The sequence below is a fragment of the Solanum dulcamara genome, chromosome 6, assembly GCF_947179165.1.
Source record: "Solanum dulcamara chromosome 6, daSolDulc1.2, whole genome shotgun sequence".
Taxonomy (NCBI): domain Eukaryota; kingdom Viridiplantae; phylum Streptophyta; class Magnoliopsida; order Solanales; family Solanaceae; genus Solanum; species Solanum dulcamara.
The window spans coordinates 75,697,815-75,769,903 of NC_077242.1; the positions used below are offsets into that span (position 1 = coordinate 75,697,815).

At 33.5% G+C, this 72,089-nt stretch overlaps 4 protein-coding genes and 1 pseudogene across 4 annotated transcripts; 3 read left to right on the forward strand and 2 right to left on the reverse strand.

Moving 5' to 3' along the window:
- The first annotated feature begins 1,376 nt into the window (after positions 1–1,376).
- On the forward strand, positions 1,377–6,331 carry LOC129891561 (translation initiation factor IF3-4, chloroplastic). Its single transcript, XM_055966959.1, has 9 exons — positions 1,377–1,754; positions 2,573–2,612; positions 2,704–2,763; positions 3,237–3,289; positions 4,219–4,274; positions 4,358–4,391; positions 5,101–5,173; positions 5,264–5,356; positions 5,895–6,331. Exons 1-9 carry the CDS (start codon positions 1,492–1,494, stop codon positions 6,033–6,035), a joined length of 813 nt encoding a protein of 270 aa, XP_055822934.1. The 5' UTR covers positions 1,377–1,491; the 3' UTR covers positions 6,036–6,331.
- A 2,977-nt stretch (positions 6,332–9,308) lies between these two features.
- LOC129891562 (cellulose synthase A catalytic subunit 7 [UDP-forming]) lies at positions 9,309–15,698 on the forward strand. The gene is made up of 12 exons (XM_055966960.1): positions 9,309–9,447; positions 10,043–10,238; positions 10,338–10,537; positions 10,622–10,842; positions 11,441–11,707; positions 12,081–12,426; positions 12,510–12,773; positions 12,929–13,141; positions 13,247–13,457; positions 13,583–13,779; positions 14,373–14,726; positions 14,872–15,698. The coding sequence occupies exons 1-12, from the start codon at positions 9,373–9,375 to the stop codon at positions 15,451–15,453; spliced, it is 3,126 nt and encodes a 1,041-aa protein (XP_055822935.1). The 5' UTR covers positions 9,309–9,372; the 3' UTR covers positions 15,454–15,698.
- Positions 15,481–18,957, reverse strand: LOC129891563 (pentatricopeptide repeat-containing protein At4g30700). The gene is made up of 2 exons (XM_055966961.1): positions 16,379–18,957; positions 15,481–15,566 (listed from the first exon to the last, which is right to left on the reverse strand). The coding sequence occupies exon 1, from the start codon at positions 18,909–18,911 to the stop codon at positions 16,536–16,538; it is 2,376 nt and encodes a 791-aa protein (XP_055822936.1). The 5' UTR covers positions 18,912–18,957; the 3' UTR covers positions 15,481–15,566; positions 16,379–16,535.
- Positions 18,958–19,977: 1,020 nt separating this feature from the next.
- LOC129891564 (AUGMIN subunit 8) lies at positions 19,978–28,575 on the reverse strand. Its single transcript, XM_055966962.1, has 7 exons — positions 27,982–28,575; positions 23,971–25,401; positions 23,350–23,469; positions 22,379–22,495; positions 22,212–22,301; positions 21,158–21,265; positions 19,978–20,283 (listed from the first exon to the last, which is right to left on the reverse strand). Exons 2-7 carry the CDS (start codon positions 25,243–25,245, stop codon positions 20,200–20,202), a joined length of 1,794 nt encoding a protein of 597 aa, XP_055822937.1. The 5' UTR covers positions 25,246–25,401; positions 27,982–28,575; the 3' UTR covers positions 19,978–20,199.
- A 6,671-nt stretch (positions 28,576–35,246) lies between these two features.
- On the forward strand, positions 35,247–39,478 carry LOC129892992 (uncharacterized; annotated as a pseudogene).
- The last annotated feature ends 32,611 nt before the right edge of the window (positions 39,479–72,089 follow it).

Here is a 72,089-nt window from a genome sequence, read left to right on the forward strand (position 1 = left end):
AGTAGATTTGCATGTATCTGAGAATCTCACTCATCTTCCTTTCATCTCTCTCGCCAGTTTCTTATATATTTGGTATCTTAGATATATGTGAATCACACTAGATATATACGAATACATATATCTAGTGCGTGACTATCTCGATCATCTCATTTCCCATCTCGCTCGCCTCTTTCCATATTTTAGTATACCTAGTAGAAAAAATACATGTATTTAGATATATTTTTCTCAATATAAAATTTTTAATTAGTAGTAAAATATGTAATTATTTAGAAGTATAAATATAATAGCATATATGATATGGATGTATATCTAATAAAGTAGTTTTTCCTTTTCTTTGTCGGTTGTTAATGGGTTATTGGGATACTTTTTGGGCCTACAAATAGTCCAAGTTGAACTTGGGTTTGATTTTATTGGTCCCAAAGAGTGTGAATTGGACCTTCTGCAGACCAACCGATATTTTACTCATAGCCAACATTGCAAAGTATTTAATGTTTAGCTAGCCTAGAATCAAGTTCAGACTTACTTACGAGACTAAAGTTGAAAAATCCTCAACAAAATTAAACTTTATAGCTAGTGATATTTCAATGGGTACATCTCTTTTTGATAATTAAACTTTTTTATATTAATACCAAGTAAAATTGTACAAAGATCAATATCTAAGTAATACATTGCTATCTCTATTTGAAGATATAGCTAGCCAAGCTATAAGTACTATACTAGAAAATATATCTATGAATTACATTTCCAATATGTATTTTTATACAAATTCAAATTAATCGAACCTCTGAGTAAATGCTGAACAACGAGTTAAAAATTAAAAAATAAAAGGGATAAAATTGTCCAACACTTATTCTAATGAAAGATTATTGAATAATAACTTAAATGTCAAAAATTTATTAATTAGGACAACTTGAAGTTTTTTTTTCTTTCCCACCTAGTGTCCGGTTACTCATATTGGAATTCGATTAAATCTGAATTCGCACTTGAGAATCCCACACTGGGGTAAAACGCTTTCTAATAAAGACGACTCCATACTTAAAGGGACTCAAACCCGAGACCTATGATTAAGGATGAATAAATACTTACCACTCCATCACAATTCTTATCGGTGACAACTTGAAAACTTACAACAACTATAACATATTTAGAGAATCTCACATGTAATGTCGGAAAAGAATAAACTATACATAAATCTTATCTCTATCCGATGAAGACAGAAATATTTTTTCAAAAAAACTCTCATCTCAAGTAAAACAAATTAGACAAGTTTAAAACTAAGTTTTATATATCCATAATATAATGAACTATTTACACCATCAAATATTTTTTTTATTTATAAATTTATCTAATTTATATAAATATCTTATACCAATAAGAATTTATCAAAAAAGAGTTAAGAGGCCAAACCTCAAGAACAGAGCATCTATGGATAAGATCCAGCACACTCTGTGTTAGCTTCCTCTGTGTAAACACCACCCACCCCCATCGTTCATGGCGGGTCTCACCACCAATACCTCCTTTACTCTCACACCCATTTCCTCTAAACCCTTAACTAACAAACCCCTTTTCCTCCCATCCCTTAATTCTTCCATTTTTGGGCTCCGTTTTCACCTTCCTGAGCTTCGTTCTTGCTCCTCTGTTATCTTCTATTCCGCCACTGTTTCCGCCCGATACGGCGGCGGAGGTGGACGAGGAGGATTCCGTCCGCCCCCACGTTCCGAGGAAGATGAAGCACTTGATATTTCATCTATCAGGTATTCACATGTTCTTGTGTTGTCTACTCAGCTTGTGTTTAATATTGTGGGAAAATTGTTGTAATTTTTGTGTCTTTTTGGTTATAAAATGTATTGGGTTTTTGTTAAGAGTGTTAAATTTTAAGTCTTTTTTATTTGTTTGCTGTTTTGAAAGATGAAGCACTTTATATTTCCTCTATCATGTATTTACATGTTCTTGTGTAGTTGTGTAAACAGGTTCTACTAGAAATACAGGATAAGACTGCGTTCAATAGACTCCTGTGGTCAGGTTTTTTTGGACCCCGCACGTAGGGGAAGCTTTAGTGTACTAGACTGCCTTTTTTTCGTGCAATTGTTGTGCACTCAGCTTGTGTGACATTATGCTAAATTCTTATCCTTTTTGGTTTGGTTCTTGATCTTCCTGATTATTTTGATGTTAAATGTGTGTGTTTGACTTTAAAATGTATTGGATTTTCATTGAAGATGCTTATTTTATAGGAAACCGTCTCCCTACCTCCCTAACCTTGCTAGAGGCAAGGTCTGAGTACCCTCCCCAGACCCCATGGGATTACACTGGGTATGATGTTGTTAATTTTTTAGCTTTATTTGTGGTGTTTTGAAAGACGAAGCATTCAATATTTCCTCTATCAGGTATTTACATGTTCTTGTGTAGTTGTTGTGCACTCAGCTTGTGTAACATTATGCTAAATTCTTATCCTTTTTCGTTTCATTTTTGGTTGTTGTGATGTTAAATGTGTGTGTTTGGGTTTCAAATGTATGGTTTTTTTTTGTTAAAGATGTTAACTTTATAGTGTTATTGTTGTGGTGTTTTGAAATAGGTCAGACAAGGTTAGGCTCATTGATGATAAGCAGAACATGGTTAGTCTGATTTCATATTTGCTTGTTTTGTTAGTGTCAAAGTTGTTATTGGTTATTGATATTCTTGCGCTGATTGGTTTTTGTTATGTAGTTGGGGATAGTGTCGAAAATGGAAGCTCTTCAGAGAGCTGAGGATGCAAGCCTTGACTTGGTATGTTTCTGTAAGACTGACTTTTTAATTCTTTTTTCGACTTTTGTGATTATTTGGAAAATAAAGTATCCCTCGAATGTGACTATGTAGTCTTCTAATTTGCCTCATTTGTGCTAGTAATCTTGTATTGAATGGTAAATAATTACATGGTGTCAAGAATTTTTTTTATTTATGAGATGGCCAAAAATATAGCAGGTATTAAGTGTTAAACTAGGCAAAGTTGACTGGAATGATCAATCTTGAAAGAAAGAGTGTATACTCTGTACGGGTTGGGGGGATGGATGGGTAGCAGGAAGAATTGAATACTATTGCTTCAGGTTATGAGGTGTAGTTAGAAGAGAATATGATGCAGGAAAAAGAAACTGAAAAGAGTATTATGCTTATCTAGAGGAGTAGCTTATCCAGATTATTGGTTATGATAAAGTTAATATTGATTTGATGATGTTATTGTTTCCTTTGGTGGATATCTGTAGGTGATTCTATCTCCAGAAGCAGAGCCGCCGGTTGTCAAAATTATGGATTACAAGTAAGATATATCGACTAGAAATGTTTTTTCTCTGAATTTCGATTATGATATATACTTCTTGATTTCTGTAATTGCACAAATGGGGAATTGGAGCATTAGCTTTATGAGTGATTAAGGTCGTAATTTGCAGTTATATAGAAATAGGAATAATTGTTGTGCCCTCTGTTCCGTTTCATTAGTCCCAGTTTTACTTGAAATGCTTACTAGTATAAGATTTAAAAGTGTTTGCTATTTCTTACGGCTGTATAGTGATATTTGTGTTATTGGAAATAGAAGAGAGAAGTAGAATTGAACAGGTGAAAATCATGTAATTTTTTGAGTTATATATTTCTGTCAAAACTTTACTTTTTTAGGGAAGTAGACACGTCCAAGTTGGCTCAATAAGAAAAGTAAGGGCAGGGAGAGTATCTATTGGTCATCATTCTTTCATTTTCTTTTGTCATTTGTTTAGGCTTCAGATTGGTTGTGTCCTGTTTGATGTGATTGATCATAATGCCTTTCTAGAACCAAATTTCAAATCAAGCTCAAGTACATTGTGGCACACTTGTCCTTGGGAGATTTGGTATATCAAACAGATATCAGAGACCAATCTACTTGAGCTTGACTTTTGATTCCTTTTATGGAACTTGGTTAAGAATAATTGTTAAACTAGGAATTCATGTTTGTGAAACTGTGAACATCATATTAAACCGAGCAAGTTTCAAAAGCATACTATTTTACTTGAATTAGGTGGATTAGAGGTTATGATCCTAGGTATGCACTGTGTCTTTTTGCTTCAAGATTACGTCGGTATGCAAGTTATTATCTTGCATACCGATTTAGAACATTTATATGCGGACTAGATGCAAGGAGTACTGTGGTCGTGGTTTTCTTATCATTTTGAATTGCTAAAACACCAGCACTCTGATATTTTGCGTTATTTTTGCCAGTAAGTATAAGTATGAACTGCAAAAGAAGAAAAAGGAGCAGCAAAAGAAAAATGCTGGTACATGTCTTGCCTTTTAGAAGTTTTTTTTTCTTTTGAAACAAGAGAACTTCCTTTTGCCAATATTTTATTTTCAATGACAGCCAACCGCATGGATTTGAAGGAGCTCAAAATGGGGTAAGGTTCCATATCATGTATACTTAATACTGATATTTATTGAGAAATTATTAGCTTTTTATGGTTCCATTCCTTCATTAGATGGCTATTCAGTGAAAAGCTGTGATACTATGGCCATATTTTCTTCCTTAGTTTTTTTTTTGGTGGTTCAGTATTAAAGCCGTTCTATTCTTTATTGTTTACGGTACTTTTGTGCACTCTCTGGATGAGTGCCTTACATACAAATGCAAAATAATGAGGCCTCAATTTGTTCATCCATCAAATCCTGAGAGGTGGCCCTAATTTTGTCTTCGTTTGGACTATGTCGAATGCAGAAACGGTTCTTCTCATCAACTAACTATCTTTTTGGCCTATGAAAGAAAGTGCATGAAGTTTTCCCTGTGTTAATACACTTTCCATAAGCGGTCTTATCTTTTCCAATGTACCAAAAAAGAAAGAACGATAAGGGTCTTGTAAAAAACTGGTGAAAAGGGGAATTTCTAATATTGTTATTCTCATCATTCTAGTTAAAATTGAATTTACCAGGAAGAAAAGTTATTGTTAGGTTTAACACATGGTAACCATTTCAATGTTAACGTTCTCTGAAGTAAAAGGCCAATATCCTTACTGTAATATGTTGTGGTATGGTACATTGTTTATATCCTGTTTTCCCGCTCTTGTTCATTTTGGTCTTCTTTCTGGTATTTGAAGGTTTCTTTTGATATTGCAGTTATAATATTGATTCTCACGATTATTCAGTGCGTTTGAAAGCCGCCCAGAAGTTCCTGAAAGATGGTGACAAGGTAGCTCTGACTCATGTATTTCAGCATGCAATTAATTTAGAGAATTTGGTGGTTTAATGTTTAAATGTTATTTATTGGTACTTCTTGCAGGTAAAAATCATAGTGAACTTAAAAGGCCGTGAAAATGAGTTCAGAAATAATGCTATTGAGCTACTTAGGCGTTTTCAGAATGATGTCGGTGAGGTAAGCATGATTTGTTTTTTCTCACGCCAAAAAGTAAATATTAGTCATGATACATTGTGCCTGCAGTGTCCTGAAGATGTGAATAGTTTTAAAAGCATGCACACTAAGATCACAAGCTAGTCCTTTCATCTGAAAACATGTATGAGACGGTATTGGTAAAAGCAAAAATATATTCAATATGGTAATTCAGTAGGTCTTGCCATTTTCGATACTAAACGAAGATGGTTATGAATCTTATCTGCTAGATCATGACTACAGCACTATTGATTCTTTCTTAGAGGCATTCAATCATCACATCAGAGGAAAATATTTGTGGAAAAAGTAAACGAGGAGTAACGGATAATAATCAAACATTGTGAACAACATAAGTTGGGATTTGAGATCCAATATTTTGATTGTTAGTTAGTTACTCAAGATCAGTAGATCAAAGAATAAGTTTGGTTCATACATGACTAAATGAACGATTTAAGCTTGTATTCTCAATTAATCTTTTCCCTCTCCAGCTAGTTAACGTCTTATATTATGGTGCCATTAACAGCTTGCAACAGAGGAGAACAAGAATTTCAGGGATAGGAACGTCTTCATAATTTTGGTACCGAATAAGGCTATAGTACAGAAAGCTCCAGAGCAACCGAAGAAAAAGGAAAAACCAGCAACTGAAGTTTCAGCCAGTGTTTGAGCATCAGATGAAATTTATTAGAAGGGGTTATTAGCAGACAATCAATGCATATAATTCTCAAGAGAAAGGTGAGAGATGCCACCTTGATATCTGTCTTGTATAGAATTTAGTCACATACAAGCCTGTAATAGGATGTACACTTGTGTAGTGTCTATAACAATAGCAAGAAACATTCAGTTTTTTTGTAGTAACATTTAATAGGTGAAGTTGAAGTAAGTTTGAGCTTTCCTTCACTTGTTATATACTTATATTTCACATGATATGTTTATGTGACGAATTTGAATATTCTATAAGCATCTAAGGGGTATGACCTATCAGTGAGTTAACGTAGTATGGACCGTGGAAGAATAGGGTACAAACCCCTGTAGAGGTTGTGGACTCGCATGTAGGACCAACCACACTCTCGTGGCATACAAGAGGCCAATATCCGCCCCACAACATCACCACGTCCCTAAGTTGGGCGTAGTGTGCTGCCCATGTGCCCTCGGTCTAATGGCTTCAGGAGCAATTTCAAAAATGCCGCAGTCAAGAATCTCATGATAGTATGTAGGGGGAGCATGTCTCACTAGGGAGTATCTCTCACTAGAAAAGTATTCAAACTCCATGGGGTCGTCGTTACTGATTCTTTCAAGGCATAGACTGTCCATTTCTTTGCAAGTGATTTTTTCTCGAATGCCTAAGTTGAAATGCATAGAACTATCTCACGTGTGCTAGTCATAGTGAACAAAGTTATCCCTTATTTGTATTAGCTGTTGGGAGGTAGTAGGTATCCAATTGAGGTGGGCACGTCATGCCGACCTAGGTACCACCTTTTTGTTAAAGAAAAAAGAGAGAATTTGGGTATTCCTCTTTTTTCTTTCATTTTTGTATTGATAGGGTTTTATAACAAAGGAGGAACTTACCTATCAGAATGATGAACCATCAATTGTTACTTTTCTAGCTACACCTTCTATGACTTATTTTGTTGGTGACTTCAAATTGAAGTACTTTCCAGCCCAAGCATCCTTAGAGATAATTGTTGTTTTCACTTCAAATATAGGACCCATTTCAAAGCTATTTGTAAATGTCTTTCTCAAATAGTTGACTTAAATTCATTACAATTGATTAGGTGAATGTTAAGCAAAACAGATCTGTAGTCCAAAAGAAAGGGTGAATGTCTTGCAAAATTTGTGTTTTCATCAAGCAATGTGGTTTTAGTATTCATACAAGTCCAACCTAACATTTGCAAAGTAATTGAAAAATAGCCGCTACTTGAAAACAAGTTTTTGCATGGATTGTCCTTTTACCTCGCTTCTCATTTAATGAAAATTTGTTGGTCAAATATCTTTAACTTGACCTAATTTTGCAAATCCGACATAAGTTCTGCGGTATTTAATTCATAAGACGTAAGTTGAGAGAAATTGTCTTGTTCGGATAGGTTATGCCTCTTAAAACAACTTTATGAATTTTGAAATTGAATTTTTGCGGTTTTGCCTATATTGGCCTAAGTTCTCTAGGAACCAAGTTAGGCCTTGCGGATTTTGCCTTGCAATTTTTTTTCAAGTAATAGGTATTTTCGATCACTTTATTTGTTATTTAACATGCTGAAAGACAAAACTTTAAATTCAGCCCAAAATAAAAATATTTGACACGGATGATCCACTTAAAAATATGGTGATAGTCATAAGGTAGTTGAAAAGACTAGTCTCTCCTTCCTTTTCATTTGTGTGAAGGAATAATCAAGTTGATGAGGGAAAGGTAATAGCTCAACTTCGATCTTGTGGTGTATTTTTTTGTATTAAGTTAAATTTCTTTCTCGCTGATTAATTCACCTTCCATCAATTGAGACATTGACAATTACACCAAAATTTTCAGGCTCAATTGACTAACCTAACTCACCCTTAAAAGGAGACCCCCCCCCTCCACACACACCACAATTAGGCATCCATTTAGAGCCCGTTTGGATTGGCTTTAAGTTGGTCAAAACCAACTTAAAGTCCCTTTTTAGCTTTTGGACGTGTTTGCCTAATGCTGACTTTAAGCCATAAAGTTCTTAAAGTCAGTCAAAAATGAAAAGTTAGAATTCCTAACTTTTTTTTCCAAAGTGCTTAAAGTTATTTTCTTTGACCATGGAAATTACTTTTATATCCCTTATATTTTAACTAAATTCTCAAACTATATTTTTTTATTCTTTTAACCCTAAAATTCACATCATAAGCATTTTTATCCAAACACTCAACTGCTTATTTATAAAAATAACTTTCAGCACTTCAAAGTTCTAAAAGCACTTCATACATAAAAACTATTTTTTTAAGCCCATCCAAACGGGCTCTTAGTGTGATTTACAAAGGTTGAACTAAGTTCAATAATATCCCAAATAAATGAAATTATGAAAAAAAGATCGAGATAGAGGTAAAAATAAATAAATTATTTAACCCAACCACCTCATATCTCTGCACCCAAAGCCAACAAACAAAAAATAAGTACTATTTTTTTCTTTTCTTTCCTTTCTAAGTTACCTTTTTTGCTTATAGATTCTCCATTTTGACACCAATTTTTTTTAAAACAAAAAAGAAAAGAAATGAAAGGTTCTATCATCTATAACCTTAAAACTTTCCCCTATAAACAATTATGTAATGTCTTGCTGAAATTTTCATAAAAATACTTATTTTAGTCACAAAAAAAAAGACTAGACTTCAAAAAAGTTTCTTCCAAATTAGAAATTAATATGGCTCTTCCACTTGACATAAGATTGACTTATTAAAAAGTAAACACTCTTTAGTGAGCCTTTTCCACAAATATGTTCATTAAAAAGCTTCTTTTGAGGACAAATGGAAAAGCCTAGACACCAATTAATAAGTTTCTTTCCAAATTAGTAATTAATGTATGCTTTCCTTATTAATAAGTAAAAACTCTTTTATTCTAATAATCATGATTTGAATAAAAGACAAATCTTAAACTAATGATTTCAAAATAGTAACTCTCAAAAGTGAAAGGACCATTGACACAACATTTGAAAAACCTTGGGGACTAATTTGACAAAAAATAAAAAACTCCAACCAAAGGAAAAGCTTAAGCAAAGAAGCTGACATACTAACAAGAGAGAGAGAGAGAGAGAATGTGCATATGGTTGTTGGAAAAAAAGAAGAAGAGGAAACTTAGCTTAAAGGCAATGAAGACTCTACAACCAACATATCTTCCATAGAATGGACACATATTAGGTACAAGAAAGATACATAAAGAAAGTGACACTAGTACTACTAATCTCATTCTTTCTTTCATTTAAAAAAGTTTATTTTTAATACCATATATACCATTGTCATCATCCTCCATTTCTCACTAGAATCATCCATCCACCATGGAAGCCAGTGCAGGTCTAGTTGCTGGTTCTCATAACCGGAATGAACTTGTCGTCATTCATGGCCATGAAGAGGTAACACATTCTCTTGGAATGTCCAAAAATAATACATTGAAGTGCACAATAAGTCCTATGTTGCTCAGACTCGCCGAAAATGCAGTCGGCACATTTTTGAAAAGTCCAAGCAACATAGATAATTAGTATCTTTGAGACATTCTCCTGGAATGTCCAAAGTTAACATTGAAGTGCACAAATAACCTGTGTTGCTCGGACTTGTGTTGTATCCCTAGTAAATGTACTACTTTTGGAGGATCCGACATTACGCACTCGGCACATTATTGAAGAGTCTGAGCAACATAAAAAATAACAGTGTGGATACAAATATTTGTGTTTGAGAGATTTAACATTTCTTCTCCCTCAAGCACTAGGGATCTGCACGCTTTATCTCAATATACATCTTTCTAACAAAAGTGAGGGAAAGTAATAACAAGAGAAAAAAATGATATTACGAGATAAAAGTGGATATCAACAATGTAACTTCTGTACTTACAGTTAATTTATGGTGTTGTATTTTTGTTACATCTTCATGTTCAACATAACACCTAGAACTGACAAAAATGTGTTGCTTTCTTTTTTTTAACCTTCTTCCTTTGTCCTTAATTTGCTGCAGCATAAGCCATTGAAGGATTTGAGTGGACAAGTTTGTGACATATGTGGGGATGAAATAGGTTTAACAGTGGATGGTGACCTTTTTGTGGCCTGCAATGAGTGTGGTTTCCCTGTGTGTCGGCCTTGCTACGAGTATGAGAGAAGGGAAGGAACTCAACAGTGTCCACAGTGCAAGACCAGATATAAACGTCTCAAAGGTATATACATCTTAATGAATAAACCATTCACATCAATACAAACTTGTTCTGGTTGTTCGTGTCATTTATTTACGTTTTTAATTGTATTTGATGGCTTAGGGAGTCCAAGGGTGGCGGGAGATGAAGATGAGGAAGATATTGACGATATTGAACATGAATTCAAAGTTGATGATGAGCAAAACAAGAATAGAAACATTGTGGAGACCATTCTCCATGGTAAGATGACATATGGAAGAGGACCAGAAGACGAAGATTCTGCTCAGTACCCTCCTGTCATTGCTGGTACTCGCTCACATCCGGTATGTATACTAAATCCGTATCAAGTATTACTAAGATGAGAAGATTTTGAATTCTTTGAGTATGAATGCATTTTGTGGATGCAGGTTAGCGGTGAATTCCCAATATCAAATCATGGAAATGGAGAGCAGACGTTGGGATCTTCACTTCACAAAAGGATACATCCCTATCCAGCTTCTGAATCTGGAAGTGCAAGATGGGATGATAAGAAAGAGGGAGGGTGGAAAGAAAGAATGGATGATTGGAAATTGCAGCAAGGACATGTGGGGCAAGATTATGATGACTCTGCTGACCCTGATATGTCCATGTAAGTAGTTACAAGTGATCTTTAACATGAAAATGTTATGCAAATACATATCTTGAACCATAGTACTGAGGCTTCGGAAATCGGAGTAACATATGAGCAAAATGCTCACATCTAGGTTGTTTCTTGTCTATTTCCTGTGGTTGGAGATCCAGATACTAGCACTTGACTATTTAAATTCACTCCCTTCTTTCTCATTCACATTCACATAAATGGAAGTGAAAGGAGTATATATGATAAGTTATGACAGTAGGAGTAAGAAATTAGTGGAAATGAGAATGCACTTACAGATACACAGAAATGTATAGTTAGTAAAAACTTCAGGTATATCTACTCTTGTAGCTTAATGGTAGCTATTACTAATACCTATCAGATTCACTAGATTAATTAGTGGAAATGAGAATGCACTTACAGATATACAGAAATGTATAGTTAGTAAAAACTTCAGGTATATCTACTCTTGTAGCTTAATGGTAGCTATTACTAATACCTATCAGATTCACTAGATTGCAGTGATTTCTTATCAAACACATAAATTCAACTTAAAATAGATAATACAAAGTGCAACATGCTCTCAGCTAATCGATGTGAGAAAATGTAGGGTGGATGAAGCAAGACAGCCTTTATCAAGAAAAGTGCCAATAGCATCAAGCAAGATCAATCCCTACCGAATGGTGATTGTAGCTAGGCTGGTGATTCTGGCAGTCTTCCTTCGTTATAGAATTCTGAATCCAGTGCATGATGCGATTGGTCTGTGGCTAACTTCTATCATCTGTGAGATCTGGTTTGCCTTCTCTTGGATCCTTGATCAGTTCCCCAAATGGTTCCCAATCGACCGTGAGACTTACCTTGATCGTCTCTCTCTCAGGTGACAATTCTTTGCAAGTCTGTGCTCCTACTATAAAAAAGAAGTTAATCCTTTAGCATGGGCATAAAACCAATAGATTTGCCAAGTTAATTTCCAATATATACACCTTGTTTTCACAAACTCTTCAGTACAATATAAGATACTGACAGAAACAAGATCAAATTTCCATGAAAGAGATAGCTTAGCGTTCAGGCAAAACATACAAGAAGAGAAACTATGGCAAATCATATTTGCACTCTAATCTGAATGAGATTGTAATTTTCAAAGCTGCAAGTCAAATCATTGTCGAAAGGCTTCTTAAAGTTCTAGCAATCTTTTCAAGATAAAACTTTAGGACTAGAGAAATACATATTTGACCAAAATTTTGATGTAGGTATGAGAGGGAAGGAGAACCAAATATGCTAGCCCCTGTAGATATCTTCGTCAGTACAGTGGATCCTATGAAGGAACCTCCTCTTGTTACAGCTAATACAATCCTCTCAATATTAGCAATGGATTACCCTGTTGACAAAACTTCATGCTACCTATCTGATGATGGAGCTTCAATGTGCACCTTTGAAGCACTATCAGAAACTGCAGAATTTGCTAGAAAATGGGTTCCCTTCTGCAAGAAGTTTGCTATCGAACCTCGAGCTCCAGAATTTTACTTCTCCCTAAAGATTGATTATCTCAAGGACAAAGTCCAGCCAACATTTGTTAAGGAGAGACGAGCAATGAAGGTAAAGCTTGAACTCTTGCTTTCATCAGCTAGTGCTACATAAAACTTTCCATGACACATTACAAATCTCATTTTACTTGACAGAGAGAATATGAAGAATTCAAGGTAAGAATCAATGCACTAGTTGCCAAAGCAACTAAAATGCCTCCAGGAGGGTGGATCATGCAAGATGGAACACCATGGCCAGGAAATAATACTAGGGACCATCCTGGTATGATTCAAGTCTTTTTAGGCCAAAGTGGAGGAACTGATGTGGATGGACATGAACTCCCTCGTCTTGTTTATGTTTCTCGTGAAAAAAGGCCTGGATTCCAGCATCACAAAAAGGCTGGTGCTATGAACGCCCTGGTAAACATGGAAACTTCTGTTATTTGCTAGTTAATACTCCAGAGTTACAAGTGAAAATTTTTACACATCTACGTTAAAACATTATGCACACTACATCAAATATTTCGACAAGAAATTTTGCAGAATCACAACATTCTTCAATGTGATCCTTGCAGGTTCGCGTTTCAGGAGTACTTACCAATGCACCATTTATGCTTAACTTGGACTGTGATCACTACCTTAACAACAGCAAGGCTGCTAGAGAGGCTATGTGCTTCTTGATGGACCCACAAATGGGCAAAAAAGTTTGCTTCGTCCAGTTTCCTCAAAGATTTGATGGAATAGACAGGCACGATAGATATGCCAACCGAAACACAGTCTTCTTTGATGTAAGATTAAGCAAAATATGCCACATAAGGCCACTAAAAAGATACTAATTCTTGTTATTTATTCGAGATCAGTTTATCATGTACTTATTTCTACTACTTGGGCAGATTAACATGAAAGGCCTAGATGGACTACAAGGTCCAGTATATGTTGGCACAGGATGTGTCTTCAGAAGGCAAGCATTATATGGCTACAATCCTCCTAAACGTGCCAAGCGCCCAAGAATGGTGAGCTGCGACTGTTGTCCATGTTTTGGACGCAAAAAGAAGCTTGACAAATATAAATCTGAAGTCAATGGAGATGCAGCCAATGGTCAAGGTTTTTATATATATCCACATTCCAAATATTTTCAACTTTCAAATAACAAAGGAGCCTCTTAAATAAGATCCCCTTTGAGATTAATTTTCCCTGATTTTCTCTTTTCCTTTTCTGTATCTCCTCAGGATTTGATGATGACAATGAGCTACTAATGTCCCAGATGAACTTTGAAAAGAAATTTGGACAGTCTGCAATTTTTGTGACTTCAACTTTAATGATTGAAGGTGGAGTTCCACCTTCGTCGAGCCCAGCAGCCTTGTTGAAGGAAGCTATCCATGTGATCAGCTGTGGCTATGAAGATAAAACAGAATGGGGTTTGGAGGTAATGTTCATCTTTGTTTCTGTGCTTGCAAGAAAGAACTTGGTTGATAAGGGATAAACAACTAATAAGAAAACCATAAATATTCCGAGAGTTCGACTATTACCTTTCAGAAGCCCTTTAGAAAACTAACTCTAACGCAAAACAAAAGTGATTATAGAAAATATGCTAGTGCTTTTGATACAAGCATATTTCAATTTGTGAAACATGAAGGATATAAATGCTTAAAACTTCCTATATGTGTAGCTAGCATGAGATACATAACAATCACTATCTATTCTAATGTATCACCTTTATGAATATCTTTGATTGAGGGATAAACAACTAATAAGAAAACCATAACTATTCTGAGAGTTCGACTATTACCTTTCAGAAGCCCTTTAGAAAACTAACTCTAACGCAAAACAACAGTGATTATAGAAAATATGCTAGTGCTTTTGATACAAGCATATTTCAATTTGTGAAACATGAAGGATATAAATGCTTAAAACTTCTTATATGTGTAGTTAGCATGAGATTCATAACAATCATTATCTATTCTAATGTATCACCTTTATGAATATCTTTGATTGAGGTAATTGTTTCTGAACTTGCAGCTGGGATGGATATATGGCTCTATCACGGAGGATATCTTAACAGGTTTCAAGATGCATTGCCGTGGTTGGAGGTCAGTCTATTGTATGCCTAAATTAGCTGCATTTAAGGGATCTGCTCCGATCAATCTATCAGATCGTCTCAACCAGGTGCTTCGATGGGCACTTGGTTCCGTTGAGATCTTTTTCAGTCGTCATAGCCCAGTTTGGTATGGCTATAAGGGAGGAAAGCTTAAGTGGCTTGAACGATTATCATATGTTAACACAACTATTTACCCCTTCACTTCTTTACCTCTCCTTGCCTACTGCACTCTCCCTGCTGTCTGCTTGCTCACTGGAAAATTCATAATGCCAGAGGTAAGAACATGATGTTTTTACTTAAATGCCATGAAAACTTTGAACACCTGTAGACACCAGTTGCACCTAAGTAGCTTCATATTTCACAAGTTTACTTGCTTAATGGGAAAGTCAGTTGACTAGAACTTGGATTTCATTGATGCAGATAAGCACCTTAGCAAGTCTCTTTTTCATTGCTCTTTTCCTCTCAATTTTTACAACGGGAATTCTTGAGCTAAGGTGGAGTGGAGTCAGTATTGAGGAATGGTGGAGAAATGAGCAATTTTGGGTGATTGGAGGGGTATCTGCCCACCTTTTTGCTGTAGTACAAGGTCTTCTCAAGATTTTAGCTGGCATAGATACCAACTTTACTGTGACATCTAAGGCAACAGATGATGAGGACTTCGGGGAGCTATATGCCTTCAAGTGGACTACTCTCCTTATTCCTCCAACAACAATTCTCATAATCAACTTGGTTGGGGTTGTAGCCGGAATCTCTGATGCCATAAACAATGGATACAATTCATGGGGTCCCCTTTTCGGAAAGCTTTTCTTCGCCTTTTGGGTCATTGTTCATTTGTATCCATTCCTCAAGGGTCTTATGGGTAGGCAGAACAGGACTCCAACCATTGTTGTCATATGGTCAATACTTTTAGCCTCCATCTTTTCCTTGCTCTGGGTTCGAATTGATCCATTTGTGCTCAAAACCAAGGGACCAGATGTCAAGCGATGCGGAGTCAACTGCTAGCATGCTCATAATACCCTTTTCAAGGTCATGCTCTTTGGAACGCACACAAGCATCTTGATATATCAGGGATCTTGTATCTTCCCCTGTGTGGGCTCCGATGTACGCCCCTCAAACTGGAATATGCCAACAAAAGAATAAACCTAGTGTGAGAAGTTCTGTTTAGTGTACAAATTGTTCTCAATTTTTTTGATTGTTCAAATTGTACTCGATTTTGCATATAGCTAAATGGAGGTGTTTGAAGACAATCTGCTAAGTCTCACTTGGTGACCAACTATGAGTTTTGATAGAACTTTCAAATAATTAATCTTTGAACTTAATGAATAAAGATGCAGTACAATATCTGAGGGGAGTCTCAATGAATGAGTATGAGTGTGCCGCACATCCTCATCCTATCTAAAAGAGTTAAGTGAACATATAAATTAAGGGAGAGAAAAAGAATTTCCATGAAAATAACACTTGACACTTGAAGAGCATGTCAACAATTGAGACAAAAGAAGACCTCTGACAAATTTATGCAAACCTTTTCACAACATATTCTATGCATTCAAGCTATACACCTCAGCAACTTCCTGTGCACCAAATGCCTAGGACAACTTGGAACAATGAGAGGACATGAAATATTGTAGGAGGAAAAATGTGTCTAAGAGCTCAACCTAAATAGACCTAAAGTGCTGTCTTGATTTAAGAGTAACATCAGCGACATATTATGATATTTATTGATTTGACCAGACAACCTCAAGTTATGTAAAACACTGAAAACAACTTTTCATGACCAAAGAACAGATTACACTCTTCCCTTAGCAGTATTGTACTCAAAACAGTAGTGTACAAGCAAAAGATTCCTTTCCCTTCAGCTTTTCTTATGAGACAAACTATGTTGCCTACTTGAAATAAAAAGCAAATAATGGCATGGATAAACCTGGACCTTCAACGTTGCACATTCGATAAGTGGTTTGAGCTATCCCATTGCCCTTGTTCCTTTAAGAAGTGGATCTAAACACAAGGTAAAAAAAACACTGGCTCCATTGACCTCCATAATGATCCAAAAGGCTGAATAAACATCCTTGGCAGAAAAAAGCCATTTACCAATAATCCCCACAGGAACACTCTCCATCTTTGAAATGATGAAACCTGTTGGCATCCCTTACAACAATAACCCTGTCTGTAACCTTGGATACAAACTTGGTGAAATTATGACAATCCACACAAACCCTTAGGTTCTTGATGATTCTGATTTCAGTTTTAGGTTCAGAAGTTAAAAGTCCAAAAGCAATAGCTAATTTCTCACTATGAACTTTGACCATCAACTCCTTCTCCTCTTCCTCAACATCATGCAACGCAGTGCTGGTTTCTGTGTGAAATCCAGCCTCCCTCATCTTCTCCATCAGCTCCTCCAGCTTTGCATAAATAGCTGCTGCTTGAGGATGTGACTGGTCGCTGGATGTAAAGACATGCTGATAGCCATTGACCTCAATTAAAGTGCACCCAGGGGTCTTTGCTAGATTCTTGTTCTTAAGAACTTTCCTAACTGAAGCAGCTTGAAAATAATTTTGGTCTGCTGAATGGATGTTTGAAAGCAAAACATAATATCCGACATTTCCTATGTCCATCGCAAATAACTTATCCGAAGCCAAGCGAGCCAAGTCAATATTTTTGTGGACCATGCATGCACCGAGTAATGCACCCCACTCAGCTGGACCTGGTACAAGAGGCATCCCATAAATAAATTCCAAAGCATTTTCTAGTTTTCCAGCTCGGCCCAAAAGGTCCACCATGCAGGCATAATGTTCCGGTAATGGTTCAGTGTCATGATCATGAACCATAGAATGGAAAATCTTCTGACCTTCTTCTACTAAACCGGCATGACTACAAGCATACAAGACACAGAGGAAAGTGACGCCAGTTGGGGAAACTCCAGAATGAAGCATTTGATCAAACAGCATCAGTGCCTCTCGACCACATCCATGCAGGCCATAAGCTGAAATCATAGAATTCCAAGTAACCACATTTTTCTCCGTGATGCTGTCAAATACTTGCCGTGCCTCCTCAATCTTCCCACACTTTGCATACATGTCAACTAAAGCAGTTAACACGTAAATGTTGGACTCAAATTTCTCCGTCTTTACTAAGTCATGAACCCATTTTCCCATACTTAATGTTCCAAGTTGAGCACATGCAGAAAGTATACTCGTGATTGTGACTGGATTCGGATGGATATCTAACTTCTGCATTTCCCGAAAGAGAGATATAGCCATTTCTGTTAACCCATTCTGGGCATAACCTGATATCATGGCATTCCAGGAAGCTAAGCTTTTCTTTGGGGACTCGTCAAACAGCCTTCGTGCCATTTCCATTTCATTGAGTCGGCTATAAACTGTAGTCAAAGCAGTAGAAACTGAAGGATTCGATACCATCCCAGATTTCACACAAAAACCATGGATAGAACATGTAAGGGTCAGATGACCAAAAGGACAAGAAACAGGAATTAAACCAACAATAGTACTAGAATTAACTTTCTCCCCCTGAACAAGCAATTCTCTAAATAACCTCACAGAAGATTCATTCTCATTATTAAAACAAAAACCAGCAATCATTGCATTACATGAAATCAAATCAGGCTCTCTTATCACCCCAAACAGCAATTTAGCAGTGAAAACATCCCCACATTTCGAATACAACGAAATCAAACCAGTAAGAACATACTCATGAACATCATACCCCATCTTAACAGCCAAACTATGTATCAACATTCCATTCCTTAAATCCTGCAACTCAGCAACAGCAGTAAGTACCACAGCCAACGTAGTCGAATCAAACCCCGTCCCCTTCACAACCATATCACCAAAACCCCTTAAACTCTCCTCATAACAACAATTCCTCACCAACCCAGAAACCATCGTATTCCACAAAACACTATCTCTTTCAGGAATTCCATCAAACACCTTATACGCATGACGAATTCTTGAAAACCCCATATACATATCTACCAACGCCGACCCAACAAACACATCCGAACCAAACCCACTAACTATCACATGCCCATGAATCAAAACCCCAACTTTCTCACACCCAGATGACGAAAAACCCGAAACAAGAAAAGCAAAAGTGAAATTATCAGGTCTAAGCTTATTACCTTTAAGAAGGTCTTGATAAAGGGACAACGCTTCAACCCCTAATCCATTACGCGATAACCCTCTGATTAATACATTATATAGGAAAAGATCAGGTGGGTTTGCCATATTGAAGGTTGTAAAGAGATTTTTGGCTATGGAAATGGATTTGAAGTCGGAAAATTTGTGGGTTAGTTTTGTGATTGTGATGAGATCGTTGCTTAGGCCATTGCGGATGAGATTGGCGTGGATTTGATGGAGTTGGGAGAGAGTTGTGGCTTGGTTGATTAAGCTTATGAAGAAGTTTCTGTCTCTTTGAGCTATGGAAGCTATGGTTCTGTAAATCATTTGAGAATTTTTTTGCTTCTCTCTCAGAGTGGACTGTTAGCTTTGGCGGGAATGTGAATATTTAGAGGTAAATTGTTGTTAGGGGTAGTTTGGGGTTTATAAAAATAATATGAATAACGTTTGTATTCGTAATGTTGAGATTAATTATGATAATTCTTGAGATTAATTATGATAATTCTTTGGTTTGAATGTATTAAAAATAACATATATTATATAATTTATAAAAGAAATTGATCGTTTACCAAAATATATTCAGGAAGGATCGATTTGGTTGTTTAGATATGAATATCAATTAGTCTTAGGATTATTTTATCCCATCATTTTGATATAAATGATGAGATACGTTATCGCACATGTAAAGCAGGATAAAATATCCTTGTCTATTCATCTCACCAACCAAATGATCCCGAAGGGATTTCAAGGCCAGTTCTATCTTAGACTCTGTTTAGATTGACTTTTGGCTTATAATGACTTTGTTTGACTATCTATCCCACCAACCAAACACACTTTGTTTTAGTCAAACACCACAAAACTATTCGAAAGTTATTTTGAATTAAAAACACCTAAAATAAGCCAACATACAGAGTTTAAAACAGTATGAAACAAGAGATTAAATAATATCAGTGTTCAATTTTACATGGTAAATATTTGCCTGTGCCACTTTTTCTCTTCATATTTCTTTCAAAAATTAGAAGTTTTTGATTAACTATTTAGACAGAATTCTTAACTAACTTCTCTTAGTCCTTGGTATCCAAGAAGGTTCATATTAATACGCGTAGCAGAAAAATAAATTTTATATTTTAGTATCAAATTCAGTTAAAAAAGAAAGAAAAATGAAAATTTATGCAGGGTAGGGCAGGTTGAAAACAACAAATTATGTTTATATTTTCAATAAATTATTTTTATGTGGGGAAGGTTAAAATCTTCACCGAGGTTTGCCCCGCAATAGCACCATTTGTCAATCACAAGTAGAGAGACTGTTTTCGATAGAAAATTTTGATGTTCTGAAAAAACTTCAAGACCGAGCTCATAGATGATCTTTGGGAAGATTACATCTCCTCAATAATTAATGTTGAACCTTTTTTCTTACTTTGCATTTCTTTTTTCTTGTTGATAACACAAAAAGTTACACTAGGATAGACTTTTTGCAAGCTTTGTAGAGAAGAAAAAGAATGAAACAATTCAACTTTCCCATGATAAATTAGAATAATGAAAAAAAGAAGAAAAAATAATGAAAAGGAAAAACCTATTACTATACACACTAGCTAAGGCCATTTGGTAAAACTATCTAATTTCCAAGTATCAGCTGCTCATCACTTCTCCAAGCTTGTTTCAACTGTATAAGATGAGACCTAATGCTATATTCTTCTACCTGCAATTATTGTCAAGTAGTCTCAATAAATAATCATTTTATCGAACATGGAACTTCAAACATCAAATACACACACACTATTCTACCCATCGTGTATTGTATTTGGAATAAAGACGGGGATATAAGTTAGTGCAAGCGTTTAAGCTTGACATAGTGGGAATTGTTTTGATGACTGAGAAATCTGTCTGGAGCCAACCCTTTGCGCCAACCATAGCCTTCAAACTCGGGGTTAATGGCTCGCCCCTCTACCCTCCTCCACTTAAATATTGGACTTAGTTTGCTTGGCGCAAGGCTCAAACTTGTGACCCTTAACACAAGTCCTTAAACCTTTGCCAGTTGAGCTAACCCATGTGGGCAACATGCTGGGAATTTTCTTCTGAGTTTCTACAATAAATACTGAACATTTTGTTGGTTAATAGAATCGTGAATTGCTGGGCAAAAACTAATGCTGATCAATGCATATTCATAAAAAGGGCATCCCCATGCACTAAGCTCCCGCTATGCGCGGGGTCCGAGGATCGGGAAAGCGTCGGACCACTAGGATCTACTGTACGCAGCCTCACCCTACATTTCTGTAAGAGGTTGTTTCCACAACTCAAACCAATAACTTCATTTTCAATGCAGATTCATACTGATTCTAAATTGTCATCATAACATGCAAGGATTGAAGAATGAATCTGAACTAAAGCAACAAGATAATTTCAGTCCTAATGACAGAACTAGAAGATCACTATGTGGATAAGGAGAACTATGGCAAAGGTATAAAATGGAGAAGGGCACCAGACAGGGAGGAGGAGAGTGAAGACTAAGAAGTAGCTGTTGATTTTCTATAATGAAGGCAATAACTTTAGGGGACCGGAAATTTTTGTCTCACCTGCATAGCTGCTGTTGAAGCCAACAAGGCTTCACATTCATCCAGCATCGCTCTCTCTTGAGCTGCCACATCAGCAAGTTCAGAAACCAGGCAATTCATCCCTTCCACCTGCAAAGTGCAGAGCCCAAAATTAGGGAACCACAAACAGAAGTGACAGTGCAGGTAAAATTATATACAAGTTCCTACCAAATCAAGATATCAAGTTGAGCCTTTAGATTGTTTAACATTCAATTCTAATCAAACAGATTGAAAGCAATAGGCTAGGTTCTATAAATGTTTTAATACATTTCAAATATACAAGCAATAATCCACAAAATTTGTGCTCTTGAAAGTCACATTGTTTCATGTTCCAACTACAACAAACTAATCAGATAGCCAAAGAATGTGTCATAACTTGTCAGTCAACATTTATTGACCTTTGTTTGTGCTCAAATAGTATGATAGTATCAACTCCTTTTAATACTTCAGTTGAGGCTTAAAGGCAATGAAGAGTTTCCACCTGTCAAGTAAAGACCAAAGCCCAAAGGCAATCCAAAAGCCCAAGCATAACAATAACAATATTAAGCCTAATTCTTAGAGCATTACAGTATTCATCTATAGTTTACTTTCCCATATGCAACATATCATAAATAGCAAGGTCTTTTTTAGAAAAAATATGGCACGAGATTTTTTTTTCGAGATACAGTGTTCATCCTTTCAAATCAATGTTATTTTAGAAAATCGGCACTGCAGAAAAGGGCAAGATGAAGTAACTATCCTGACTAAATAACTTTTGAGTTGTGAACCTCTCAGTTCTGTGACTACAGAACTCTTCAGAAGACTATCTGCTAATTCTTTCTCTATCTAAGATCATCTCTCTCTCTCTCTCTCTCTCATCTACATCCATCAAACAAACAATTGAGGATTGTGCAACTCCTGAGAGTAAAAGACAAGGGCCATTTGGTCCGGTTCTGCAATTGCATTTTTTGTTACTTAAAAACTAATTGAGAAAGAAAGTAAATTAAAGGGAAGAAAAGACAAACACACAAAAAAGTAAACTAACATAAGAACTCACCCTAGACAATATAAAACGCATGGAGGATCCCATTGCCTGCATTACATCAACAGCTGAGCAAACAGCTTCCTTGACACTTTCAATATCACCCTATAAAAGAGCCAACTAGAATAAGCCTCCATGTCTTAGGAAACTGATCTCAAAGCACCAAGTATCAAGTTGCATACCTTTGCTCGTCCAGTTATTGGAAGACGGAGAGTGCATGCTTGTAGGTCTTGTATAGCATGGGATAATGAACTGGTGTGATCCCCTTCAATTGAAGCCCACTCATCAAGGTAGGTGAGCTGAACCAGTCATTTACGGGGAAAAAAATCAGTTTAATCATTAAAGCCACATCTGCAATAAAGATCTAAATAGAAATCATATTGTCTACTGAACAAATGAATGTGGGCTTTAACTTTTAACGATCAGTTATGCTACAAAACCTCTCACTCCCCTCTCTCCAACTCCTCCCGGAGATATAGTTACATGCCATTCCTTAGAAATCTGATTTTCAAACTATATTCAGATGCAGAGAAGTCGAATCAGCATAAGGAAAAGAAATTACATGAAGTCTGGAAGAGTTATAAGTAGGGCCTGACTACAAATTGGCTCTGAAGGAAAAAAATAAAGCTCAAACTTCTAGACTTGAAGCTTCCACCATTATGAATTGAAGATATCTAAATTCACACATTCATGTCGATGTCAAGTGTTTTGGGTGTTATAGGTTCCAGATATCAAAAAAAGATATCATATAGCATTTATAAGTTGGTACATTCTTGTGGCTAGCAAGTGACTGCATCCTCCTCATACCTACTATTTCAAATATGAAAAAACCTATCATAAAAAGGAGATTACGTAGTGTTCAACAATATAATCTAACACACGAAATTTTTCATGGGATTCCACAGTGAAAGTTCTGCTTTCCATCACTGCAAACACCAACCACCAGCTGATCTTCGCCCATCTTAAATCCCTTAAATGGACAAGAAAGATGGGAGAAGTGGTCTAAACTCAAATCTTCATTTTAAATTGGATGATCCTATGATTAGGAAGTTTAAGAAACCTACAATCCACAGATTTTCTGGAAAACCCTACAAACTTATAGATTAAAACATCAGGGATGAAATTCGATTCATCTATTATAAAGATGCATTACCTGTTCATTTAGAACTGCAAAAAGCTTCAACCTCAGCTTCAACTGTTGGAGCGCAATTCTCTTTTTAATAACAGAAGCCCATAAGTCCGAGGTATTTCTCCAGACATTGTACAATGTTTTCTGCATAGAGGGATAACTAAACTATTAGTTAAATCAGCATAAAAGCACCATATTTGTTATATGATGGGGAAGATATCATACAGCTCTCAGAGAGCATCAAGCCACAGAGATATCAGTCCCATGATCCCAACCCCACAAAACATAATTAAATTAATACTTAAAAGTACATAGTAGAAAGCTACTACATAGCAAGAAAATGAAAGCCAGTTCTTCTACACTATTATCCAAAGAAAGTTTAACTTGCTGCTAATGATCAAACGTTCATTAAAAATTTCCCCTCCTATATTACTATTCCAAACAATGTCCATATGAGAATCCTCCTTAATTAGGTTTCCTATCATGTAGCAGTTTGATGAACATTCCATGCATAAAATAAAGATTAACAAATTTAGCAGAAGAAAATTCCATGAGGTACAAGGAAACTTCTTTTATGATTATAAAGTAATTAATGAAATAGGTCTAAAGTTCCATTCTGAAGCTTTAAAAGGGATATAATCCAACCTCAGTTTTAACTTTCTGAGCGTGCAATGCTGCATCTGACCTGGCATTAGCATACCACCATTGAAGATGTCTATTATACAACAGCCTCAGCTGATGAACATCTTCTATGTGGTTAGCTGCCTTCTTCCCCTTTTTGATGTCTGCAATAAAGCTGAGGACAGAAGTAGCAGTTTTGGGTTGTTGTCTAGATGGACTAGATGGTCTTATCCGAGAAGGACTTGACCCTCTAGATGGCGTACTTGGGACTGATTTTGTTCGAGATGGACTGACTCCTCTAGATGCAGAGGATGATAGAACAGATGGTTTATTTGGTGAAGGAAGACGTGATCCAGGAGCTGATACAGTCTGAGATCTAGCTACTGGATTCGTCGATACTGTTCTATCCAATGAAGTCGAAGGTCTGGACTTCTGCATTGAAAGTGAATTATCATCTACTGACATTAATGACAGCAATTCACTGGCAGATTTTTGCAATGGTCTGCTGTAACCATCCAATGACAATCTCCTCAAGGTAGGCGTGACTGGATGAGTATTTGGCGCAATTTTGCTATTCTTATCACTCAGATCAATACTTCTGTTCATAGTACCAGAAGGTACCTTCCTATTCATTCTACTTGGCCAGCGATGCTGATCGACTAATCGAGCATTTAAACTATCAACTGGTCTAGAATTCTCTGCTTGATCAGAAGAATTCTTTCCCTTCAATGGACTCCTCCTCCTCTCAGGTGTGGCCTTTCGAGAACCAGGAGGTATTTCGCCTTGTTTCTGCACTACATTTGATGATGGTCTTAAAGTACGATCACATACAGCATGAGGAGCAGGTTTTTCTCTCTTACCAACAGGTAAAGAAAATGAATCAGACTGAAAAGAAACACTCAGACTCCTCATTGTTGAGGGCCATAAAGATTCTGGCAACCTATTGCCTGCCATCTTTCTGGACAACAATTCTCCTGCAGATGTATCCTGTAGAGGTGTTGATGGTGATGGACTGGTAGGTGATGAAGGTGTTGTTGGCCTTCTCCTTTCAGCCGATACAGCTCTCTTTGGTAACGAAAGTGTTGATGTAGTAGTTCCAATTCTTGTGACATTAGGAGAAGAACAACGTCTAGGGCCAGAAGAAGCTGATGGAGTAGGTGACCTGTACCTAGAACTAACTTCTCTAGTTCTTGGCCTGCGAGTATTTCCATGGTTCTTCTCAGATTGAATCAATGGAGCTCCTTTTGTCTCCACTGTCGAAATCTTCTTTAATGCTATCTCTGATTCATACACATCCATCCAAACTATCCAGATTAAACCACATTGATTATATCCATCCCCTTTGTTATATTAATAACTCAAAGCCATTCTTGAGAATCTCTCAAGAACCCACTTTAATCTTAATAAATTACACACCAATGTCTATAAAGTAAGATCCTTTTCTCTGCTGTAAATCTGCCACACAAAAAATTGAAGCTAAAAAGTAAGATACCTGAGATAAAATAAAAGAAGAAACAACAACAAACCATTTGAAAAAAAGAAAACGGATGATCAAAAGAATACATCTTTAAAGGCCCCCAGATCTGAATATAAAGAATCAATCATTAGAATCCCAATCAAGAAACTGCAAACTGTTGTCCTATAATCACAAAGATTAATCCCCAAAACCAGACAGATCAGGCAAATGCCAGGAAGAACCCCTTATGCTAATATAATCAAACTAGAATTTTTATCAAGAAAAGAATGTACATTGGCAGAAAAAGATTGTTTTTTTAACAATTGTATGCTTGCTAAAGAAGGACAAAGAGGTTATTATTAACCTCTTCCCTCAAAATGGTGAAGTATAGGGGGAAATGGGGGTGTAGGTGTAGGATAAGAAATACTCATAGGACTAGAAATTATACACAGGACAAGAAAAGCTTCACCTGATTTTTTATTATTATTATTTTTAATTATTTTTTTTTAGTCCTACTTTTGGAAGTAAAGTTACCCACAATGTTTGATGATTTTTCTTTCTTTTTTTACTTGCCATTCCTAACTTTGCTTTTTCCCCCTTCTTTTTAACCCTCCTCTTTCCTTGGCCCCAACAACCCTTTATCCCTTTCACGGGAGTGCCATGGTCTGCCAAGCTGGATATATAACACCAGATAGTCACAGCCCGTCTGTCTTGTTCCTTCTTTCCCACACCCAACTCCTTTTCATGAAAAGAAATTCAACTAAACTCAAACTTACACAAAGGAAACTATACAAAGATATTTTTGTTTTTCCATCCAATCTCCTTATGTTCGATACTCTATTGGAGGCAAATTAAATCTTAAAACTAACAAAAAAATTTCATATCCAAAACTCAAACTTCTCATAAAAAAATATTAAAAAATGAAGTACTTACCACTCTTATTATATCAAGATCTTAATTGGCGAAATAATTTCTCATCAGTGTGATTAATCAACTGTCTTTTTTTAAAATCAACAATCATTTCCCCCCAAGATTAACTGCATTTTGGTGCATAACTAAATAATTAATAGAATGATATATAATTATGAAACTTTTTGTTTTGTTCCCAATTATATTAAATAGTTAAGCAAGCAAATGATAGTTATAGTTAAATATAGGGTGGTTATGGGGGCGGAAATGGAGGACCCACGTGCAAGTAGGATCATTGTCCATCTCCCATGAACTCACAGTATCATAAATGCACTTAAAAAACTTGAGTTAATGGTAAAAAAAAAATAAACCTAAACTACAGTTTTCTCGAATTTTATAGTTCAACTATAAATATCCTCCGTTTTATTTTACTTGATTTTTATATTCTTAGTATTAAATAAATATAATAGTAGTAACTAAATTTAGAGCCAGAAAACATTATTATTAAAGTTAATTTAATAAAATGTGACAAAATAAGAGCCAAATAACAGATGAAGTATTGTCCAATTTACCTATCCAAAATATCACATTTTCATGAGTTTTATACTATAACTATCCGTTCATTCGTATTAAAACATGTATCGATGTCGAGTTAGCCTACAAACTTATATTATTGATTGAAAATAAATATTTGATCAATTTAACATCGATGTATATTTTAATATAAAGAAAATAATGTATAATTAAGTTATGAAACTCTGAAAAACGACAAAGTGATGACCTATTTAAATATGTTTCTCACCATTAAATCTTAATTTTTTTTTAATACATATCAAAGTAAAAAAATCCATATACACTCTTCTTTTGCACTATCAAAGCAAACATCGATAAAAGGAGAAATTCAAAATAAATAAATATTTTTTGTTGACTATTTGCCTTGTTTAGTGGTATTTTTAGGAACAAAAACCAATGAAATAATGAGAATATATTGAAATCAGAAGAAGAAAAAAATAGAATCTAATAATGTGTTGTGGCAGATTCTGTTCCTAATTTTGTGAACATCTAGCATTATTCATGTACAGTCTCTATAAAGAAGTTTCACAAACTAAACAAAAAAAAAAACTGTAAGAGGAATATAACACAAACTCAGTAAATTTTCAAACACAATGACAAAAATAAGATTTTTTTAATTCAATATTTTATGAAATTCATCTACATTGGATTAAAAAAAACATATAAAAAATTCAAGTTTTTGTACTGAAAATTTGAAGGAAAAAACAAGCAAAAAACAGAGAAACAAAGGAATTTCAATATACAAAAAAATTCAAAAATTTAAACAAAAAAATCCATTTTTCCCTGTAAAAAAAAAATCAATCACAAAATTTAAACAATTGATAGTTGAAATGTGTTTCGAATAATAGCTAGTGTTAGTTTAAATAAAAAAGTAGTATACATGATAATTTAGATATGAAAATCAAATAATTGAGGTATTTTTTACCATTAACTCAAATTAATCAAATTGATTTTTCGTTTTCGATACATGATCAAAAACCTTGGCAGAAAGGGATTTGAATCCAGGAATTGAAAAAAAAAAAAAACTTCAATCTTCTCTGTAAAACGAACACTTAAAGATGAACAGAAAATCAAACTTCAATTGCTAGAAAGCAAACCTTAATTAATTAATCAAACCGAAGCCTCCGCATTGAGAATCAAACTCGCCGGACGAAACCGCTGTTAATTTTTCGGCGAAGAAGACACGTTAATCATCCGTACAATATTATCAATCAATACTTGATCAGAAATTAATGAAGGAATCAAACAGAAGCTTACGCACTGATAACCAAACTCACCGGACGACGACCGCTGTTAATATTTCCGGCGAAACACGTTAATTAATCGTACGATACGAATTAAAAATTCAAGCGCGAGAAATCAAATCTTACTCAGCAATTAATTAAGTAATCAATCGCAATACGAATTCCAAATTCGAGTACGCAATTAATTAATCAACCGAACGTCCGCACCGATCATCAAAGTCTCCGGACAACAACCTCTTGTTAATTTTCCGGCGAAGACACGTTAATTAATCGCAATACGGAATCCAAATACATATCACGTGTACACCGATATATATATATATATATATAGGTTTGAGGGTGTGGGGGTGTGGGTAGGGGGTGGTTGATGGCGTTGAGAAGAGATGGAAAAGTAAAAGAAGACTAAGAAGAAGAGGTAGTTGGTTTTTTTGGCGCCACCCAACTTTGATTTTATTACTTCCTCCGTCTGAATTTATATGTCATTTTTTATTTTTTTTCGAGAGTTAAACAATTTAAACTATTTTTTTGAAATGAATTTTAAATATTTATAAACTATTTTTATGCATTTCATTCTCAATTTGGCCCGCTGCCCGCTTCAAACAAATTGAGAGAAAGGATTCGATCAATATCATAGTTTTTTCTTTTCCGGTCTCCTTTCGAAGAAGAGGCCTTCACATTCCTAATCTACTAGGATTTGACGATTTTCTTTGCTCCAGCTTGGTGAATCACATACCTGCACAACGACATTATTTATTTGTGCGCCTCTTATCGTTTTCACTCAGTCTTTCAACAGCTAGAAATGCAGTCGTAGAAACGAAGTCTATAACTATGCCGACCATCAAATACAAAATTGGATCTCTTCTCATTTGTAAAAAATATTATAAGTTACAATAATTGATAACTCAAAATATTTTTTACAATATATGAACAATTATGATTAAAAATAAATTTATTTAAATCATAAAATTTTTAAAATGTTACATAAATTAAGTAGGAGGGAATACTAAAATGGCCAAACAGAGTCTCTTTTCAACTCAAAATTCACTCTTTCTTTATAAGAGGGATACGTATCATCTTCGGAAATTCCGCGATTTGACGTCTTTTGCTTTACTTTTTTTTCCTTTTGGTAAACGGTGTTGACAAATAATAAAAATATTTTTATAAACACTTTTTATTAAAATAAAATTTTATTACTGAACGACATAATAAAAAGAATAATATAAATATTTTTAACACACTTTATTATATGACTCAACGATAGGTTTTATAATTTATAATCACATTACATCATTAAAAGGTACATAATAAGGATCTTAAGCAACCCTACATTGACAAAGTTAATTGAGTTGAGTTTGTCAACTAAGATATAGGCATATATTAATTTTTTTAAAATCCATTTTATGCATATTTTTATTTATAAAACTTTGTCTGAGTCTTCGATCTACATCCACTTTTTTTATAAGAAATATTATAAGCTACTATTTAAGAAATCAACAATCTATCAATGTCAATGAGAATTACATAACTCACAAAATAAGTATACACAATATAACATTTAATTCCATATAATACCTATCATTCTATATATAAAGTAATTAATAAACAAATATTTTTTAACGATATCCACAATGAAGCGCATGTCAAGAGAAAACAGACAAATTTTTAGGTCAATAAGCTTCTGAAAAAATGGTGTAAACGTCATTTTAAACATCTTACATTAATGAAAGAAAAAAGTAAAAAGCTTATTGTAATGACCTGTTCTCGTCGTTAGGAATAGGCCAATGAGGAAGGGTTTCGGGTCAGAAAACTTCGGGTAGTAACTTCAGAAAAATCTAGCCTAGGCCAGACTTGGACGAATTCTGAGTCAGGTGAAGTCTAGGGTGATCAGTGAATGATGGAAGATCAAATCTCTAATTTGATTGGACCGGCTGATAGCTAAGACGATATGGACCATTTATGGCTTCGTAAAATCGCATTCTGGCGAGTAAAACTCCCGGAATCAAAATTGACGTGAAGAGTATATTTTAATAGATATTTAGAAGGGGTGTGTTGTGAAATGGGAGCTTGGAGCACAAACTCCGAGCTCACTATTTCTGCATATCCCGCCAGAGCGGGATTATTTACGCCAAAGAGGGATGGGTCCCGTAAGAGCAGGACAGTCGCAACTTAAGTCGAAAAAAGTCCAGAAACGGTCTTTTTTGCAACAAACAACTTCTAAAACTTCAAGAGATGACCTAGGGAGATTTCATTGATTTTTCATGGATTTCCACGATTAAGGTAAGAATTTTACTCCCTAAATTCATACTTCAATTCCTAGAAACTAGAAGTATGGTTGGTAATTGTTGACACCCAATTTTGGCTCTCTGTACTCAAAATTAACGTTTTCAGACTACTTGATCATTAAAGAACACAAAATATAATTTTTTAATATATTTTTTAGTTTTAATTATTTTTTTTATTAATAATTATCCTTATTTTAGCATTTTTATGATTTTTTATTTTTATTTTTCCGTTTTAATAATTTATGGATAAACATTCTTAATTTCGTAAATAATAAGATTCTTATGAATTTATTGTCATTTGAAAATTTTAATAGTCATATTATTTTTACAATCATCTTTAAACGTACACAACACAACACTATAATTTATTCTCTACAACACAATATATCTTAAAAAATATCGATTACATTTTTTTTAATTTTTTGTGTTACATATATATATATATATATATATATATATTAATGACTCATTAAGTCATTTTGAGAATGATTTCTCACTCATGTTCAACAATTTAATCAACACAAGAAACCAAATAACTTTTTATTAACACAAGAAACCAATTAACTTTTCTTTTAATTAACATAAAAAGCCAAAGAACTTTTTTTTTTTATCAATACAAGAAGTCAAAGAAACTTTTGATTTTTGGTTGATTAATTGTTCAAACAACTTGTTTAGGGAGTCTAAGATAGAAGATTTCATCCAAGCAAAAATTAAAATTTTAAAACAAAATTCTTTCAACACCATTCTCTCCATTATCTTTTCTTTTTCTCCCTCATAAACAAACTATTCTCTCCATTCTCTTCTCTTTTTCTCCCTTTCAACACCACTCTCTCTATTATCTTTTCTTTTTCTCCCTCATAATACATCACTTTCTCCATTATCTTCTCTTTTTCTCCCTCAAAAAGTCTCAAAAGAAGCTTGTCCTTTCATCTAGAACAAAGCAACTCCTCCCTTGTGGTAAGTAAATCAAATTCGATTTTTTGAAACTGCATAGCTGTTAGTAATTTTGACGTATCTCATTGTATAGATATTTGTTTTTAGTAAATAAATATGTTTTGGAAAGATGAAACACGTACCTACAACTTTTATGTTTATGTTGGAGCCTAGATCTGCTGTTATTGGGTCGAAAAATAGGACGCAACATAGGAAAAGTTTTGTCCAGATTTTTTATTTAAAATTCCAGCATGCACAACCGCTAGTATTTTGATCATATCTTTTTGTACAAAATGTATTTTGTGCTGATTATTTTCTTTTTGCAAGCTTACGACATATATCTACAACTTTCATGAAGGACATAAAGTTCAGTTTTGCCGTTTGGAGTTTCAAATTTTAGGTACAACATGAGGTACATTTTTGGTCGGATTTACTGTTTTGATAGCCTTAAGTGTTGTTGTTTGTTGTTGTTGTTGTATAGCCTTAAGTGATAATATGAAATATTACTTCAAATTTATATATAGTTCAAATTGTAATAGGTCGATGAAGAAATTATCGTCGATTTCCAAGGCCTTCCATGTTTATAAGACGGATTTTATTTTTGATTATTATTATTATTATTATCATCATTATTCATATTTATCCCCTACTAACACTTTTATTAAGTCTTTTACAGGTACTCAGAACTCCTTCCCGAGGAAGTTATTCGAATTAAATTCGAATAACATTTTAATTTATTATTATGTATATTATTGACGTTAGGCAAATATTAGGCCGTTCTTTATATTATTGCTTTAATTTACTCATTATGTATATTTTATTATATATTTGTGCAATATTTTTATCTCCTCAATTTTAAAAAAAATGATGAGTTCAGCTGGGACCCGCAATTGTGGATTCTAAAGGATGCTAATACCTTCCCTTCGGAATAACTTGAACTCCTTACTTAGGATCCATTGGCTTCGTAGATATTTTTAATAATTAATTGGTTTTAATTATCCCAAATTATGATGATTCCTTAAATTAAATATATTTCTTTTAAAATCTCTTTTGAACAATTGAATTGATTTTTTTACAAATCACCACGACATTTAATAGGGATATAACACTTATTATAGTTACGCTTCTGAGCCCACTATATAATAAAATTCTATTTTTTTAGTATACATATAGACACATATATTTTAAAATTATTTTGATAATAATTTATTCATTATTAATATTTTACCAAGTGCTTGTATAGGTATTTGGAGATATTTTTTGCAAATGATATTCAAAATTATTTCTCTTTTCATATGATAAAAGATTTCTTTGTTCATATTAATAAAGGGCTATTCTTTTAATATTGCATAAAAATTACTTATATATATATATATATATATATATGTATCTTTTCTCATATTTTTCATACACATAGTTGACAATAACATACATTTTCTTGATTCATTTTTTTATACATATATTTTATATAATTTTAATACATATTCTTTACATATATATGTGTTATACTTGTAAATAATAATTTTATCCCTCCCTCATTGATAAATTAAGTCTAGTCGGGTATCACATTTTGTGAATTTTGAAGGGTGCCTAACACCTTCCCTTTGGAATAATGTAAACCCTTTCCTAGAATCTAAACTGGTTTTTCGCAGATTGAAACGTGAGTCATACAGGTCATGCATCAAATAGGTTTTCCTTATTTTCCTTAATAAATTAGGTGGCGACTCTATACAATAATTAATCTTTTTTTCAGAGTCCATATGTTGTGCTTTATCTAACCTCGGTTAAAAATAGGGCATAACAGTAATCATTGAAGGAGGGTTTTAACTGAAAATCTATGGTGGAAAATAGCCCTAGGATAAGGTTAGGATCATGGGTTTGGCCTAGGGTATGAAATTGTGTTATATTTCCTGATAGTTAGGCCATTTTATTGATCCTTTACATGTATTTCCTATTTTCTAGACCAAGAACGAGAAGAACAAACCCAGAAAAAAAAGGCTCTTACATTGTAAGGTTGTGAAAGCTTGAATTTGAGGTAGGTGATGGTCTAGTTTTCCGCATGTGTTCATATACTTGTTAAATTATTTTATGATATGCATGTGTGTACATGAATTGGGAAACATGCTAGATTATGTGTGAAATGATCACTTGATGGCCTGTTTTTATGATGAACTTGTTTTTGGTGATATAAATATTGTAAATACTGAATGTGTTTATGATTGTGGTACCTTTGGATCGGGTGTCACATTTCGATAAATAATTTAATTCGGGTGTCACGTTCCGACATATATTTGGATCGGGTTACACGTTTCGACACATAATTAGATCGGGTGTCATATCCAACACAAAGTTGATTATTTGTAGGTCCCTTGAGAGGACCCTGGTGTGAAGTTACAACATGAGGAAGTTATTGAGTTGCGATAGTGCTGAATAATAGGTGAACTTGAGATTGGTTGACTTATTCTGTATATTTATATGCCTATTGTGTTGAATTTACTTGTCTATGATCCGTTTTACTGGCTAACTGCGTGATTCTACCAATACACCATTGTCTTTGTGTACTGATACTACTCTTGCTCGGCCTTTTTATTGAGTACAGGGCATATTCAGTCGGTTGTAAAGAGACCTCGATTGGAAGATTAGAAATTTGTTCAAAGTCCAAGGGTGAGCTATTATGTCATGCTCCGTGGAATTTTTCATTAATTTCAGTTCTTCTTTCGGGACTCAGATGTTTAGACACTGTTTTAGTAGGTTGACTTCTGTTTGGGGAGTGTTTCCCATTTTCTTACATTGACATTGGTTATAGTTTTGGTACGGACGACTTTCAGTTCCTAGGATGTGTTGACTTCCGCATTTTCGTACTTATAAAATTGTTGACTAAGTTTATGGGAACTCAATATTATTTTCTAGTTTATTTCATGCTTCTTCTAGGTTTTTAATATTTATTGCTTAAGTTGATAAGCTGGGCTGTAGAAATGATTCTTCCACTGGAATAAGTATTGTGGGTGCCAGTCATGACGGATCAAAATCGTGACAAAGTAGGTATCAGAGTGTAGGTTGGTTGATCTCGTCGTACCATAATGAGTCTAGTAGAGTCTTGCGGAATGGTACAGAGACGTTTGTACTTTTCTTCGAGAGGCTGCAGGATTTTAGGAAAAGTTTCACTGTCTTCTTTCCTTCGTGCTATAACTTGATTTCAATTGGTATTTGGTGATACAAATTGATATCTAATAGATTTCACTCTCTTGTCCGCAGATGGTTAACACACGTTACAACGATATCAGGCCAGTAACTCTAGTTGAGTCCAAAAAAGAGATAACCGTTCGAGGGTGTGGCAGAGAGAGAGGCAGGAGAGGTAGGGGCAGAGGAAGGGCAGCACCTACCAAAGTAGAGGTCCTTATTGAGCAGGTGCTGATAGGTGAGGCCCCTTCTGCTCTCCATAATTTGTTCGAGGGAGAGGTGGAAGATGAAGGAGAACAGGAGGAGGATAACCAAATTGATGTTGTTGGTATTCCCCCTCTAGACCCAATTTTGGCCCAACAGATCATAGTCTTCCTGAGTGTCTTAGCTGGCACGAGAGCCATCCCCACCAAGCCTACAATACTAGGTTCTGTTGATCATCCGTTTGCTGCTGCAGTTTCACCAACAGATAGGGTGGTAGGCACATATGATTTCTTCAGGACACTGATGGGTCTGATGATGGCGGGTACTGAGCATGACATGCTCACTAAGTTCCTTAAACTCAAACCTCCAGTTTTTCATGGTACTGAAAATGAGGATGCCTAAGAGTTTATTCTTTATTGCTATGCGAGACTGCATAAGCTGGGTATAGTGTATCAACATGGAATAGAGTTTATGACTTTCCAGCTGTAGGGTGAGGCCAAGCAGTGGTGGAGGGTCTATATGGAGTGTCGTTCACCTGTGTTACCCTCACTCACTTGGGCTCAGTTCCATGCTCTGTTTCAAGAGAAGTACGTGTCCCGTACCTTGAGAGACAGAAGGAAGGAAAAATTTATGTCCCTTGAGCAAGGAGGATTATCCGTGGCTGCTTATGAGGCCAAATTTCATGCAATGTCCAGGTACGCTACTCAGTTGGTCATTATTGAGGAGGAGAGGGTCAGGTTGTGCAGGTGCTTCTTGTTCATATGACTTCGTCCGACAGGAGTTTCAACGAATTCATAGACTTTGTTAAGAAATTTGAAGGTGTGAGGAAGGATGGGCAAGCCAAGGCTTTGGTTAAAAGGCCCAAGAGTGCAGGTAACTTCCAGGAATCCTATTCTAGAGGGCCAGGCAGGCCGGTGATTGCTGCCCGGCCAATTCAATTAGCACTGCCCTTTTTCACTGGTAGTTTTTTCTGGTACTCCACAGCCGCATCAGGCCCATGAGGGTCAGAGAGCATCATTCCCAGGTAGCCTCACATCTTTTAATCGCGATTGTTTTAACTGTACAGAGCCGGACTATATACGAAGGAAGTGACCTCACCCCCGTGGGATAGTTTCAGCATTCAAGCAGGCCCGACTAGTGGCTCCAGCAACTAGAGGGAACAATTGTAGAGGACGTCCACAAAGTAGGTAAGGAGGAAATCTAAGAGGCCGTGGAGGCCGAGGCAGTAGTAGTGTAGGTCAAGGAGTAGTCCTGCCAGGTAGGGAGATGGCTCATCAAGATGACCAGACTCAGTTTTATGCATTCCCAAGCAGAATCGAGACAATGGCATCTAACATAGTTATCACAAGTACTATTCTTATTTGTGACCGGATGATTATTATTTTATTTGATCCGAGTTATACTTATTTCTATGTGTCTGTAAGATATGCCTTGGGTTTTGATGCATTGTGTTATATATTGGATGCCCCTGTTCATGTTTCTACCCTTATTGGAGAGTCAGTTATAGTGACCCATGTGTATCGTTCTTGTTCTATTGTGTTTATGAGATACCAGACTTGGGTTGACTTACTGATCCTAGAAATGAAAGAGTTTGATGTGATCTTAGGCATGACTTGGTTGTCCCCCTACTTTGCAGTACTTAATTCCAATGCAAAGACTGTGGCTCCAGGAATCCCAGGGAGGGAAAGGCTATAGTGGGAAGGGGTGTACAAGCCTAAGCCAGCTAAGGTCATATCCTTTCTCCAGGCTAAAAAAATAGTGGGGCGGGATTGTTTGGCCTATTTGGCCCATATCCAAAATGTGGAAGTAGAGTCTCCTTTTATTGAGTCTATCCCAATAGTGTATGAGTTTTAGGAAGTTTTTTCCTTCAGACTTACTTGGTATGCCTCCTGATCGAGACATAGATTTCTGCATTGACTTAAAGTCAGGTACCCATCCAATTTTCATTCCTCCCTACCGTATGGCTACGAAAAAGTTGAGAGAGCTTAAGGCTTAAATTCAAGAGCTTTTTGACAAGGGGTTCATTCGTCCTAGTGCTTCCCCTTAGGGTGCTCTGGTGTTGTTTGTCAAGAAAAAGGATGGTATTATGAGAATGTGCATTGACTATCGACAGCTAAATAAGGTCACCATCAAAAATAAATATCTGTTTTCTTGTATTGATGACCTATTTGACCAGTTCAGTTTTCTCAAAGATTGAGCTCAGGTCTGGGTACTATCAGTTGAAAATTAGGCCTGAAAATATGCCCAAAACAGCTTTTAAGACCAGGTATGAACACTATGATTTTTTAGTAATGTCCTTTGGATTGACCAATGCACCTGCAACCTTCATGATTTTGATGAATGGGGTGTTCAAACCGTTCTTGGATTTATTTGTGATAGTGTTTATATATGATATATTGGTGTATTCAAAGAGTGAACAAAAACATGTAGATCATCTTCGAATTGTGCTAGATGTCTTGGGAAGACAAAAGTTATATGCAAAATTATCTAAGTATAAATTTTGGCTGTCTACAGTTGCTTTTTTAGGCCATGTTATTTCAAAAAAAAGGATAATGCTGGACCCACAAAAAATTGAGAGAGTTAAGAATTGGGCTAGGCCCAGCTCTGTGACAGAGGTTAGATGTTTTGTGGGGCTGCCAGTTACTATCGTCGGTTCGTGAAAAACTTTATTTCTATTGCTACTTACTTGACCATGTTGATTAAAAAGGAAGTGTCGTTCGAGTGGACTGGTAAGTGTGAAGAGAGCTTCCAAAAGCTCAAAACTCTCCTAACTACAACACCAATCTTGACCCTACTGATCGAAGGTAAAGACTTAATTGTTTATTGTGATGCTTCACATTCTGGTTTGGGTGCTATATTAATGCAGGATAAGAATGTTGTAGCATATGCTTCGCGACAATTGCAGGTGCATGAGAGGAACTACCTGACTCATGACTTGGAGTTGGCAGCGGTAGTGTTTGCACTAAAAAACTGGAGACATTATTTGTACGATGTCAAGTGTGAGGTTTTTACTGATCACCGTAGTTTACAATACGTGTTCACCTAGAAGGACTTGAATTTGGGACAGCGAAGGTGGATGTAGTTGCTTAAGGACTATGATGTCACTATCTAGTACCATCCAGGTAAGGCTACTGTGGTAGCAGATGTATTAAGCTGGAAGCCGGTAAGCATGGGCAGTTTAGCTTGTTTGGGGGCCCTTAAGCCGCCTCTGGCTAGAGAAATTCAGGCCTTGGAGGCCAGGTTCATGAGTCTAGGCATCTTAGATAAAGGTGGGATAATGGCCGGAGTTGATCTAAGGCCCACTTTCATAGAAGAGATCAAGACCAAGTAGTTTGAGGATGTATATTTAAATGAAATTAGAGGGAAAATGTTGATGGGAAAGGCTCCAAGTTCAACACTAGATGCAGGTAGGGTGCTTCATTTTAGGGGAAGGATTTGTGTTCCCCGAGTAGATGGACTAATTCAAAAGATCCTGTTTGAATCTTATGATTCACGATACTCTATTCACTCTGGAGTGACTAAAATGTATCAAGACTTGAAACGGCTATATTGGTAGTCGGATATGAAGAAATACATAGCTGAATATGTAGCCAAGTATCAGAACTGTCAATAGGTGAAGTATGAGCACCAAGACCTACAAGTTTGTTGCAAAGAATGTCCCTTTCTGAATGGAAGTGGGAGAGAACAACCATGAATTTTGTGGTGGGACTTTCTAAGACTTTGGGAAAGCATAAATCTATTTGGGTGGTGGTTGACAGGTTAACGAAGTCAGCACACTTCATTCCAGTTAGAGTGGATTATAATGCACAACAACTAGCCAGAATTTATGTGAAAGAGATAGTAAGACTGCACGGGGTGCCTCTTTCTATCATTTCCTGTGGTACGCAGTTCACTTCTAAATTTTGGGGTAAGTTGCATCAAGAGTTGGGTACTCAACTCACTCTCAGCACAGGTTTCCACCCATAGACAGACGGACAGTTGGAAAGGATTATCCAGGTGCTGGAAGATATGTTGAGGGAGTTTGTTATAGACTTTGGGGGACATTGGGATAATTTTTTGCCCTTGTGTGAGTTCTCCTACAATAATAACTACCATGCTAGAATTGATATGACACTATTTGAAGCCATGTATGGGAGGGGATGCAGGTCTCTCATGGGGCGGTTTGAAGCTTGGGAAGTAGAGCCATTGGGGGTTGACTTAGTGAGGGATGCTCAGGATAAGGTAAGAAACATCCAAGCTAAGCTTCTAGCGGCTCAAAGTCGCCAGAAGAAATATGTTGACCGTAAGGTAAGGGATATGGCATTCGAGGTTGGTGAGAAAATACTTTTAAAAGTGTCATTAAAGGAGTGATTAGGTTTGGAAAGAAGGGCAAACTCAGTCTTCGCTATATTGACCCTTTTGAAATTCTTGATTGTGTAGGGCCAGTGGCGTACAGGTTGGCCTTACTACCTAGATTTTTGGGAATATACCAGGTGTTCCATGTGTCTATATTGAAAGAGTACCATGGGGATGGAGACTACATCATTAAATGAGACTCAGTATTATTAGATAAGGAACTTCAGTATGAAGAAGAGCCTGTTGCAATTCTTTATCGTGACGTTTGACAATTGAGGACTAAGGAGATCAACATGATTAAAGTGCAATGGAAACATCGTTCAGTAGAGGAAACTACTTGGGAGACTGAGAAAGACATGCGAGACAAGTATCCTCAACTATTCGACGAAACAGGTACTACTCTATCTTTACTTTAACCCTATTTTCCCCAGTTAGTCACTCGGGAATGAATGATGGGTAAATTGGCATCTATTGTAACTACCTGTCCACGTCGTTAGGAATAGGTCAATGGAGAAGGGTTTCAAGCTAGAAAACTTTAAGTAGTAAGTTCAAAAAAATCTAGCCTAAGCCAGACTTAGACGAATTCTAAGTCAGGTGAAGTCTAGGGTGATCATGTGAATGATGGAAAATCGAATCTCTAATTTAATTAGATCGGATAATAGCCAAGACGATACGGAGCATTTATAGCTTCGCAAAATCACATTCGGGCGAGTAAAACTCCCGAAATTAAAGTTAGCATGAAGGGTATATTTTAATAGGTCTTTGGAAGGGGGGGTGTTGTGAAGTGGGAGCTTGGAGCATAAACTCCTAGCTTATTATTTCTGCATATCCTACCAAAGCGAGATTATTTCTGCTAGAGTGGGACCGTTAGAGCTGGACATTCGTGACTTAAGTCGTGAAAAAGTCCAGAAATAGTCTTTTCTACAACAAACATTTTCTAAAACTTCAAGAGGCGACTTAGTGCGATTTCCATTGATTTTTCACGAATTTTCACACTTAACGTAAGGATTTTACTCCCTAAAATCATACTTTGATTCCTAAAACTAGAAGTATGGTTGGTAATCATTGGGAGAGGGTTTGAATCGAAAATCTATGGTGGAAAATAGCCATAGAATAAGGTTGGGATCATGAGTTTGGCCTAGGGTGTGAAATTATGTTATATTTCCTGATAGTTAGGCCATTTTGTTTATCCTTTACATGTATTTACTATTTTCTAGACCAAGAACGAGAAGAACGAATTCGGAAAGAAAAGGCACTTGCATTATAAGGTTGTGAAAGCTTGAATTTGCGGTAGGTGATGGTCTAATTTTCCCGTATGTGTTTCATATATTTGTTAAATTGCTTCATGATAGGCATGTGTATATGAATTGGGAAACATGCTAGATTATGTGTGAAATGATCACTTGGTGACCTGTTTTTATGATGAACTTATTCTTGGTGATATAAATATTGTAAATACTGAATGTATTTGTGATTGTGGTACCTTTGGATCGGGTGTCACGTTTCGATAAATAATTTGGATCGGGTGTCACGTTCCGACACATATTTGGATCGAATTAAACATTTCGACACATAATTAGATCGGGTGTCACGTTACCTTGAGAGGACCCTGGCGTGAAGTTATAGCATGTGGAAGTAATTGAGTTGTATAGTGCTGAATAGTAGTTGAACTTGAGATTGATTGACTTATTCTGTATATGTATATGCCTATTGTATTGAATTTACTTATCTATGATCCGCTTACTGGCTAACCGCGTGATCCTACCAGTACACCATTGTCTTTGTGTACTGATGCTACTCTTGCTCTGCCTTTTTGTTGAGTACAAAGCATATTTAGCCAGTTTCATAGAGACCTCGGTTGGAAGATTAGAAGTTTGTTCAAAGTTAAATTAGTCTTTCTTTCGAGACTTAGATGTTTAGACACTGTTTTAGTAGTTTGACTTCTGTTTGGGGAGTGTTTCCCCTTTTCTTACCTTGACACTGGTTAGAGTTTTAGTACGGATGACTTTCAGTTCTTAGAATGTGTTGACTTCCGCATTTTCGTAGTTATTAAAATTGTTGGCTGAGTTTATGGTAACTCAGTATTATTTTCTGGTTGATTTCATGCTTTTGAAAGGTTTTTAATATTTATTGCTTAAGTTGGTAAGCTGGACTGTAGAAATGATTCTCCTACTGGAATAAGTATTGTGGGTGCTAGTCACAGTGGGTCGAAGTCGTGACACTTATAAAGAATATCGTTCGAATTAAAAAATTAAAAGCGTCGCTTACTTTTAAGTCAAATAGATAAAAATCTTGATCTTGATTCAATAATATCCTTATTTTATATAGAGTATTATATACTATGAATATATAGTTGAATCCTCGACTATATGTGTTCATCAAAAATTATATTTATCTTCTTTTTCTTTTTATTTTTTGGTTGTTGTTGATAGGGCTAGATGTCATTTTAATGAAGGTAGATAGCTTAACTTTTCTATGCGTGTACTAAAATAAATAAATCACGAAGCTTCGAATTATAATAGGGGGAAATAATATTTTTGATTGCGAGTTATTAATAAATTTTGTTTTGATTCGTGTGATATATTAGTAATCAGTATATTTAACTTTTAACTAATAAAATGTATGTTTTTGGCTTCTTCACATAGAAAATAGGTTATATGTGACTATTTATGGAGTTATATTATCATTGAATATCAAGTAACAATACAAATTTAATAAAATGTATGACCAGTTAAGTTAGTGGAACAATTAATAATTATGATAAATTTGTAAATAACGAAGGAATTGATGAAAGTGTTAATACTTGTTTTTTACATTATTATTTTTGTTGTTAATATACTTATTTTTTTTAAAGTAGATATTTTTATCATAGTTCTTACTCTTAAATTTCTTAACCAAAAGTCTATCGGAAACAGTCTCTTTAACCCTTAAAGATAGGAGTAATATCTGCATATACCACCATTTTCAGAACTCACTTATAAAATCACACTTAATTTCTTATTATTGGTGCAATTGATTTTTTAATATGTTTTTTCATTCATTTTTCCTTTTCTTTTTTGGAAGGGAATTAAACAAAGGGGACCAATTACGTGGAAGAAAAATTATGATTAGTCATGTGTTGATGATTTTACATCATTTTAACTTAACAATAAATTAAATAAATAAAAGGACCACTTGCTTTTAAGTCCATGAAAATGATATAATTGATCATGATGAGTCCATATCTCGGGGAGTTCAAGATTTTATTTTTTAAAATAAAATTTTTAGTCCCAAAACACTTTTAGCTTTTGGCCAAAAGCATATTTAGGTTACTTTTGCGTCATAGCCATTAAAAATTTAGCCATAATTTTGGGGGTATATATTTATATTTTGCATTTTAGAACTGGGATATATATATATATATATATAAAGACAGATTCGATTCACAGCCTATACCGCTTTTGACCAAAAGAGATATTAGATTGACTTCCTAGATCATGGAACCAGCTAGGACCGGAACGACTATCGACCAACCTTACGAAGCTTCAAATTAAAGAAATCTATTTCTTGTGGGAGGGCGAAAGGTAAGGAGGGCTGTTTCCAAGGGTGGCAGGCAGAATAAATAAGGTGTGTAAGACAGGGCCAAAGAAGGTAGCATGGCTACTAGAGCCGAGACTGAGACGATCCTCTGTTCAAGTACCCCTTCTTCTACTCGAGCCTCGAAAAACTTCTCGTTGTTGCGCTTGCCATTAAAGAGTAAGATGCTGATTCTATAGCAGCTCCGATTTCTTCACCGAGAACACAACGGAGGAGTCGCCCCCACCAGGCAGACGGCCACCCAATCAAGTCATCGAGTGACATAAAAGAACATATCCGGAATTGGAATCTCTCTCGCAATGAATGGTTATATATATACTGAGGCATGTGGGGGGTAGGGGGGGCATCCTCCACTTTTAATCAGGGGTTGGGGACGTTGAATGGTGAATTAAATGAAGATAACACTATGCAATTAGTCGAACGAAAGATCGAACATGATCGATCAACATAGTTGTTTTTGAATTTCATTTTTTGCACTTATAATTTGTTTGTTGTGGCTCCCTTCTTTATGGACTTTATGTGACACAAACCACTCAAAATATTTTCTAATATACACTCAAATAGATATTTCTAATTTTTTTTTAAATCTTTCGACAAATCAATTTTCAACAAATTCTATTTACAAGTATGAAATTTCAATATAAATACTAAAATATTATTTATGACCAAACACAAAATATTTAAAGTCCAAAAAGATTAATAAATATCTCATACCCTATGGTTTATATGGTGTGAGAAGCCTAGGTCGTTAACCTACTTGTATCAAATATATAAAATAGGAGTAATTATTTTGTCCTTCAACTTTAATTTCTGCATTTATTAATCAATTGTAAGTTGTAACCTGAAAATACAAATTATTAAAGCATTCAAATAATAGTAATTGCCACTTGATTAGTGTCATTATAGTGGGCATTCCTTCTTGAATTATTGATTTTAATGAAACATTTAAACTATATCTAACAAACAAAATATTGGGAATATAATTATATAGCCTTTGTTTCTAGTTTTGATAATTAATCTATTAATGCAGCTGCATTAATAAAGTGTTAGTCATACGACAACTTAGTCTAGGAGTGTGTTTTGGTTTTCAATTTTCTTATTTGGTTACCAACAACAATATACACAAATTAATTTTACAAGTGAATTATGGGGAAGATAGTTTGTATGAAATATTATTCTCGTCTTAAAAAGATGATAGACCCTTGATATGGAGTGGAGAGGTAATTATTTCTTTATCCTTAATGAGAGGTCTTGAGTTCGAGTTCGGATATGGAGTCGCCTTTGTTAGGGACCATTTTGCCCTCCAATGTGGGACTTTCCGGCGTAAATCCTGATTTAATCTGACTCTAATGTGGAAACGTTTCTCGGGTATCTATCAACATATAGAGATCTTGACCATCTTACTTTCGCCGCCTTTTTCTCCAAGTATTCACTCAATAATCTTTCGCAAGCTGCATATCTTTCTTTTCTTTTCAAAGATGGGGCTGATGGGCCCTTGGTCTCGCTGTTTCCGCTTTCCTTTTTCTAGCTCTTCTTTGGGTTTTCTATTGATGCATGTATGCCTTCGCTTGCTTGCTTTGTCTTGTTTTATGGTTACATTTATTTATATTTTGACCCTATTTTTTTGTCGTTTTTTAGTCAATTAATTCATTGTGGTTGAATATGTATTTAACTTGAAAGAAAAATGGTTCAATTTTGTAAGTGAAAAAGAATCAATTAGAAAATAGGTTAAAATTACTTTTTCAAACTTGAACTCTCATCTTTAAAAAAAAAAAAATCAAAAATTCAATTCACTATATAATCAAATGATGTTTTTTTTTCTTTTTGAGAAAAAGTAAAAAAAAAAAAAACTGTATAGAAAATGTTCGAAAGTTACCTTTTTACTTTTAATTATAGTTCAAAATTACTTTTCATTATTAGTTTGATTGAAGCTCCATTAGGAGACAACGTAAAAAAACTGAGATTTTTTTCCCTAATGGTAAGAATAAGATTAGACTCAAAATATAATAGATGATAAAATTGTTTAATATCAAACATAGTGATATTTCATGAAAAATACTCAAATGTCTTATCAAATGGAAAAGAGGGTGTTTCTTTTTCTTTTGAAAAAATCTCTTAAATAAGGTTACATTCAAAATCCAATAATTTTTTTAAATCATTTTCATATATAACATGTATTAAGAACATTATTCTTCAATTTATTTGTTCTTTTGCCAAAAAAAAGAATTATGTAGTTTGGTGTTTAATTACAACATTGTATGACTAAGACATATCACATGTAATGCAACTTTCATATGATGAAGTGGGGTTTTGTCTCTTTTATTTGATATGTCTATCAATCAATTTATTCATGACCAAACCTTTTTCTCTAATAAATTTCATTTTGTCATATATTTCTAGTTATAGACTCATGGTTAAAAGGTACATTTCAAAGAAATTAATCTAAAATCATGATATATCATCTCTAAAAGTACATTTGTCAATTTTAATGATCACATATACATACAACTTGCAAAGTAGTGTTTTTTATCTCTTAATTATTGGTAAATTCTGTTTTTAATTCTTTTAATTTTTTATTGAGCATATTTAATCTTCAATTACTTGAAATGTTCACTTTTGATCTCTTTGAATATTCACAATTTTTAGAGTTATTAAACAGTTCCACCATTTAGTTCTCATGTATTGTATTAAGGTTGTGTAGTTACTTCATATTTGAATTTCTAAAAATAATGTAAATATAATATATTTTCTACATGAAGAGACTAAAACATATAATTTAATCCATCGAAGATTAAATATATTGAGTCGTATATTATAAAACTAAAACTTAAATTTATTAATAATTGAGGAATTAAAAGTGTTATTATCACTATACTATTTTGTATAAGCATGAAGTATTTGTAAATTAATTGCTTGTGGTCTAGCTCAAACAATAAAGGTCCACATAACTAAAATGTTCAACAGACAAAGGACATTTGTCCCAACTTTTTCATCACAAAATTTGTATGATATATTTCTAAAAAGAAAAAGAAAAAAAATACTAGTGGCTACTAATAATTTCTTACAAAAAATATTTTGTTGTATCTTGACAAGTATTAGTATTACTCGACACGTCGTTAATTTAGAGCAAGGGAAATCGTAAGGGAAAATAGGTCAACTGGGCCCTACTACAATCCCGCTAAAGCGGGATAGTCCCGCCACAGCAGCACCGCTCCAGCGGGATTTCTGCCGCCATAGCGGGAGGTCGTGGGGCAAAACTTAAGTCGCGTTTTTTTTATTTCTCCACTTCCCTGAAAGTGTAAGGTAGAGGCGAGAGTTACTGCTAAAACCCTCAAAAGGCTGCTCCTGACTTTGAAAGAGAAGGGGAAGGAATCTCAGCAGCAGAAGGATTTCAACTGGTAGATTTCAGGCTTATCTTGCTCGTCTAACATATGGAACCAAATATTGGAGCCGCGTTTATCTCTCCACAGCTGCTTAGGGACCAGGTAGACTAGGCTTCTCTTATCTGAGTAGTTAAATCTATACATGTTGCGTAGTACAGAGGGATTTAGTGAGAGGTTTCATAATTAGGCTCTTGGTCACAAGCAAAAATACAAGTGTTTTCTGTGGTTGAACTTGATGTGACCTGGGTAAGAAAGTTGTATAATGAGTTTGAAAAAATTGGTAATGGTATTCTCGTATTTAGACTTGTGTGTTCGTAACTACCTTAATTGTACTTATATTGGTAGGAAAAATGAGAAGCATTCTGATAAACCTTAGGGGTTAGCAACTTATCTTAATTGAGTGCAAGAGCCTGAGTAATTGTATATGCATTGATTATGTTTGCTTGTTATAGCTGTAAATGTGGATTGTTGTGTGGTTGCGAGGATCGGGTGTCACGTTTAGACACGTTCATGGATCGTGTATCATTTTCCAATATATTACTGGATCGGGCATCACGTTCCTACAGATATATCGTTAAGTCTGGTCCCATGAGAGGGCCAAGTGCATGTGGATGATCCCATGAGAGGACTTGATGATATCTGTCATTTTGGGGAATAGTGATTGTAACTGTTAATGGACTCTTATATAAGAATCTCATTGAGTCTGTGGTTGTTATTAGTGGAGGACTGAGAGTGAGCATATGCTCATTCGTGGATAAGACTGCAGAACCTTTTGAGGCCATGTTGTGATATTTTATACCTTCGAATTTAAGAGTGGAGGTTGCTTGTTAGCAGGAAGTTGTTTTCATCAGAGTTTAATCAGGTGGTAATGGTCGTTGTACTTGATAAGCGAGGGTGAGAGATAGTTAAGAGGTGTGTTTGTGGGATGACTAGGTGATGTCTAGTAAGGTAAATGGGTTAAGGCTAGTGGTAGTTGTGTTGACTTGTGAGTGGGTAAGGTAGCCGGATGGCTTGATGTTAGGGTGTTCTTTGAGGACCTTGCGGGGTATAACCCACATGTCTCAATCTCAGAAATCAGAGTTGATAATGAACTGTGGTTAGTAGATGGGTAAAACACTATCAAGGTAAGAGTAAGGAGTTACTTGTATGTTATTGTGAGCGGGGTCATAAATTTTTATTGCTTATGATCTTCTCTTATTTTTTTCTATATATTATGCGTTAGGTATCAGATTGACCGATGATGCCTATCAGTACGTGTTGTTTGTGCTGATACTACTCTTACTATATCACTTGACATAGTCTGGTTGCAGGGTTAGTGGACTTTCATAAGTGAAGGTGAAGACAATCCTCTGACAGCTTCTACTTTTCCTTCCTTTGTAGTTGGAGTTGTGTCTTTTCATTTTATCTTATACCCTGTTTCTTTAGAGCTCTTATACTTTTTTAGACTAGTATCCTTGGGGGTGAGACAATATTTTGTGTAAAACTTGAGTTCGTAAATTATTACAGGTTTAATGAAAATTCTAGCTTATTATTTAAATTTTCTGTAACTTCCCCAATGCTTATTCTATATAAGGGGTTAAGGGTTCCCCTACTTAGGTCTTGGAGTGGGTGCTTGCATGGCTTGATAGATTGGATTGTGACAATTAGTGTTAATGTATTAACTCTTTTAGGTAGCTGTTCTGATCCAAATTCATGACACATATTATTTATTTTGGCTTGACAGATTTTCCGAACTGGTCATTTGGGCCACACTATTGTCATGTCCAGTAACACGCATACGACACATTAATTTTTACGTGTTATGTTTATAACACCTTTTACTTTTCTTTTCTATTCTAATATGAAATTGACAATAGATATTGTATACATCTCTTTTTTAGAAGCTTATTAACCAGCTTAAAAACATGTTAATTTTCTTCTTAACTTGCCTTTATCGATCCGTCCTCCGTTATGAGCGTTACTTTGGCTTGTGTATTAACCAAAAAGCATACTTTTCCCATATTAAAAATATAAGAAAATGATGGGCACTCATGTGCTAGCTTTGTATATGGTCACTAATATAAAATAAAGCCATATCTTGTGAGTTCCTTTTGTAGTTTTAATAATTTAATTCTGACCTAATAACTTCTGATTTATTATATTATATATCTAGTAATAATTATATATCTAGTAATTATGATCAATTCATAATTTATTCAATTGTTTGTATTGTTTTTATTATGTCATTATTATGTTTCAAGAAAATTCCAACTTCATTCAAATTTGACTATTTTATGGTAGTAGCTTCATTATTATCTGCGTATCTTTTTCCACCAAAATATTGCAAGTTGCAACTTGCAATTATTAATAAAGGGCAAATATTTATTTGCCCTTGTAATATTTAAAATTGTTCAATTTTATCAATCGTTATATTTTAAAAATAATCTTACTCTTGCCTTTTAAGGGGGGAAAATCACATTTTTGCCCTTAAATTCGTTAGGATATTCCAATTTAAGGGTAGTTTTAAATTATACTATATAGTGAAAAAATAAAGGAAAGGTAAATTTAGAGTTTTTTTTCTTAAAGAATTTGAATATGAGGAGTCCACCTATTTCATATTGAAGTTCTGTTAATTGCAAAAATAAATACAACAATATGCTATCAGTAAGGATATGAATGGACCAAAAGTTTAACCAAAGGTTAGAAAAAAAAAATGAACAATTTATAATGGTACATATGTAAATTTGGACATTTTCCAATATTGCATAAATCCGAAGGTACAATTTATTTTTATTAACAAGGAAATCTGTAGTTGATATTCTTTAGGTGTTCACAAAGTAAATTTCGCTTTAATATAATAGCTGTAAACGACACAAAAAGGTAAATTGCACAAGATAAGCCCTGTAGCGATAAGCTCGATCAAGAAATTAAACAAGCAAGGATTTTCGAGCGTGAGACAATCCCCATTTAAAAAATTACTTGCTCAACCAACTGAACCATCATTGCGGATAGAAGATACAATACTTCTTTGTGCAATTTTATGTCATTGTGCTTCAAGAAAATTCCAACTTCATTTAAATTTGATGATTTTATATGAAAGTGGCTTCATTATTATCTTTTGTATCTTTTTTTTCACCAGAAAATTGCAAGTTCCATTTATGTACTTTGTTTGATTCCTAAAGAATAGCACAATTCATACTGTCACATGTGTTTGTACATCCATAAATGAATATGGGGAAAATGAGCATATTTGTCTCTCTATTATTTGAAATTGCTCAATTTTGTCCTACATTATGTTTTTAAATAATATTGTATACGTATAAGAAAAAAATTGCTTAATATGTTTGAATATTTATTTAAATATAATTATCATAGTAAGATCTGGAAGGTCACGAATTCGAACTGTGGAAACAATTTTTTCCAGTAAGACTGCGTTCAACAGATTTTTGTAGTGCGACCCTTTCCTAAACTCTGCGCATAGCAAGAGATTAGTATACCGAACTAGTTTTAATTACTATATAGTAAGACCAATATGCTTAAACAAATGTGAACAAAATGGTGTAAAGAAAAGGGACCAAATTAAATGTTCTTTTTTTCCCCTAGTTTGGTGGAATCAATTTTCAGATAAAATGGAAAACATTACTAATTTTAGTTTAATTATTGACTAATTTTGGAAAACAATAAAAAGTCATTTTTTGATTTCTTCCATGTTACAATGGGACACAAAAGTTATATTATAATTTGATATTTATGTAATGTGTAAGTTTGTCTCTATTTAATGTCTTTTCTTTTTCATTAGGCCTACCAATTGTTCATTGTTAATTATTGTCACCTAGGCAAAACCTGCATAAATGATTGAACTTATTATTTTTGTTTTTAAGTTTCCCATGAGTTCGATATTCATATTAAGTTTTAAGTAGTTCAAATTTTCATCGTGTAACGATTATTAAAAGAAAAAATGTTACCAATCCTAGGGAATTTTTACACAAATAACATATTAGATTTACGTACGATTTACTTTTTCATTGATCAAGCCACTATGAGTAATTTGGACATTTTTATTTGTTCAAGAGTATATTGGGATAGGAACATACTTTATTTTATAGGTTATATATAAACTAAACAACTAAAATGACAATCAATTTTATGATCCACAAATTTAAAAAAGAATACAAAAAGAAAAAGAAAAAAGGAACTATCAACATATTATCATGATTATGCTGGTGCTAGGGAATAATAATGATCAATTTAATAGCCTTATTGATGATATCCTATAATATATTATTCCACATTGCTTTAGTTAATTATTAATTAATATAGAGAAAAAGAGAAGTATTTCAGAAAGAAAATATAGATTAGAGAAAAGGGAAAAAAAAGATCTACTGCCTAGTTTAAAAGCTGTGTTATTTCTTTTAAAAAGGAAACTTAATGAAATAATTAAGTACAAACCTTTGTTAGTTGGGAATATTATAAGAAAGAATTAACTTAAATAGTTATTTACACAACAATTTAGATTTATAACATTTGTATATATAATATACTAATTAGAAAAAGTAATAGTAAATCTGCTCTGCTATTAATTTGCGTAAAGATCCATCGTTATAATCTTAGTCCCTATCGACCATGCCTAAATTAAAAAGAAGACTAGTCACTTCCCTTATTCATAGGGTCAGCACCTTTTTTATCGAGTAGTCACTCTTGACCTCTTTCTAATTCATACGATTAATACTTTACATAAAATTCATGTGTATGAGATAATCAATCGCATCGAGTGCAAGTATAGGATATACTTCATTAATATTTTACTGCATTTCACGCTTGAAATATGAGTGACATCATATAAACTATTTCTTAGATAACTATTTTTAGAATAATTATTTTTACTTACGTATCAAAACCAAGAAGATGATAAGAAATCTATATACTTATTTTTCTTAGTGAAAAATATTTTCTCAAAAACCATCTTCCTTTCGTATCAAACACACCCTAAAAGTAAGTTTTTTCAATGGAAATTTTGACAACTGGTCCAAGTTTTTTCAAGTGAAATTTTGACAACTAGTCCAAACACCTACTACTTCACTTTTACTAGGTAAAATACTATTATTTTCACTCTTGTACTGGAAAAGTGGATAAAGCAATGGATAAAGATATAACTGATGCATATTTTATATCATGAATAATCAAATATATAAATAACCAATATTTTTATATAAATATATAAATATAAGATAATAAAATTACCCAAAAGGACAAAAAGATTGATGAGTAGTCATGTGCTTTGATGATTTCAACTCAATTATTAATGACCAAATCAACTTAATTTATATTTTTGCCAATGCTTTTGCATGTCTCTTTATTGCCTCAAACACGTTGGCTTCTCTATAGTTTTCTTGATTGTTCAATGACTTGTTTAATTAAACTATACTCTTAAGGATAAATGCATATATAATGACAATCATATATATAACCAAGAGAGTTTTGGCAGTGGTAAATGACTTTTTATCTTTTATCAGAGATTTCGAGTTTAAAATATAGATATGAAATTATCTTTGTTAAAATATTTTACCCCGTAACATTGAGCTTTCCCATTTAAATTTGAATTTGATAGTGCCCTAATACACTATTGGATACCAATTTTTTTTTTTAAAAAAACTTGATCACCAAAGATGTGCTTGAGTTTTCTGTACTCTTAATCAGACCTCTCGACTTCAAATTCATATGTGACCAAATCGAATTAGTAGAGCCAAAAGGCTAAATGCATATAATAACAATTACAGGTAAATATACATAGACAAATATATAATAAATAATAAACAATTCTAAGGAATATGACAAGATTGATGTGATTTATCTACCTTTTAACCTAATATCTCAATCGATCTCTAGAAATGAAGAACTTCTTGAAAGAAAACATTTTACTCTTTTAGTAGACTTATTAAACGAATCTAAATTAGTCAAATAAATAAACTTCGAATACCTAGTGACTAGTAAAAATAATACATAAAATTAAAATTATTTTGTATGAGAAGTAGCATGTGGAGTTTGTTTCTTTGGAGGGGAAAATTAAAGAAAGTTGTTCTTTTTTTTTTCAAAAAAAGAAAGATGATTGTCTTGTTGTCTTGCAAGTAATTTTATTCATGGTTCTTGGAATTCTACTTTTTTTTTGTTTTGTATTTTTAATGATTATTGGTGTTCGTTTTATGTGGCTTGGTCCATGTGCTAGCTTAAGTTGTGAGGAAATTTCCCTTTTAATTTTTTTTCACCATATAAATAAACATATAGAATTTCGATATCTAATCATTAAATTGACACTAGAATACTAAAAATAAAATATGACTTCAACTTGTTTGGAACTAAGACCTAATTATTATTATTTAAAGTGAATTATCCGTTTTTCTTTCTTTTATGCCAAGTCTATTGAGTTATTCTCTGCAAATTAGTGATGCGAAAGAAATGAATCTTGAATTTCGCTCAATCGCAAAAGTTAATTTACAAGATAAAATTATCCAAAATCATAAAAAGAAATAAAAATCTCTTCACAATCATTATGATACAACTTATCATTCCCCTCCTTTGCATGTCTAAAACATCAGGCTAGAGATTGACAATATAATATGAATTTCAAACATCAGATAAAAAATATAGACTTAGTGCTAACTCAAATCGAAGTTAGCTCAAGAAATGAAAATTATCTAATATCATATAAATATGAGAACTAATAGTTTTGATCTTTTAATTATTGATAAATTCAAATTTTGATCCTTTTAATATACGACTCCACGCATCTAATCTTTAGTTAATTAAATTATAACATTAGAAAGTAAAATCAAATATTAAGTAATTCTTCCCACTTAATCACATGATCATCATTGTATCTTCTAACTTAAGTTTCTAGTTTTTAATAAAACTGGTTATTTATGATGATGAATCAAATAATTTTGATAACAAATCCTTAGAGTAAAAATCATAAAGAAACACACCAGAATATCCACACAATTAACCAATAACAAATAATTGTTTACTCATAACTGAATTTTCCTTTTTCAATAACTTTTTATCCATAATTTTTAAGTTCTTGTAAATGAAAAGGTAGATGATTAGCACCTTATAATTACCATGGTAAATATTAAAAGGACTAACAAGTTAAGAAAAATATTTTACATTGATTGTTACTTTTCTTATGAAAAAACTTTAGTTTTAAATAAAAATTTAAGCTTTTTTGAAGGTTCTTAATTGGGCTGTGTCACCATGGGCCGGATAGGAAAGTTGCCCAAACCCGATGGTTTAATAAAGGAAAAATTATCAAGGAAAATACTTTTTAATAAATAATTACTGATTTTATCGATACCTTTTATTAATTATCATCTATAGCAATACTATAATGTATCTGTCATATATTAAAAGTGAATTATACATGCAATATAATTGTATTATAAGTGTTTTAAAATATATTATACTTGTTTGGTAAGAAATTGACACAATGTATTATAAGTGTATTAAAGTATGTGATAAATATATTTGTTATGTCGAAAAAAGACGGTTTAAAATTAATTTTAACTTTATAGAGAAAAAATCAATTTTAGAAAAGAAAAGTCGCCACTTATTTTTTTAAAAGAAATTAAGAAAACTTAATTTAAAAGATACTAACAGATTTAAGTCTTAAATATTCAAAGAAAAATGTACGAGGTTCTTATTTTCACTTTGAGAAGGTGTTAAGCATTCAAAGTGGCCGCTAACACGCGGTTATCCGGCGATTTGAAAAATTATTTGACTAACTTTTGAAAATATTAATTTAAAAGGAAATGAAGACTTTAATATTATTATTTTTTTAGAAAAAATGATCAAATTTAATCATTGAAAATAATATACATGTGTATAAAAAAAGTAAAAAGTTTATCAAATGACTAAGTAAAGGTAGAAAATCATTTAAAGAGTAAATTAATATGAATTGGTTTATCTTTAGGAAAATCTAATTAAGTTAAAATAAATTAAAAGCCAAACCCATCGGTGCCCCCCTAAAGTTGGCACCAACTTTCACTTAGACACCTAAATCAGAAGATGTTCATTTTAGACACCTTATGTAAGGGTCGAATGTGTTCATTTTAATTTGACAATCACCAAAATATATTAAGTGTGTGTAATGCACTCGCCTGACGTGTCAAAAACAACAAATTAAATAAAGAAATGTGGCATATATATATATATATATATATATATATAAATTAAAATAAATGACACATTCGACCCTTACATAAGGTGTCTAAAATGAACATCTTCTGGTTTAGGTGTCTAAGTGAAAGTTGGTGCCAACTTTAGAGGGTCACCGATGAGTTTATTAATATCTAAGCAAGCATAAATAACATAAGTAAATAAATTATTACAACCCGAGTCAATATAAATAAATAATAAATAACACATAAAAATATTATCCGACACTTAGTTTTTGTACGCCTGGACTATGTTGTTGGGCCACCTGAGTTTTGAACTTTTGGCCCAATTCTGTTGTATATCACAATTGTATATACATCGTATATCAGCGTATACGACCCACCAGTTTTCTTGTATATTAGATATACATGGACTGTATATCAGTCGGTTTGTGCTCCAACACTTGTAAAGACACTTAGTAAACGTGTTAATAATGAATAAATAATAATAATAATAATAATAGTAATACAAAAATAAAACCCATCTTATGAACATGGAAGGCCTTGGAAATCGACGGTAATTTCTTCATCGCCAATTTCAACTTGTAATATATAATATGTAATGTAAACTTAAACTAAAATTTTCGTCTTTTAAAATGGAGAGTCCTCGAAAACCGACGGAGAGATTTTTTCATTGATCAATTTTAACTTACAAAAATATAATATATATTCACAGTTGATTTAAATAAAAATTCCAAAGGGTAAATAATTTCCTAAATACAAAGCAATAACCAAAGTGGGTCAACCCAAAATTAATCATAACAATAAAATATACACATATCATTACTGGTAGGACAACAATAATAATAATAATTTAAAACCCTTTAATAAATAATCTAACATTGTGAAAAGTAATAGCAATAAATATAAAAAAATAAGAACAAACAACGATACAATAAACGCGTATCAATAAAAATATCATATATGTGAAATTATAAATTAATTAATAATTTTACCCATTACATATATCACTTTACATAAAATAAAATAAAACTAATACTCTATAACTAGACAATTCATTAGAAAAAGAAGAAAATCTAAAATTAGTCCATTAGCAAAAATTATAACTAAATGAAAACATAAATTAGTCTGTTCAAACAATGTAACATATATAAACTTAAACTAAATTTCCTTCTTTCAAAATGGGGAGGCCTCAAAAATCGACGAAGAGATTTTTTCATTGGCCATGGGACCTGCAAACAGTTTAATAAGGAAACAAACAAAATTGAGGTAAAAAAATAACATTAAAGAAGTCCAAATTAACTAAAAATGACCCAAACAAGAATAGTAAACAAAAACTTAACGGAGAATCATGAATAATGACCGGAGAATATGAAAACACAGAAAACAATGTCTGGAGTTTGAACTCCTCCGTCCAGATCTGAAACAAAATAAAATATGCGTGAAAATACAACAAAACATAGCAACAAGAACATCAAAATCATAAAACAAAGCGAAGCAACATTTATGTCTAGTTAGATTTGGGAGTGAAAGCTCAAACTTCACCAAAATGAAGTGTGTTTGGCTGGAAAAGAAGAGGATTTTAGTGGTTGTTGGTTGATTTTAATTGAGAAATATGAAGGAGAAGGATAACAGTAGTAAATAAGAGTTAAAATTGGTGTTATTTATAGTGAGGGTGAGGAAGAGGGTGGAGAAGAAGAATAAATATTATGGTGTTTTTTTTTAAGGAAGAATTAGAGATGAGAGAGAAAGAGTTTGAAAATGGTTGTATAGGTGTAGAAAAATTATAGTGTATAGGTATTTGACTTTTGTTGTAGTTGTTGGTGAGTATGTTTTTTAGGAAGAATAAGAGAAGAGAGAGAGAGAGTTTGAAAATAATTATATAGGTGTAGAAAATTGTGTGTGATTAGTTGGGTAGATAAAATTATGAATTTTTTTTGTGTGATTAGTGGGGTAGGTAAAATTGTGTGAAAAATTTGTGTGATTAGTGGGGTAGGTATAATTGTGGGGAAAATTTAATATTTATCTGTATTTTAATGTATTCCTAGATTGTGCTAAAAATACTAAAATGAATATGAACAAATCTAACAAATGACATGTAAAAATGCAAACTAACGAACTATGATAAAAAATAGCTATAACTAAAAAATTTTAAAAAATAAACTGATAAATTCCTTATCTAAGGATAATTATCGATAAAATTAATTTAAAATTATAAAAATGCACTTTTAAACTATTTAACAAAATAAAAATTAAAAGTATTAATTTTACAAAGTCATGCCAAAATTGGGTGTCAACAATATTATCCATGAATAAGACCTGTATTATATGAGTTTTATAAATTATTCTCGTTAATGTGTATTAAAATTATATTAAGACTGTATTATAAGTGTACAGTGAAAAAAAATATTATTGATACAAATAGTAAATATTTTCTTAATATAATATATTTATGTAAGTTTTTCCTTCATAAATCTCACAGGAAATCCAAGTTGGCTACGCCACGTTCACACTTACTATTTTTTCGTTTGGAAACTCAAGAAGGAAGACAATAACAATAAATTAGAAAACCCAATATCTCATGAATCGATTGCTATTATTTAACAACTTACAAACTAGTTATAGTTCACGGGGCAATCGCTTTTCACAAGGCTACTTGAAAATGAGTGGTTTACCCCGTTTAATGTTTATCTTATGGACAAAACTTTAAGTTTAACAAGTTTCGTTTCATGAGCAACACTTGATTATCTAAACTGTAATACTCCATCCGTTTCATATTACTTGTCTACTTGTCCTTTTACATGCTCCTAAGAAATCATAAATATGAAAATTATTTTTCCTAATTTACCATTTAATTCTTTTTGATGCGTTCTATTTATGTGCCTTATTCATCAATATCGACACTTTCTTGGAACTTTACAATATTTATACTTTCAAAAAGAATTCATTTAATGGTAAAACTGAAAAAAAATTAATTAATTATATTATAATTTTATAAATTAACAAGTAATTTTAAAAAAATATTTTTAGTAATGTAGAAAAAATGATAAAAAATTAATAAATTTTATCTTCAACTTATAAATTGACTAAGTAATTTAAAAGAAATATTTTGTCTTGTTTTTAGGTTACACTTATTACTGTCTTGTTCCCAGATTACCTACCTATCTCAAAAGTGACTAATCTTGAATAAGGTGCGCATATTTTGACAGATACTGAATTATTATATCAAAATCAATTTTTTTGATATTTATAGAAAAAATAATAGAAATACTAAATATCGTATTAAAATACTAGTTATATATATAATTCATATATATATTAAAAATATACATTGTTTAGTTCCATAAAGTAGAGTCCGGAGATATACAATGCATATGTATCATATTATAATTACTAACAAATATATAAAATAATATTAATAGACAACTACGTACAAATCACGATTCACATTTCATTTAATGTCCTTTTGTATTTAATAGAGGGTTGACTAATGTCGTTAAGGCTTTGGAACTTTGATTATCCTATCTGAATTTGTTGAGATATATTTTGTGTTGTTGATTAATAAAAAAAATTACTTGTACTTACGTTTGAATATTTTTATATGTAAAATATTAATTTGATATATTTGACACGTTTCTTGAAAAATCGAAGTCATAATTTTTTTTTATATGAATATATGTAAGTCAAAATCGAATGAAACTATAATTATATCAATTTACCCTTCGCAAAATATAACCAAACTTAAAAATACCAAATTAATTTGATATTGTTATAATAATATAATATTTTATGTAAATTAAATACTCAAATTATCAACTCGAAGTTTTCAATATCGTACTAGGCCCACCTCTAATTTTGAGGAGTAAATCAATTAATAATAACAAGATATGCTGATTGTACTGCCAAACTTATTCAAAAAGCCCATGCTTTATGTTATTAATGTACAATGAACCCATAGCAAAAGAACAACAAATTGCCAATTTGTTCTTTTGTCCAAAAAAGACTAGGCTTGTTGTCCACAATTTGTATGATCAAGACATATCATATGTAATGTGACTTTCATTTGATAAAATGGGATTTTTGTCCCCTTTCTTGATAGGCCTATTTGTCAATTTATTCACCCTCATGGTATCCGTGACACTCATGACAAAGGGCGGGCCGACGAGGAAACAATTAAAGAGAACAATTGAATGACTTTTAAGTTGTCAAGTTTTTAAAAGAAGGGATTCTAGACGAATCTCATATTGAAACGAAAGAAAAAAGTAAAGAGAAAAATAAAGCATAATTGATAGCACAAGTTCACAATGTACCCCCGCTTTTGAACTAAATGATGACGTAGGTCGAGGGTTATTTCATGAGGTCTTTGGATCAGAAAAGGCAGTATGTGTGATGGACTTGAATCGTGACAGTGTTATTTCATTTGTGTCATATGCTAAAAAAATGATTCAAATCTCTTATGAAAATTATGTTTTAGAGTTACTTGAGGTATGAAACTTTAGGTTAAAAGGCACATTGGAAAACAATTGGTCCAAAACCATGATTATTAATGGCTAAGAACTTACATAATACCCATTTTAATGATTGCATACAACTTGAAAGTCAAAATTGTACTTTTCCTAAATTTGTACAAAAAGCACAAAAAGAAAAATATGTTTTTTCCTTTTTGGTAGAAAGGGCATAATGTCATCACTCAAAGGAAAGTAATTTCCCCCCATTTTTTTTAAACTTGAAAGAGTAAATGAAGAATTTGACCAACAAGTATTATTACCCATAAGGATGAGTTGGTGAACCGGATGGTATCTCATAGAAGAGAATAGAAATTGATCCCCTCTGTCAAATGTCTTTCCAGTCGAGTTCGTCACATTGAACTTGCCTAGTGCAGTTTATAATCATTGTTTAGTTTGTAAGCTATTACATGAGCTGATTTACCCAATGCACACCCAAAAAGTAGCGATTGCTAAAAGAAACAAAAAAGAAATGCATATATCCTGATTAAATTTTCTCAATTACTTTAGAGGATTGTAAAGGATTCGTGAAATACTATAACAATAACATCATATCAAGTGTAATCTCATAAGTGGTATTTAGAAAGGATAGTGTATGCGTAACTTTACTTTTATTTATCTTTAGAAAATAGAAAATTTGTTTTCGAAAGATCCTCAGCTCAAGTAAAGAATTTGAGAAATACAACAACAATAACATCAACATACTCGGTGTAATCTCATAAGTAGAATCTGAAAAGAGTGATGTGTACATAACCTTATTTCTATCATAAAAAGATAGATAAATTATTTTGATAGACTGTCGGCTCAAATTAGAGAAATGATTAGTCAACTAATAACTGATGATGTTAATTTGAGAAAGATGAGGTCATCATTCAGACTGAACTGATTTAGTCCAAATTTAGAAATGGTAAAATGTCATAATGTTTTAAGTAACAAAATGAACTTTAATCCAAAAGGGCAAAATGAGTTAGTAAGAATTTCACTTTAAAGGGAAAAAAAAAGATCCTTAAACTAAAGGGGAAAATGATTTTAATTTTCAACCCACGATAAATTTGTATGAAACAAAGTTTTGAGAAAACAACTCAAAATTATTTGAGAAAATGATGGCCATCACTAAGCATGTGATTTTCTTCACTTTGCTTATTTTTGTAATCTTTCCTTCTCATGAATGTAAGTATGATTAAGAAAATTTATTCTTCATTATGCTTTAAAACAAGAATTAACATAGTGTTATGATAATATGTCGCTAAATAGAATTAATAAAAAAAATTATTATTTCACTATAAAATTTGTCTGATGCTAATTTTCGTCTGTTAAGTAGGGTTGCCTAATATATAACAAGATAAAACTTTTTTTTCCGTTCGGTAGCTCGTATTAATACTGTGGCTTTGACTAATATGAATTCACATCTCGTAAGGCCCATCAAAAAGGAAAAGAACTCCATAGGATTTTTCATATCTTGATATTTGGATGAACCTACTTCATTTAAAAGTTACACTATATATAAAGTCATTTTTTTACATGTATATATAGTAGATGGTCAATCTTTTGACTTCTTCTTTCTTTATTTCTTTATATTTTGAATTTTAATGAAAATTTTGATTCCGCCGTCAATAACCTAATTAAAGCTCGAATCCATTTTCAGTGGAGGGATCCTATCGTAATTTTTGATAGTAAACAAAAGTAAAATTAACTCCAATAATTATGTTGGCTTGTTTATTTTGTGTCTCTCATCTTAATCACTTTTTTGTTTTAATTTTTTTGTATTATTTTTTTAATGTAGGTGAAGAAGTATTTGATAAATTATCAAATATGGGAGAAATGATGGGAGACTTATTGATCTTGGCAAGTGTTTCCAGCACACAATAGACAAATGGTGTTGTGATTCAAGTTTATTCCCTTTACTGTGTTATGATTCAATGGATAAATGCAAACAAAATTGTCCCCATTGGCCTCCTACTCTTAATTAGAATAATTAATTAACAAATCCTCTTTTAAGAGTTTTGTTAAACATCTTATGAAGCTTCATATATGAAATAAATTAAGGAAAATAGTGATTTTAGTCCTTGAGTTATTGCATAATTTTATTTTTAATTCTTGTGTTATTCGATTAAGCATATTTAACTTTCAATTAATCAATTTTGTTGTTTTGATCCCTAAACTAACCAAACTAACAAAATTAATACAATATGGTAATTTCTTCCATATGCTTAAATTTTGGTGGACAAAATTATCAAAGTATCTATGTTAATATGAGGTAGTTGTTTATCAAAAAAATAATAAAGTGTAAGAACTGTACAATCTTGGCTCCGCTGCTCATTCATTCCCCAAAAGAGAATATATATATGTGATACAATATTGAACCCTAGGATGTCTGCCGATCCTAGAAATAAGGAAACCAACTAATATATGATAACAAATATGCTATCAAATATGCTATCAAATAATATAAAGATATTATACCACAATACCCCCCTCAAGTTGGAGCATGAAAATCAAAAATGCCCAACTTGGAAAGAAAGAAGTCAAACTGAGTTTTGCCGAGAGCTTTGGTAAAAATGTCTGTCAATTGTGAAGATGTTGAAACGTGTGATGGAGAAATCAAACCTTCATTAATTGCATCACGAACAAAATGACAATCTACCTCAATAAGCTTTGTTTGTTCATGGAAAATTGGATTTTTTGCAATGTGCAAAGCGGACTGACTATCACAAAATAATTTGATCGCCTTGGGATATTGTATACCTAAACTCAACATCAGACCTCTCATCCACTTTAACTCACAAGTGACCGCAATCATGGACCTATATTCAGCCTCTACAGAAGATCTAGAAACTGTATGCTACTTCTTTGTCTTCCGAGAGATGGGAGATTGACCTAGAAATACTAGCCAACCTGTCAACGAACGAAGAGTAAACGGACAAGCCGCCCAATCAGAATCACACCATCCTTGCAAAGTCAACTCACTGTCGGCACGTAATAAAATACCCTATCCTGGGGTGCCTTTCAAATAACGGACCACTCGTAAGGCTGCTTCCCAATGTTCAATCCGGGGTTCTTGTATGAATTGAGATAAAATATGAACAGAATATGCCAAGTCCGTTCGAGTGACCCCCAAATAAATCAAACGCCCGACTAATCTACGGTAGACCTCCGGATCCGACAACAAATCTCCATTTGCAAGGCCAAGTTTATGATTTTGTTCAATAGGAAACCCACTTGATTTTGTACCTAATAACCCTGCTTCAGAGACAATATCAAGAGTATACTTGCATTGACACAAAAACAACCCTGATGAACTATGAGCAACTTCAATACCCAAAAAATATTTGAGAGACTCAAGGTCCTTCATTTTGAAACAATCACTCAAATAGGCTTAGAAAGTTGCAAATGCAACGGAATCATTCCCAGAAATAATAAGATCATCAACATAAATCAAGATATTAATCTGAATATTCCCTCTAGTAAATATAAAAAGAGAATAATCAAAATAAGATTGAAGAAAATCATACTCTTTCAAAGTAGTCACCAATTTTGCAAACCAACATCTAGGGGCTTGTTTCAACCCATACAACGATTTGTGCAAATAACACACCAACGTAGGATCTGGACTTTCAAACACGGGAGGGAGCTTCTTATATACCTCTTCATCAAGGTCACCATGTAAAAAGGCATTATGAACATCTATTTGGTGAAATTCTCAATTTTTGGATGCTGCAATAGCTAAGAAGGCTCGAACAGTGGTCATCTTGGTGACCGGAGCAAAATTTTTATTGTAGTCAATCCCCCTTGTTGATGATTTCCCAACACAACCAAGCTTGATTTGAGTCGTTCTACATCTCCATTTGATAAAAACTTGGTCTAGTACACCTAGGGCTGTTTATCGGGCGGATCAGACGGATTATTATGCTTAACGGTTTGACTTAACGGTTATCGATTTTTAAAAATACTAATCTGCTAGCCAACCTATAAGATATCGATTGGTTCGGTATCGAATTAGCAATTATCGGACGTTTATCGGACGGTGTATCGGTGGTAACATGTAAAATTTCTGTCATTTACTTCAGGTAAGCAATATGTGAACAGATTAACAAGAAGTCAACAACCCGCCACTTAAACTTCACAGTATATACATATATAGCTACAACCAGTTAGCCATCATGGCAGTCAAGAAGATTAGAAGAGTAAACACAACTTAACACTCATCTTGATAATATGTAGCTTCAATACAGAGATGAAAACAGAAATGAAAACAGACAAGCTCATATTCTTCCTTTAAACCGTAGAAAACAGAAAAACAGAAATGAAAACAGAAAAATAGTACTACCAAAAAATCAGTTTCAACAGACAAGCTCATGTTCTTTCTTTAAAAGACAAGCTCATATGGTTTCATGCCTGTCTTCAATGAAAACCTTGCAGACAAATACGCCTTCAATTCAAGAGTTCCTGCGATGGCCTTGAGTAATGCAGCGTCCAGTGTCCACAGTTTTCTGCTTATCTTTCTTTTCTTGTGGAAGCACTACAACAACATACCCAGCAAGATAACCCTACACTACATACTAACATGTTATCCTAATACGTGTCCTCCACACCCCCTTCCTATCTAATTAGATGTAGCACACATAATATTTAAATCACCTGATGATAGTAACATTATTTCAAGGTACCTAATTCAGGGGAACACCTAAATTCTTTTTAGATTTCATGAGAAGATAAACATGGAAAAATAACATTGTATGAAGATGATACCAAAATGGATTGTTAGCCATATATGCATCACTAGAAGAATATTACAATACCATATGAGTTGGATTTGGAGACTTAGCCTTTTTGCTTCAAAATCATAAACAAATATTGAACTGTCACTACTGCCAGCAATAAGTTCTCGCCCATCAGTAGAAAACTTCACAGAGAATATTTCAAATGTATAACTGACATAATATTAACAGAAATAATCAAAGCTGGTTGCTGCTATCAATGTTGGCTCACAGAAGTTTTGCTTAACGAAACATTGCGAGTAGAGGAGGACGGAACGAGAAGAGATGGAGGCGGCGTCGTGGTCTTGCTTGTCTCCACGGCGAAATTTCGTCGGATACTGTAGATGAGAGAATGAGAGAATGACATAGGCGACCTTATACTCTTATTTAGGTTTAGGTAAATAAAATTAGGGTATAGTAATAGTAATATAGTGACCTGACTTGCTATCTAAACTCTAATGTCTTGGGCTTGGCCTATTTAACTAAATGGGCTTGGCTTATTTAGTTAAATGGGCTTGACCTATTAAGGTTTATTTTTAGGTTTATAAATTATAATAAAATATAATAAATTCTTAATGGGTTAACGCTTTATCCAATAAAAAAATTGAGTAATCCATCCTCCGCACCGATACGCCATTAATTATAAAATTTAAATCCATTCTCCATCCGCTAATCCGATAATCCAATACAAATAAGCCAATTTTACAGTTGGATTATCGGTAGCGGACGGTTTTGAACAGCCCTAAGTACACTCATTGATTATAAAGTGCTTTCTTACCCGGAGGAAGATGTTCCAAAGTCCATGTACCATTGTCTTCCAATACATGTATCTCTTCTTTATTGAATGTCTCCAACCTTCGTGTTTCATGGATTCTTTGAAGGTCTTAGGATCCTTATTCAAAATAATAGCTGTAAGAAACTTACGATAATTTACAGAAAAATTGTCACAATTAATATAGTGTGCCAAAGGATAGGGAGTACCTGAGGATTGATTGTTAATCGGAGTTGTAGGAGATGGACTATTAGCAAAACCTGAGTGTGTCACATGATCACGAAGCAAAACAAAAGGAAGTTTCTCTTGAAAACCACGCCCCAAGCCACCTTCCACATTCATGGCTGGAGTATGGTGTTGCTGGCCCCCCTCGATGCCAGCGGGCGGTGGGTTCCTAGCGGGCTGGGCAGTGGCCGTTAGCTGTAGCTCGGTCTGGCTTCCAGCAGGCGGTGGTTGGGCTGTGGCTTGTGGCTGCTGCTCAGCAGCCTCCGAACTATCAACTTCGCCCTCTAATTCATCCTCGTACACCATAAAATTACGATCAATTTCAGCACCCACATCAAAAAAATTAGACAAAATATTAACATCTTTCGGACAAGCAAAAGGAAACACATCCTCCACAAACTTTACATCACGAGAGATAAAAAAATTCTCCGTATCAAGATCAAACAACCGTCACCCCTTCTTACCAAATGGATATTCCACAAACAAATACTTTCTGCTCCGACTAGCAAATTTGTCACCCTGAGTTTTTTGATTATGAGCAAAGCACAAACACCCAAAAGTACGAATAACATCAAAGGAAGGAGGTTTATTGAATAAAAATACGAAAGGTATTTTATTTTGCAATTTGGGTGTGGGGATACGATTTATGAGATGAGATGCAGCAAGAACACATTCACCCATGAAAAAAATAGGTAAATTGGCATAAAATCTTAGAGCTCTCGTAACATTCAACATATGTTTATGCTTTCTCTCTACTCTCCCATTCTGTTGCATAGTACCCACACAAGAGGTTTGAAATAAAATATCAGTGGTGGTAAAATAATTGATCAAATAATTAAATTCGGTACCATTATCACTTTGTACAACTTTAATTGTTTGATTAAATTTTTGATCAACTATAGCAACAAAAGCCATAAACATCGAAAACACTTCTGTTTTATCAACCAACAAGTAAATCCAAACAGCTCGAGAAAAATCATCAATAATTGTTAAAAAATAACGAGCTCCAAACGATGAAACATGTCGATATGAACCTCACAAACCACAATGTATTTTCTCAAATATTCTAGGTGCTTTATTATCACTTAAAGGAAATTTGTCTCTAGGATGCTTAGCACGTAAACACACTTCACAATCCTTTGTTAAACTACTCTTATCACTACTGACATGAGAAAGCAAGTTAACTACTCTCTCAGAAGGATGACCCAATCGTCGATGCCACAATTTCAATATCGACGTTGTCATGACCATAGACACATGTTGCACCACGTCTGGTATGCTAAAATAGTATAGTCCGTCCGGTTTGCTAAAATAGTATAGTCCGTCCCTCCTAACTCCCGTTTCAATCAGTTCCTTCAGTGGGTCTTAAATAACACACATATAAGAATTAAAAGAGACAATAATATGTAAATTATCAGTAAGTTGGGGGACGGAGAGTAAGTTGCAATATAAATAAGGAACATAAAGGAAATGATGTAAGGTAATTTTATCTGACAATCGAACAGAACCTTCCAAAGAAATAAATACCTTTTCACCATTAGGCAAACCAACAGGACAATCAATAGTATGAACATCAAACAACCAAGATTTCTCACCGGTAACATGATGAGTAGCACCGGTGTTAATAATTCAAGAAAAAATATCAAACTTACCATTCAAGCAATTTTCTGGAATTGTAGCCTTACCAAAAAATTCCGTTATAGCCTTTCATTGATCTAAAGTAAAGAGCTGACCCACGACAGCGTTATTTGATGCGGTTGTTACATAATTTACCACGGGTGAAGGCGTGGAGGTGCTGCTGGGTGTGGAAGTTGCACGCAGTAATCCACGACCTTGACCAGCGGAAGACATCCTTCCACTCTGTTCAGTCCACCCTTCGGGATAACCGACGATGTTATAACACATACTAACATCATGACCACACTTCTTGCAATGAGAGCACACCAAAAGCGACCAAAAATTTTCAGTCACATGTCCTACCTTTTTGCAATGTGAGCATACAGGACAATCTACAGAACCATGACCCCGTCCTGCAGTAGCACGAATCGCAAATTCAAGAGCCTCGATCGGCTTTATCTCAGATTCTTGTTTGGTCGTACGAACACGCTCCTCTTGAATCACACGCTGATAAGCTCTATCAAAACTTGGTAACGGATCTTGAGATAATATATTAGTCCGCAACGAAGAGTAATACTCGGAATACAAACCCATCAAAAAATCATGAAGTTTAGACTTCTCACGACGAACCTCATGTAAACGACCTGCCGTACAATCGGAGCAACAAGTACAAGAAATTAAGGGCTCATGATGATCCAATTCTTGCCATAGAGCATGTAATTTTCAACGACATGGTTTTGATCTGTTAACATTTAGCTAGGAAAGGCCAAAGTTGTTGAATTCGTGGTCCATTAGTCTGCACGAACCTCCTTTTAAGGTGATCCTAAAAGGGTTTGACCTCCCTAAATTTTGAGAAGGAAGATTTGACATCAGCATCAATGGTGTTGGTGATCTAAGAGATTAACATTGCATTAATTGCAGTCCAATCGAACTTTGTATAAGGAGGCTGCGGTTCAGTGATAGTGTCGTCCAAGAACTCAAATTTACGTCGTGCCTCCAACGCCATTTGTATGTCGGCTGCCCATTCATCAAAATTGTCTCCCTTAAAATGAGTAGGCGTGATATAGTCTCCGGGTTGGTCTTGAGGACCGAGAAAATAGGGAGAATTAGACTCAATTTTGAGTTGTGGTGGAGGAGGTACGTCGTCACCAGCCATGGATATTTTGGCTCTGATACCATGTAAGAACTGTACAATCTTGACTCCCCTGCTCATTCATTTCCCAAGAGAGAATATATATGTGATACAATATTGAACCCTAGGATGTCTGCCGATTCTAGAAATAAGGAAACTAATTAATATATGATAATTATCTCCCTACAAATATGCTACCAAATAATATCAAATAATACAAAAATATTATATCGCAATATAAAGTTAAATTTATTATGAGATCAAAAAAATACGTCACGATTTAATTCGATACTATTTATTGAGTGTACACGAATGTTAAACTCTTGCCTCAGGTCACACTAAATTGCATAATTAATACAGTACATTATTTGGCTTTTAGTATATATAGAACATGCAAACTAATGCAACGTTAAATGTTTTAGAATTAAACTCAGTACCATTAAAATTGATGTAAGTAATTATATGAATAACAATATATTGTAGTAGCAATAGGCGCGAGGAAATGAAATCTCTTGCTCTATTACAATTTAAACAGAAGAATACAACCTTTTTAGATCTCTTATGTGTAGAAACGTAACTCCCCAATGTGTAAAAATGAAATCTCTCCATCTTTTTTGATTGTCTTACGAAAGAAAATCAGATATTTCAATAATCACAATATAGACATCTCAAAAATTTGTAAAACATCTTTGAACTCAAACTCTCTCATTTCTTTGTTGAAACTTTCCACTAGTTTGTACCTGACTGATATTTGGAGAGGGTAGGGTATACGCAGACCTTACTCTTACCTCAAAGGTAGATAGACTGTTTTTGATAGACCCTCATCTCAAAAAAAACAAATTTGATTTCACACTGGACATTGGTCACTCTATTTTAGTTATCGCTCAATGACCAATAATATGATCACTTCAAATAGGATAATATGTTGATCCTCTGCCTATCAAGGCTTGAATTCTACGAGTAACTTGTCTGTCTCGTTTTTTGGGGATAACGATAGTGTTAGGTTGGTTTGCATGTGCCTCAACTATTTCACGGATACTTGAACTTTGTCCACTAACAAAACTAAGGATGATGAGAGAAAATTGATTTTCCTAAGTCATTTCAACTTCCTTGACAACTAGACCACACCTGTGATGCTTAATCGTTGACTTTTAAACACCCTATTGCTACGACTCTTCAAACTTGTGTCGAATCATCTAAAAAAATAAACTATTGAAATCATCAAAAATCTTAGAAATATATTATTTTTTTTGGTAAAAGACTGTTACATATAATGTCTACATCATGATAGTAGGTTCTACAATGCAATATCAACAAAAAATGTTAAAAGGATAAAAGGTGCAAGACGAGTGGAAATGAAAATTCCTCCCATAAAAAAGAATTAAAAGGTATTTAAATTATTTTTTACATTATTTAAAACTTCACCTTTGCAATTGATTTTAAAAAATACGATTTGCTTATCTCTGTATTTATTTTTTCTGAATTTGATTAAATCTCTACACACATTACTCATTTGAAATGAAGGGCAGAAGACGATGAACTTATTTGTTAATATGACGTTTATGTGTTACTTTCTTATCTTGTGGAAATTTGTCTGATACTTATTATTATCTAATAATTTAGCAAGTTTATAAAATAACAACGTGTGGTTTTATCTACTTTCGCTTACTCCGTTTCTTAAGGTGTGTGCCAAATCAATATTGGATAACTATTGATGGACAAAGGGGTATTATTTTTGTGTGCTTATGTATGTTTTTTTTTCTTTCATTTCTCTTGGTCACCTTCACTTCTTACTTCCATTAAAAAAATATTTAGAAGTGTTGCATTGAAAATTTTTCTTTTTGGTTGTTTGATGCATTTTAGGCTGATATTTGATGGACATACAAAATAACCGTTATCTTTGTCTAAATTGAACATGATCTTTTATTATTCATTAGTATCTTTTACCTTTCAACTTTGATTTTCTATAATTATTGAAATACTGACATTTCATCCTTAATTTTAATGTAATAGGTGATTTTAATCAAAGATGGTCTAGAAGATCAAAGCATGAAAGATGCATTTGTTTTTGCCTAATTTATAAATAGTATGTAAATGTAATTAGTACTCCCACATAGGTAAATGTTCAACAGCCAATAGTAGGGGTGTACATGGACAGGGTTGGTTCGGATTTTTTACAAATCAAACCAAATTATTTGTGTCGGGTTATTAAATCTATAAACCAAACCAAACCAATAAAGTCGGGTTTTTCGATATCAATTTTTCTCGGGTTTTTTCTGTTTTTTTGGGCTTTTTCGGGTTTCTCGGATTTTTCATAGTATCTAATAAAAATCACAGAGTAGTGCTTCTTAAAAAGAGTTCTAGTACAAAATATCAACATATAAGATGGAGACAAAACACTGTTTGAAGTTTTAACTTTAAAATATAACTTTATAAGATGGTTTTTTTTTGTATATTATTTAGATTGGCTTCTCAAGTTTAAATCTAAATGTAAGAAAGAAAACAAAAATTATGAAAAAAATTTAAAAAAATATTTATAAATTACATTTTAATAAATATTTTTATGTATAACATAATTTAAAAGTGTATATCTATAATCGGGTCGGTTTGGGTTCGGTTTGACTTTTTTTACTTAAAACCAAACCAATCCTATAATGGTCGGGTTTTTTTTCCAAACACCAAACCAAGTCAAACCAAACCACTAGTCGGGTTTTTTCTTCGGTTTGGTTCGATTTATCGGTTTGGTGCGGTTTATCGGTTTGTCCTGTACAGCCCTAGCCAATAGTATGACATGAATATATAAAGAAAATATTTGGCAGCTATATTATGTTCAAATAGTAATATTGTTATTTATTCAAAAATATTTTATTTAATACGCAACTCATTAATTTTAGGTCCATAATAAGATTATACATTGACTCCGTATACACAATTTTATCCCTACTTTAAAAAGATAGAGAGTCTATTTTCTATAGACCGTCAACTCAAATAAACAATTAGAGAAATGATTAGTCAGCTAATAACTGAAAATGTTAATTTGAGAAAGATGGGGTAATCATTCAGTAAATTTGACAAACATTGAATTGATTTAGTCCAAATTTAGAATTGGTAAAATGTCATTATTTTTTAAGTAACAAAATGATCTTTAATCCAAAAAGGAAAACTTATCTAATAAAAATTTCACTCTTAAGAAAAAAAGAAAGATCTTTAAACCAAAAGGGAAAAATGATTTCAATTTTCAACCGACTATAAATATCTATGAAAATAGTTTTTACAAAAGAACTCCAAATTACTTGAGAAAATGATGGACATTTCTAAGCACTTGATTTTCTTCAATGTACTTCTTTTTGTCATTTTTCCTGCTCATGATTGTAAGTATGATTCTAAAAAATTTCATCCTTCATTACAAGAATTATTTCGTCGTTAAATTATTCGCAACTAATTACATAATGTTATGAAAATTTATCACTAAATATGATTAATAATAAATTTTGTTGTTTAGCTAAAAAATATGTCCTATGCTAATTTTTGTCTTTTTAGTAGGGCTAATATATAACAAGATAAAATTAATACTTCTTTATTTTATTTGCTCGGCATCTGAGACTGATATTAGTATTGTGGCTCTAACTAATCTAAATTCATGTCTCATATGGCCCGTTAAAAGGAAAAACACTTCCTACTAGGATTTTTTTATAGTTAGATATTTAGATAAATCCCTTCGTTTAGAAAAAAAACTATATATACAAGGTCAAAATTATTATGTTATATATATAGTGTATGTTGAATTTTTTGGCTTTTTGAATTATATATTTGCTTCTTATTTTCAATTAAAAATTCTTGTTCCGCCATTAATAACTTAATTAAGGCTCAAACTCAAAATTTCTAATTGAGATTAGTGAAAAAATCCTGTCCATATCCTTGGTAGTAAATAATGAAATTGAATCCGATTTAATTATGTTGAGTTGTTTTTTTATTTGTCTCTCATCTTAATAATCACTTTTTTGTTTTAATTTTTATCTTATATTTTAATGTATAGGTGGAGAAGTATTTGATAAATTGAGTATCAAATATGGGAGAAACTATGGGGGACTTATTGATATTGGCAAGTGTATTTTCAAGCCCACAACAGACAGTTGGTGTTGTGATACAAGTTTAGACCCTTTTTGTTGTTTTGATTCAATGGATGAATGCAAACATCATTGTCCCCACTTGCCTCCTACTCTTAATTAATTAACAAATCCTCTTCTAAGAGTTTTGTAAACATTTTCTGAAGTTTCATATATATGAAATAAATTAAGGAAAATAGTGATTTTAGTTCTTGAGTTATTGCATAATTCTCATTTCTATTTCTTGTGTTATTCGACTAATCATATCTAACCTTCAATTTTTCAATTGTTTTGTTTTAATCCCTAAACTAACCAAACTAATGAAATTAAATAAAACTTAACAGAATACTTAAAAAAAAATTAAAGTATTTCGTATATGAGGAATCACGAGATCTCAAGTTTAAATCCTAACGAAGGAAAAATAATAATAATAGGGGATTTCTTACATGTGCTTAAATCTTGGTGGGCAGACTTATGGGAGTATCTGTGTTGATGGGAGATAGTAATTTGCCAGAAAACAGTAAAATTAAATTTATTATAAGGTCAAGAACACACGATTTGATTTAACTCGATACAATTTATTGAGTGTACACCAATGTTAACTCTTGCATGACACTAAAGTGCATAACTAGTGCAATTTTATTTTTTTAAAAAAACAAAATAGAAATGCACCTATCCTATTACTATACATGGTTAAAGAGTTTGAGGAAATGATTAGTAAATGTCATTATGTCACGATTCGATTTCGGGTGTGATGGCACCTGTCATTTTTCACCGAACAAGTCAGCCTAAAATCCAACATTTCGA

Excerpts from the sequence above, each read along its gene's own strand:
- LOC129891561 (XM_055966959.1), top strand. The coding sequence starts at position 1,492 with ATGGCGGGTCTCACCACCAATACCTCCTTTACTCTCACACCCATTTCC. Across the intron at positions 2,764-3,236 it reads AGGATGCAAGCCTTGACTTG|GTGATTCTATCTCCAGAAGC; the intron begins GTATGTTTCTGT and ends GGATATCTGTAG. Across the intron at positions 5,357-5,894 it reads TTCAGAATGATGTCGGTGAG|CTTGCAACAGAGGAGAACAA; the intron begins GTAAGCATGATT and ends TGCCATTAACAG.
- LOC129891562 (XM_055966960.1), top strand. The coding sequence starts at position 9,373 with ATGGAAGCCAGTGCAGGTCTAGTTGCTGGTTCTCATAACCGGAATGAA. Across the intron at positions 12,774-12,928 it reads CTGGTGCTATGAACGCCCTG|GTTCGCGTTTCAGGAGTACT; the intron begins GTAAACATGGAA and ends TGATCCTTGCAG. Across the intron at positions 14,727-14,871 it reads GAAAATTCATAATGCCAGAG|ATAAGCACCTTAGCAAGTCT; the intron begins GTAAGAACATGA and ends TCATTGATGCAG.
- LOC129891563 (XM_055966961.1), bottom strand. The coding sequence starts at position 18,911 with ATGATTTACAGAACCATAGCTTCCATAGCTCAAAGAGACAGAAACTTC.
- LOC129891564 (XM_055966962.1), bottom strand. The coding sequence starts at position 25,245 with ATGGATGTGTATGAATCAGAGATAGCATTAAAGAAGATTTCGACAGTG. Across the intron at positions 23,470-23,970 it reads CTCAGAAAGTTAAAACTGAG|AAAACATTGTACAATGTCTG; the intron begins GTTGGATTATAT and ends CCCTCTATGCAG. Across the intron at positions 22,302-22,378 it reads CAATAACTGGACGAGCAAAG|GGTGATATTGAAAGTGTCAA; the intron begins GTATGCAACTTG and ends GCTCTTTTATAG.